At 42.6% G+C, this 69,495-nt stretch overlaps 8 protein-coding genes and 1 pseudogene across 16 annotated transcripts in view; 5 read left to right on the top strand and 4 right to left on the bottom strand.

Annotated features, from left to right (window-relative positions):
- Nucleotides 1-412, top strand: part of LOC127772213 (mavicyanin-like) — a 1,034-nt gene extending 622 nt beyond the window's left edge. Inside the window, exon 2 of the mRNA XM_052298222.1 lies at nucleotides 1-412. This exon is cut by the window's left edge and continues 127 nt beyond it. Within this exon, the coding sequence (XP_052154182.1) occupies nucleotides 1-220 (220 nt within the window). The 3' untranslated portion in view covers nucleotides 221-412.
- A 592-nt stretch (nucleotides 413-1,004) lies between these two features.
- Nucleotides 1,005-4,439, bottom strand: LOC127772214 (uncharacterized; annotated as a pseudogene).
- A 5,142-nt stretch (nucleotides 4,440-9,581) lies between these two features.
- LOC127769549 (uracil-DNA glycosylase, mitochondrial) lies at nucleotides 9,582-14,270 on the top strand. The gene is made up of 7 exons (XM_052295144.1): nucleotides 9,582-10,036; nucleotides 10,126-10,346; nucleotides 11,333-11,491; nucleotides 11,883-11,913; nucleotides 12,639-12,774; nucleotides 12,900-12,983; nucleotides 13,668-14,270. Exons 1-7 carry the CDS (start codon nucleotides 9,823-9,825, stop codon nucleotides 13,732-13,734), a joined length of 912 nt encoding a protein of 303 aa, XP_052151104.1. The 5' UTR covers nucleotides 9,582-9,822; the 3' UTR covers nucleotides 13,735-14,270.
- Nucleotides 14,271-20,476: 6,206 nt separating this feature from the next.
- LOC127769525 (two-component response regulator ORR6) lies at nucleotides 20,477-21,613 on the bottom strand. Its single transcript, XM_052295112.1, has 2 exons — nucleotides 21,141-21,613; nucleotides 20,477-21,036 (listed from the first exon to the last, which is right to left on the bottom strand). The coding sequence occupies exons 1-2, from the start codon at nucleotides 21,495-21,497 to the stop codon at nucleotides 20,881-20,883; spliced, it is 513 nt and encodes a 170-aa protein (XP_052151072.1). The 5' UTR covers nucleotides 21,498-21,613; the 3' UTR covers nucleotides 20,477-20,880.
- A 23,232-nt stretch (nucleotides 21,614-44,845) lies between these two features.
- Nucleotides 44,846-51,043, top strand: LOC127770365 (uncharacterized). Of its 6 annotated transcripts, none has more exons than XM_052296046.1 (9): nucleotides 44,846-45,292; nucleotides 45,642-46,066; nucleotides 46,536-46,635; nucleotides 47,485-47,547; nucleotides 47,643-47,760; nucleotides 49,243-49,331; nucleotides 49,772-49,833; nucleotides 50,132-50,228; nucleotides 50,408-51,043. In XM_052296046.1, the coding sequence occupies exons 2-9, from the start codon at nucleotides 45,723-45,725 to the stop codon at nucleotides 50,462-50,464; spliced, it is 930 nt and encodes a 309-aa protein (XP_052152006.1). In that variant the 5' UTR covers nucleotides 44,846-45,292; nucleotides 45,642-45,722; the 3' UTR covers nucleotides 50,465-51,043. The 6 variants fall into 6 exon arrangements, with proteins under 6 accessions (XP_052152006.1, XP_052152005.1, XP_052152004.1 ...); XM_052296045.1 differs by having other exon boundaries at nucleotides 44,848-45,292; nucleotides 49,240-49,331; XM_052296044.1 differs by having other exon boundaries at nucleotides 44,848-45,292; nucleotides 47,634-47,760.
- Nucleotides 51,044-52,009: 966 nt separating this feature from the next.
- On the bottom strand, nucleotides 52,010-54,981 carry LOC127770364 (uncharacterized protein At2g24330-like). Its single transcript, XM_052296041.1, has 5 exons — nucleotides 54,508-54,981; nucleotides 53,945-54,089; nucleotides 53,395-53,504; nucleotides 52,875-53,274; nucleotides 52,010-52,804 (listed from the first exon to the last, which is right to left on the bottom strand). Exons 1-5 carry the CDS (start codon nucleotides 54,784-54,786, stop codon nucleotides 52,389-52,391), a joined length of 1,350 nt encoding a protein of 449 aa, XP_052152001.1. The 5' UTR covers nucleotides 54,787-54,981; the 3' UTR covers nucleotides 52,010-52,388.
- A 714-nt stretch (nucleotides 54,982-55,695) lies between these two features.
- LOC127772324 (peroxisome biogenesis protein 22-like) lies at nucleotides 55,696-59,168 on the bottom strand. The gene is made up of 8 exons (XM_052298354.1): nucleotides 58,842-59,168; nucleotides 58,558-58,737; nucleotides 58,397-58,444; nucleotides 57,313-57,369; nucleotides 57,123-57,224; nucleotides 56,931-56,996; nucleotides 56,356-56,457; nucleotides 55,696-56,261 (listed from the first exon to the last, which is right to left on the bottom strand). The coding sequence occupies exons 1-8, from the start codon at nucleotides 58,947-58,949 to the stop codon at nucleotides 56,163-56,165; spliced, it is 762 nt and encodes a 253-aa protein (XP_052154314.1). The 5' UTR covers nucleotides 58,950-59,168; the 3' UTR covers nucleotides 55,696-56,162.
- Nucleotides 59,169-60,958: 1,790 nt separating this feature from the next.
- LOC127770966 (pentatricopeptide repeat-containing protein At3g50420-like) lies at nucleotides 60,959-63,118 on the top strand. The gene has a single exon (XM_052296726.1). The coding sequence runs from the start codon at nucleotides 60,959-60,961 to the stop codon at nucleotides 63,116-63,118; it is 2,160 nt and encodes a 719-aa protein (XP_052152686.1).
- A 17-nt stretch (nucleotides 63,119-63,135) lies between these two features.
- On the top strand, nucleotides 63,136-67,612 carry LOC127771318 (phytosulfokine receptor 1-like). 4 transcript variants are annotated; one of them, XM_052297204.1, is made up of 3 exons: nucleotides 63,136-63,373; nucleotides 64,283-64,353; nucleotides 64,442-67,612. In XM_052297204.1, exon 3 carries the CDS (start codon nucleotides 65,205-65,207, stop codon nucleotides 67,443-67,445), a length of 2,241 nt encoding a protein of 746 aa, XP_052153164.1. In that variant the 5' UTR covers nucleotides 63,136-63,373; nucleotides 64,283-64,353; nucleotides 64,442-65,204; the 3' UTR covers nucleotides 67,446-67,612. The 4 variants fall into 4 exon arrangements, with proteins under 4 accessions (XP_052153164.1, XP_052153162.1, XP_052153165.1 ...); XM_052297202.1 differs by having other exon boundaries at nucleotides 63,938-64,353; XM_052297205.1 differs by having other exon boundaries at nucleotides 63,136-64,353; nucleotides 64,442-64,503; nucleotides 65,231-67,612.
- Nucleotides 67,613-69,495: the final 1,883 nt, after the last annotated feature.

Genomic DNA, 69,495 nt, shown 5'->3' with positions numbered 1-69,495 from the left:
CTTCTACTTCATCAGCGGCGTCGCCGGCCACTGCGAGCGCGGGCAGAGGATGGTCATCAAGGTCATCGGCCACGACGCGCCTCCGCCGGCCAGCCCGCCGCCGCCGCCGTCGAACGCTCCCCCTACACCGCCTCACCCCAGCGGCGCCGCCTCCGCGCTAGGCGCCGGCGGACTCGCCGTCGCGGCCATGCTGCTGCCGGTCTTCGTGTACGGTGTCTGATGGTCACCGTAGCTGCATGCACCTGCGTGCATGCCCGATCGAATTGATATCGTCTTGTAGATTGTCAGGTCTTTGCGAGTGTTATGCTTAGTGATTTTTGACGTGCTCGTTCATTGCAATCTCGTGTAATTCTTACTTAGATTTTTTTTGTATTTGGAATTGACTTTGGATAATTTATTTGTGACTTTGCTGAATGTTGCATCCCAAACCTTCAGTTTGCACTCGCATTTTTCTCCCGTGGAAAACCGCGCCTCTCGTTGATTAAACTATAAACTATAAACCATCTTTAGCGGACCATCCTTTGTATTGAACTCTTTGCGATATTATAAAAATAATAATTTGGAAAATTACAATTATTCGATTGAACTATCACTTTGCTATAACTTCGACGTGGTATTTTACAAAACCAAAACAACAAATGGTTTTTATCAAAGAAATATAACTCTATCTACTATGTGAATGATATATAGGTCTGACTTTAAAAAAAATAACATGAGGGTTATATATGTGGAGTCAAATTTGTTAGACAAATCATTAACTAAAAGATTTGGATTTTTCCTTTCGTCACCAATTTGTCGTCCGTACGCTTTTTCGTCCGTGCGCGCAGTTTACACAGATCCGATTTTTCGTCCGTACGCGCTTTTGTGTGTGATCATTGCCCAGTAGGCCACATCTGTCCACAGGCCCATAAGCAAGCCCGGGTCCAAGCGACAAGCCCATAAAGCCTAACCCACAAGTCCAGGTGCACCACAAGCCCACAAGGCCACAAACCGCAAGTCCTCCGTTTTCCTTTTCTTCTGTTATTTCTACCGCTATTTTTTAGCACTCACACTAACACGATTTTACAGATTTCTCTCGCAGGGGAAAAATACACATACACGAATACAATCACAGGCAAGACATACATATAGAAATAATAGAAACACACAAGAAAATACAAAAATACAAATCACGAGGCTCTTCCTCGGGGGTCAAGCCACTTCCACGTTATCATTAAACTGAACCCTGAATGCAGTTACAATTCCATTAGGTTTATATATAACTCAAGAAATTCTAATGCAGTTACAATTCCATTAGGTTTATATATAACTCAAGAAATTCTACTCCATTACGGTAACACATTGAGGTAACAAAATTAATATGAGATCATATCATAGTAGCATGAAATTAATGATTTGATTTAATCTGCAATTTTTGAACCACCGTGTCATATTGATTGGAATAATATCGTAGTAACACATTGAGGTAATAAAATTCACAGTACTTGAATGTTTGCAAATATCAATATGAACAGTATCATTTATCATTTAGAGGTTGAGTTTCCTACTTTAGCTGTTAAGCTTCAAGACTAAATTCAAACTACTGAAAACTAACCAATTCAATTAAGATTGGTAATTTCATGACAAAAACCTTACCAATTTCCGACCAGCGGCGGTGAAAACATGAACCCAGTTTCTCCTCCACTCCCGAAGTTGGAAAATAGATTTCTACAGGAATTGACATAGAAAAATGAGTAGTTTAGATACTTCTGGTAATCCATAGAGCCAGACATGATAATTTTTAGCTGATTAACCTTCAAGGCTAAATTCAGAGAATATGAAAAGTAACCAATTCAATAAATAATCAAACACAAATCCATAACAATAGCTGCCCAGTATCATGAGAACATCCCTCAACACGGGAATTGAATGCATGATCTATTGTATAACCCTGACAGCAAAATCATAGTAGAATTCTTAGTCAATTTGAAAACTTGCCTTAGTGCTCATTATAACTAATATAATCGACACCATACAATTATCATACGAATATAATCTGAATTAATTGGATTTTTCTGAATTGTTGAGCACCAAACCGGTTTGTTGGGCGTCCTAAGATTTTGGAGATCAAGCTAGCAGCAATGGTCTCATTTATCAAGATGATCAACTGGTAATTAATAATGGCATTTGTAGTCACAAGATGTATCATTGCATTTTAAGGGGGCAAAAAAAAAAGGAAAACAAGCAGTTCAGTCCAGGAATTAAGCTGCCTGACAAATTTTCTCACTTACAGACTATCATATGTATATGTATGTTTAGAATTTCAGAATGGAAATAATTCCATTCTTTTGTTCACTATAGTATTTATCGACTAGATTCTTGCACTAGGAAGCTACATGATAACATAATCATAAAAACACAATTTGCCCTCCTACTTAAGAAATACTACTAAAATTTTAGTAGTAAATTCTGGAACATTGCTATCGTCCACGAGCCCCACCGAGAAGAACGCATCAAGATTCGACCAATATAGAGTAACAGGACAAGTTTTTAATGAATACACTTCTCCACCTAGACATATGCTCTTGGTTGATCCACTCAAACCAAACAAATCAAATAAACTATTGGTCCAATCTAATTATTCTGACAAAGAAAAACATAGCAAAGCTCATATCAGCTTAAAAAAACTCACCGGTTCAGACACCTCGACTGCAGCTTTCGAGACAACCTCCGATGACATCACCACTCCATCCTAACCACCATCTCTGCCTCGAATCCACTCAACAATCCGCTCCTCCCCTACAACATAGAGCAGATGGACAGTGTGTTACCTAACTAACATGTTCCCAACCTCGGACTGATCAACATGTTCCAGAATTTACTATTTTCACATACGCTTGAGTATAATGATTACAAAACATATTATTTTGTCAAAACATGTGTGACCTAATCAAGGATGCTGAAATACTACACATTTTTCCCAAATTCAATTCTTCAAGCAATATATGTCTAAAAGATTAAAATATCTGTATAACAGCTTAATCAATCCTGAAGATGTTGGTCTCACAAACAAAGAACACAAATTCCGAAAGAAGAAAAGTGAATATGAACTACTCCACAGACATGATATGCTCAAATTAATTTTTAGAATCACTGACTTTGTAACAAGATATGACCTTGTGTGGCAACTAATGAGGTATATTCAGTATAAAAACTTCAGATCCATATAGTTTAAATGAGTTCAATAATGGTTGGCCAATAATTCTAGATGCGAAAAATGGATAAAAAGTTTGCATGTGAAAATAGCAGAACAGCTCCTACAAAGTCTAAGTAATCATACATAGGTACACACAAACCGGATCATCAAAGAGTTTGTAGTCCTATAATCCTATATTAAGGACAAAACTAACCCCAATCTATGGCAGCCATAGGACTTAAGCACTTAGATAAACTGAATCAGATATGCTTTACAGGAGAAAAAAATTTACTATGTTTAGATATCTGATAAGTTTACACCAATACCCCCAACAAGCAAAAAAAAAACACACATCCATATCCCTCGGACCCCCACATGCACATACACAGACAAAATCATGTCTAACCGTGTAATCAAAAAGCTAGGAAAATGTTAATCAACCGAGAACGCACCTGAAATCATGAAGAAACGCCCACTATCTTCAGTGCCACCACTCGGCTGCGCTCTCCTCGGTCCACCTTCGTCTGCAAGCTTGAACCCTCCTCTCCGGCCGGCCGGACAGCTAGCGGGGAGTCCGTTGAGTGATGGTGATGGAACGAGTGGGGATCGGGGGAGCTCAAGAGCAATGTACATCTTCTTGGCGCTATCGGCGGCTTTGGTGATGGAGACCATGAGACGCATACGGTCTCATCATGGACATCGGCACCTCTTGAAACCAATTGCCGTCGTCACCCTAGGGGAGGCCGCCGGGTCCGCCCTCCCATCGTCGCTGGCGGCAGATCCGTGCGAGAGGGGGGCGGAGAGACGACGAGAATCGTGTGAGAGGGGAAGAGATCGCCGGATCCGCACCTCCCATCACCACCCACGAAGGATCCGCGCGACAGTGGGGAGGAGAGACGACAGGATCCAAGCGAGGAGGAGTGAAGCCGCCCACGGGATCCGTGCAGGAGGGGAAGGGGTCGCCGGATCCGCCCCTCCGGTCGCCGACGATGGCGGATCTGCGCGAGAAGGAGGCAGAGAAACTATGGGATCCAGGCGAGGAGGGGTGAATCCGTCTCAATACGGAAATGCACCATCGAAGAAGCTAAATGCAATAGCAGGTGGTGGCATGGTGGATCTGGTTGGCAACGACGGCTTTGAGCAGGAGAGTGGCTGCTGGCGATATATGAGGAGGTGGAGAAAGACAGAGGAAAACAGGGAGAAATAGAGAGAACGAGAGAGAGAGAGTGGTGTGTAAGTGTAACAGCTCTCATTTTCTCTGACCTCCTCGAGCTATCTAGAAAGTGAGAGCTGGCAGCTGGTCAGGCTGGTGGTGTGCAACAGCTCATAACCTCCTCACTATTTTACTTTTCTAATATTAACATAAAAAACATCAATTCTTAACTTCAATATTTACTAAGACAAAAAAACATAAATTATAAAAAATGATATAAAGGTTTCAGAAAAGAAAATAAAATGCAAAAAAGTAGCATCGATATTCACAATTCTAATGTGTCGTCGGTTTAACTCCACGCATTTTTTTCATGTCTCAACACGTACTATATATTCTCATAGTTAAAGCACATAGATTACCAGAAAATTCCATTTATTTTTTATTAGACTTACCTACTTAAAAAATATCAATATTTATGTTCATCACATAAATTTCCATCCGTCGCCTTCTGCGCAAACACAATTGTAATGTTCTTCCAAACGTTCTTCCATCGCTACAACCATCCGAACCACATGTCAGAGGCATCATCCACATCCCTGTTGACAGAAAACACAAGGCCTGGGAGATCTGCTTAATTCCAGTGCAGGTCCAAAGCTCGTCTTCGGGTGTGCTAGCGTGCCAGTTGATTTGATCCTGTAATCAACAAGAAATAGAAGCAAAGAAACCGCAATTAAATCTATAAATGATAGTCGATCGGCTAGGTGCCGATGACATATCATTTATCTTTGAGCCGATGTCATATATGCATCGATCGGCAGTCATTAATAAATAAGAAGGGACTAAATCTACTCGATCGGCTGCAGATATTAACAATATATAATCTTTATATCGATATATACTTAAATCAAGTGATTGGGATAGATCGGTCGCTATGCCGAGACAGTATAAATCACTTAGATCGAAATATGTATTAATAATGAGACTATATACGTTCATAGTATAGCCGATCAGATAGATCTAGCATGTATCGGCTAATACTCCGATACCACCTTATATTAAGATATCAAAGCAAGTAGAATATACTAAACAACAGCCTAACATACTTAAATGCAGCAAGATCTTAACGTAAATGGCAGATTTAACATGTCAATCAAGCATATAGGATAAAAAGTTGTTAAATCAGATAAGATCGGCTGAAACTCCGATGCTAGCCTAATCAGCAACCAAGAAGTAGGCAAGAGATTGAGATTCTAATCACGACTCATAAGATCAAACTTAACTGATGCAGCTATAAGTATGAAAAGAAGGACAATATCTAGACAATCAAGCCGTCGGATGTGTCATAGAGTGGTAGATATCCTATATAATCTAAGTCAGCATCGGTATTTAACTTAATCGGCTGCCTTCTATTGACGGATGTTAGCCGATTGTAGGTTAGATATCAATATTGCCAGGGATTATGTAGGATATATGATAACTCGACGAATTACATAAACAAGATTAGAGTGTCATAAAGATGGAAGCACTAATCCAGAGAATGCAAGCCGTCATAACAAGTTTTACCTCTTGTTGAAGATCGAAACCGATGCAGCTCAACTCGAAAGCAATAACTCGTCGAAATAAAACTAAAGCAAAAAGGGTGGCGATGTGCCAAGATTGTATTGAACGTGTGTTCTTTTAGTTACATAGGGCTCGGGGTCTATTTATACCCGAGAATTACAAGATATGTCCATACCGGACACGACTATTATCTCTAACAAACTCTAAGATACCATAAGTCTTTGCGGCAGACTTTTGCCCTAAGCATATCTCTAAAGAAATTACGTAAAACATCCTAATTAATAGATACAATTGCCTTCTCAGGACTCTATCCATGTGCGGCAATCATTTTGAAGCATATCGACTCAACCCGATGTTGTACACCAAGTCGTATTGCCGGAATCGGCTGTATCACCTAACCCAGTCCGATTCAGATTTAGTCGATTCTAGTCGTAGCCGATCTGGACTCCAGCCGATTCTTACTCTGTTCCCGCAACAATCCTTATTTCCGACTCCGCTTCGATCCCATCTTCACCTCCGACGCTGATACTACCAAATTCGGTTGTTAACAATCCCGCACATGTAGGGAAAATTAATTGTCTAGAAACAAACACGACTTCTTAGTCATCGAACATATCTCTGATTCTTATGATTATGGTTGGGTGCTTTAATAAATCGTTAAAATCATACTTCAATCACTCTGCATTACACAGTGCAACGCACGGGGATTTACATAAGGCTTCCGGGTTTTTTCGTCAATCTTTTTTTCACCCTTTTTCTCATCCGCTTTTTATTCATCGCCTTTTTTCGTCCGTCTTATTTTTTTGCCTTTTTTCTTTTTTTTTCCGTCCATCGTTTTTTTGCCTTTATCCTCCCTCTCGATGCAGAGAGTCGACGTGATCCATGCGGGAGGGGAAGAGGTCGTCGAATCCACTCCTCACGTCGCACACCGATAGCGAATCCGTGCGATAGGGAGGCGGAGAGATGACGGGATCAGTGTGGGATGGGAAGAGTTCGCTGAATCTGCCCCTCCCGTAACCGCTGACGGCGGATCCGCGTGAGATAGAGGCAGAGAGGCGATAGGATTCAGGCGCTGGTGGTGGATCAGTGTGCGCATCAACGATGGCTTGGAGTCAGTGCTCAATTTGTTTGGCGACAACTACGGCTCTGTTCTGATGCTAGATACAATGAGTGATTTTTTATTATTATTATTTTTTATTGTTGACATCAAAATCACCGGAAGTTTCACTTTAATATTTATTTGAGATAAAAAATATCAATTGTAAAAAAATGTGTGCTATCATTCACATGTCACATACCGGTCTCAACGCGGGTCCACATATGATAGTGAAACAAGACGCATGCTTACAACGTGAGAGTTGACATAAGCGAGAAAGCAGGCGTAACCGCTACAAGGCTATTAGTAAATATCCAAAAGTATTTTTTTTATCCATCTTGATTATTATTGGTATTATGAAAATTTTCTATTTTAAATACATTTTTTTTGTTAATCACACAATTTTTTTTTGTCCATTGCCTCTTGCATGAAAATGACCATGGCATTCACACTATTAACTCATCAGGTACATCGTTCATATTATACACATACACGTGGATTAATTGTCGAAAAAACTCTGCGATTATTATTGACATACTATATTGCTTAAAAAATCGTTCAGTTAAACTTCAATTGCCGCGACATTATCCAGTGCAACGCACGGACATTTTACTAGTAAAGTTAAAACAACGAGCTAAACTTGCAACGAACTAATAGCTTCAACAAATAGGTTTCTGAGATTTTTCTTTTTTTAAAAAAACTCCACCAACCATGGCAGGCCTATCAAGAAATTCCAAGTCGACGTACGGTGACGTGCTAGTATTATACATATAGAATGGATTTGGCGTGGAAGAAAAACACGAGATTTTCTTAGTGTTGTGTTTACATTTCCTCCTTGTCTTTGATGCGGAAACCATTACCTCGTTTTTTTTCTAAGTATTAGGCTACATTCGGTACACCATTTTTCTTTTTTAAATAATTTTTCACGCGCATAATTTCCGAACTGCATGACAATATATTTTCTTTGCAAAAAAAATTATATAGACAAATTTATTTAAAAACGATTAATTATTTTTATTTTTTAAACTAATAATTAATGAATTATGCGTTACCTCATTTTTTTTGCAGGATGGAGAAATTCCTAACTCATCCTATGAACGTGCATGCGTAGGTTCCCATCCTCCACTACATCGTTTTCCCACGTGTACACTTCCGGAACTAGTGAACGATGATTTTTTTTCTAAAAACGAAAAACTTATATAAAATTTACTTAAAAATCGTATTATTCCATTTTTTAATTTTTTTAAATACTTAATTAATCATATGCTAATGAGCTACTTTATTTTCCATGCAAAGCGAAAACGTTCCCAACCAACAAGACCGAACACAACTTTTAGTGGGATTGAAATCATCTGCAGTCAAATGTATGGTGTCTTTGTCACTGACATGCTGACCTAGGGATCATCAGACTCATACGCAATGTTCTAAATCTCCTGCTAAGCTTCTTAGCGGTTGAGCTCTCCAGCATCTAAAAGCAGCTATAGCTGGCTATAACTGCAGCTAAGACATTTAGCAGTTTTTGAAAATATTAGAAAAAAAATTCAATTTTTTCATAGAATTTGGACTAAAAACTGACATATCACTTACTTAATTGCACATAGAGGAGGATTGGTGAAGGGGATGGGGAGGAATGGTGGCCGTTCGTTGTGGGGAAGAGGCAGCCGCCGTCGCCGAGAGAAGTAGCAGCCACCGCCGGGAGGAGCAGTCGCCATCGCTGGGAGAAGTAGCAGTCGTCGCCGCTGCTTGAGGGAGAAGCCGCCGCCATCAGGAGACGAAGCAGCCACCGCCGCTGCTTGAGGGAGGATCCATTGCCGCCGGGAGACGAAGCACTTGCCACCACTGCTTGGGGGAGGAGCCGTTGCCGTCGAGAGAAGCAGCAGCCACCGCCGATGCTTGGGGGAGGAGCCGCCGTCACCGGGAAAAGCAGCAGCAGCCGCCGCCACCGCCGCTACTTGGGGGAGGCACCCCGCTGCCGCCACCTTAGGAGCCGCTGCTGCCGCCGCAAGATGCCGCCGTTTTGATCGTGTCTCACAGCGCATGAGTGGGAGAGGATAGGAGTCGACTATTTAGGGTTTGTTGTTGGGTTGAACTTTATGGGCCATGCAAGTCGAAAGCCCGTCTTCAGTTTTTGCTTTCTAAATTTGTTTAGCCACAGCTAAGTGCCGCTATATATGGGTAATTTAGCGGCTATCTCTGACTAAGTGCAGCTATTAGCGGTTGATAAATCATAGCGTTAAAATTGAAGTATCCTAGCTGTTTTCCTCTCAATCCGCTATCTCCGGCTATAGCTGCCGGAGATTTAGAATACTGCTCATACGTCAGTAACAAAGTCACACGACTTCAACTGTAGAAGTGTAGAGGAACCTGATCCCTTTTAGTGTGGTGGTTGAGAGGAGAGTATTTTGATGCAATTGTATGGGATTAGACTCTGGGCCAATCCCCCGAAACTGATCTGCGGTCCACCCACGCCTCTACGTCGTCTTTGTTGGACCGTAGAGAAACCGGGCCGGGCTAGCGCCTCGGCTCGCAGACGCCACGCGATGTCTCTCTTCGTCCGGGGAGCAACGAGCCGCACGAGAACAGAACATACCCCCACACAACAACACGCACAGCCATACCCTCGCCAAAATCACGCGCCAAGGACGGCGGCGTGGGCGCGCCAATCGCTCCAATTCTCCCGCGCGCGCGCCACTGCCACATCGGGCACAGCGCTACCGCGCTCTCCGCCTCCTCCTCCTCCTCTACACATCGTCTGCCTCCCCGCCCCGCTGCTCGTCGAGCAAAACGTCTCGCCCTCTCCACAAAATCCCCAAATCGCCAAGCACAACCCCCTCCCCAATGGCGCCGCCTCTCCCTCCCACCGCCCCCAAAACCATCGCCGACTACCTCATCCGCCCCTCCAAGCGCCTCCGCCCCACCTCTCCCGCTCCCGCCGCCGCTGCGTCGGCCCCCCTCTCCTCCTCCAGCCTCTCGCCGGAGCAGCGCCGCCGCGCCGACACCAACCTCGCGCTCGCCCGGGCGCGCCGCCACCTCCGCCTCGCCGAGTCCAAAGGTAGGTGACCCCGCGCACACCCCACCACAATCTACGATTCCGTCCGCGCGAACGCCCGCCCCTTAGGGTTTTGGTGCTGGCGGTTTTAGCGTCGGGCGGCACCGCGAAGCTGGAGGAGCTGCTCGTCGAGGAGACGTGGCTGGAGGCGCTTCCCGGGGAGCTGCACAAACCCTACGCGCTCGAGCTCTGCCGCTTCGTCGCCCACGAGAGGTTGCATAGCCCGGTGCCCGTCTACCCGCCGCCGCATCTAGTCTTCCACGCGCTTCACGCCACCCCGTTCCACCGTGTTAAGGCCGTCATCATCGGGCAGGTATCGCATCCTCCCCCATTTTCTCTCGTCACTCCCTAAGCTAATCCATTCGCGTGGATTTCTGTGCTCTTAGGAGGTATCCTTTTCAAATATACATAGCAGCGTAAACTTGTGGCCATTTTACCTTGCTTGTATAATTTACTATCAACGCTTACATGTAATGGTTGCACTTGTTTCTCAAGTAATAGATAATGTATGCTGTTTGTGATCAGGATTTTTTTGCAATGGGGCTAATTATCTTTGATGCTTATAGTGTGCTTCATTAATTCTAGGAGATTGTGGAACACTTGTTTTGCTGGACTGCTTCTGTGGCCATTGATGCATTTGTGTTTAATGTGGGGTGTTTTTGTTGTTTTATATTGTTGATTAATTCTTACGGAACATGGTATGAATTTGGTTCTAGATAGTACTAAAATGCTTGATAGGCAGTGGAAAACGCCCGACAGGTCCACTAATGTAGCATCATTTTGAGGATCTGGTACTTATTTTTGTTTCAGTGTGTTGGTGTTGTTTGGCATTAGATTGACAACATGGATAAGGCATTATTATGTCATTAGAATATAAATGATCGCTTCTGTTCTCCTTGTATCATATCATGCTAAAATAAGTGATTTGAGCTTGTTCACCTTGCTTGCCCTTTATATGATAGTAATAGTGTTTACCTTTTTTTTTAATCATTTTGGATGCTAGCCTGCTCAATCATATTTCTACAACAGCTAGTTCAGGGGGAAATATGTTTATGCCTCGCCTTTTTGTTCAGCTTTTAATTGATGGTGTTGTTTTACTGCTTTTGTGACATACCATATGTTTTGATCTGTCCTTAAACCACTCGGTACTTGTAACCCTGAGCAACTTAGACCCATGTAGATGTAATTTTTTCTTTCTGACATCATAGAACATGCCATGAGTTCCTGCAGTACTTTAATTGCATTTGAATTGAACTGTTCATTTTCATTGTGTCATGTTGTGGAATGTCTATTCTTCAGGATCCATACCATGGACCTGGTCAGGCGATGGGGTTGTCTTTCTCAGTACCAGAGGGGATCAAAATTCCTTCTAGCTTAGCAAACATATTTAAAGAGCTGCAAAAAGATCTAGGTTGCACCGTGCCTTCACATGGAAACTTGGAAAGATGGGCTGTGCAGGTAAGGCGGTTTGATAAACATCCGAATAAACTGCCCTGAGTCCCTGACATTTGTAACAACATGCTGTTTCTCTTATTTTTATCTTAATGTTAACTCGTGTTGCAAAAACAAGAGGATTTGTATGCACTAGTACCTTTAACAACTAGATAGTTTTGTATTTTGTGGTCTATATATAACACTATTTGGACGCCATGGAGACGATAGGTCTGTTACTTTGAGACAGGTCTTGTGAAGGAAAAAATCCACTAGGGTCTAGTTTGTTCTTATTAATTCTATCTGATATAGAAAGTGGATAAGCTGTTATTCCATTAGTTCTTAGCAAAGCATGATAAACTTTCTATGACTGTTTTTTGGGAGATGTTGTCTAACATGGGAAACACATGTTTTACAGGGTGTTCTTATGCTCAACACTGTATTAACTGGTATGATTATTGTTCCCATTTACATCGAAAACTATTTTTATTTTTGTTGCTTTGTTAGCTCTTATGTATTCATAATCTTGATTAAACTGTGATGTAACTTGTAGGTTCTTTTATAATCATGACCACAAAAATAATAAAGTGTTGCATTACACATAGGCCTGTTTTGGGAGCCCACGATCCATGGCCCATCCACAGAGATGGGCTGGGGATTACAGGCTCCCCAAAGGTTTCTTCCAGTTGCTACTGTATCACATTTATTTGATGTTGCTTGTCCTCTTCCTCTAGCTTAGTGCAAAGTAATGCATTCCTCTGTTGAGAATCTTTATTCCATGGGAATTCACTATTGTGATCTTAGTTGCTCTATCCTTGCACGAGTTTCTTATCAGCACTGAACAATCCTACTTCTTAATTTTCTATAGTGTCAATCTATAATCAGAGAAATAAAACATCTCTTTTGTTGTTACTATATTGCTAGGATAATAATGTAAACGCTAAACAATTTCCTTACTGAAAGCTCCAACTAGAAGTTTGGTTGCCACCAGCTGTGCTGTTCTGCATTTCCAGCAGGAGATAAACAATACTAATATCATTACCATGTTAGTTTCCCATTAAAATCTACTCTCAGTATCTGATCTGCCTGAATGCTGTGGTAGAATTGATTTGTTTGGAAGTTGTATCTTGTTGGGTATATTTTTGCTGATTTCATTTTCATCTTGTCGGGCCAGTGAGAGAACATCAAGCCAATTCACATGCCAAGAAAGGATGGGAGCAATTTACTGATGCTGTCATTAAGACAATATCACTGAAGAAATCTGGAATAGTCTTTATTCTCTGGGGAAACTCAGCTCAAGCAAAGACAAGGTATTGCTTCGTTCACATCTGCAAATCTGTGACTTGGAATGTTGGCGCTATCAAAAGAATATTTTGTAAAACTGGCTATTATAATGTCAGCTGAGAGACAAGAGTACCTGCATGCTGTTTTGCAGATTGATTGATGAAACAAAACACCACATTTTGAAATCCGCTCATCCATCAGGGCTGTCTGCAAGCAGAGGTTTCTTTGGATGCAGGTTTGTTTTCTTGTCAGATAAAATGAACTTTCTTCATTTGTTTCTGTGAGTTAAAAAATAAGACTAGACTCTACATAGGAGTAAAACATCACAGAAGGGAGAGCTGATATATTTCTGTAACTTAGGTTAAATTTGAATAGCATACTTCAGAGAGAATAAAGACTATGCTACTTAGTATAAAACTGAATTATTATGATTGTTCAGCACTTGCATATCAGGATTGCCCTATATGCGGCGCCATAATATCTATTTGATGCTAGACAACCCACCAATGGCTGGTATCTTTGTTACTGTAGATGATTTGGTGGGTGGGTTATAATGATTTATCCTACGATCAACTTTAACTCACCTGCACCACTATACAATGGTACTGTCGGTCCATGCTGAGTGGTGCTATACTGCTATAAACCCTCAATGCTTTTGGCCGTCTTGTCCTGTCTTGTTTTTGCCAACTTGATATTACTTTTGCCTTTTCACTCGCTAGTGTTAATGGCTAGATCCAAATGAGCATTAGCTCAGGCACAACATATAGAACGTGAATTGGATATTGGCATCTCAGATACTGTTTATGGGGCCAATTCAAATCATTCTAATGCTACTTTTGCCCTTGTGATTATCGTTGAATCAGCCTGCAATAGGATAAATTTTTATTGATGATCGTTGTGCTGTGCTTATCTTAAACAGGCACTTTTCTAAAACGAATCAGATCTTGGAGAGGCTGGGACTATCTGCCATTGATTGGCAACTCTAGACCATTTGAAGACATCATGTGGTCTGTCTGCCTGACAACCACCTCTGCTTTGAAGGTACTTGTTGCAAGGACCATCGAATTCGGCCAAAATTTTGTAGGACCTTAAATTATATATGGCCGATCAAAATGCTAATGTAATTACGCAGTTCTTATATGGTATCTAATGTCGCACCGAAACATCTAAATTGTTTCGGTTGTCGTATGTGCAGCTACTTTGCGTAGCGCTTGGGCGCCATTTTGGTCGCTTTGTTAGATCTGAAGAATTGCTTAACAACCGTCCTGGCCTTTCAAGTTCTTTAAATACCATAAAGCCAGATCGTCCTTCCTCATCTGGGATCCCTTTGTCCTCTTAGATTTTGCTCGTAGACCTGTCACCAACCCTTAGATCCTAAGAAATTCCGGTGCTAGAGACATGTCCCCTCTTTTAATTCGATGAGTGCCGCACCTACGTACAGAGTGTATTTAAAGCACGTGATGAGCAGGTGAAAGGGTACACGTCTCGCACGACACCTACCGTGGCTGTAGTATTTTTTGTACAGCAGGTGGTTGCCTGCAAATAATTAGACAGATACTCCATGCTTCTAGAGCTTGCAGAAAACCGGCACGTCAGTCGCCGTGTGTGCAGCCAGAGAGTGACATGTAATACTCCAGAACCGCAGCGTAAGCGTTACAACTCCAGAATCGCAGCGTACGTACGCATCAGGCATCGCAACGTGTTAGTCCATCCAGAGTCCAGATGCTTTGCTGAAACTTGACACACAACCATGCACGTTGTCTCATCAGCTCAAACCGGGGGCAGTAGAAAACGACATGGTGGCATTCCATGTATTGACGTCGCATCCGATCCTTCCGGCTCCGTCAAGTCTTGGATAGATTGTGATTGTGAGATCGATGCATCCTCCCGTCGTAATCTCTCGGCCTCACATCAAAATTTTAAGTATTCCATTCCACGGGGCAAAATCACCGGATCTTTGCAGATCTGCAAGCGTGACTTCCATGTTTCACCCAGCTCCATCTCATGTTTGATAACATGACTACTAAATCGCACCTACGTACGTACAGTGGGCTCCATTGCAATGGAAGCATCGCAAGTGGCCGATCTTGGAAAAGATCGGCACGCACTTGGATGGAAGTCTAGCAGCAAAGCAGCCGGTCTCTTGCACTGTTCGCAGGTCGTTCTGAAAGCGACGAGGTGAGCTAGCTCCTGCCCAATCTCCTTGATTGTACCGTGCCCGTTTGATTATCATTACGCCCTGGGGACATGATAGCATGTACCTGTGGACGCAATTGACGACCTGAGACGCTGTACATCGTAAGCTCACCTACCGGTCCCATGCATGGCCGGTGTCTGCGGGCAAACGTACATGTCACATCTAGTAAGACCGATATGCTACTCCGTTAGTATCTCAGATGCGCAGCCGTGGACCCGTATTTTATGTTTTCACTCTCTAGTTCCTTACCTTCTTCACTGGGTAAATGCACGCCACATGCATGGCTGATATTCTTTTTAGGAAAAATTAAAACCATGCCATTATACTTCCCTTTAAGTAGCTTATGGTAAAGTTTTAAAAAATATATACGGAGTACTATAAAAACCATAAGATTGTATTCCCAAATTATAGACTCTCATCAGCTAAATTACCATTAGCTGTTTCTTACTAAAATCTAAAAGCTTCGGGCCTGTTTGGTACAGCTCCAACTCCTAAATTTAACTATAGGAGTTGAGTCTGGAGTGAAGTTGTGGAGCTGCCTAAACCCAGTTCCACAACTCTAGTTCATTTTGTGAGAGAGCTCCACCCAACTCCACTCCCAGTTTTGGTGGAGCCGAAACTGTTTGGCTGAGCTCCAGCTCCAGAAGGGGTGAAGCTGGAGCTGGAGCTGTGCCAAACAGTCCCTTCCTTTGAAACCATTAGCTGTTCCTGCTGGTGGGTAGATCTCTCTCCTGTGGCACTCAGGACTACAGTGGTAAGTACGGTACTAGTGTTCCCTATTCTAGTAGGGGTCCGGATGAGCCCAACCCCGATCGACCGTGCCGATCGATCCAGCCAGTGGCAGCGGCCAGCGGCATGGGAAGGCCAAGCGTCCGCGTCGGCGCTGGCCGCTATCAACCGGTCGGGTGGCGGTCCACCGCGCGAGATCTCCCCCGCGATCCTGCGGTCAAATCCCCCGCGATCGCGTTCGTGTCGCGGGCGAGGCGCGAGGCGACGCGATCCCCCCGACCAATCAACCACCAGACCGCGCCTCCATGCCATGCAAAACCCGCGCGAGCGAGCCGCGAGCGCTCATGGTTTCCACGCCCACGTTTCCCTCGTGGATATGCCAAATACGAGAGAGCTGTCCAGTTCATTTATTTATATAGAGTGTTGGATGAAGATAAAGATTTTCGTGGCACGTTTTTTAAACTGATAAATAGTGTGTTTCGTGTGAAAACTTTTTATATGAAAGTTGTTCTAAAATATCATATGAATATACTTTTCAAGTTTATAATAATTAAAACTTAATCAATTATACGTTAATACCAACTTATTTTACGTAAGTAGATTGATCTTTATTTTAAGAGAAAAGAACACCACCGTAGCCTGGTGGAATGTGGATGGCTGCCTGCCGATTTGCATGACCTGGGGCTGGGATTGGAGTATTTGGTTCCACCTGACGGCAGGTAGCCCCAGGTCTCGGTTCTTCTCGCTTGTCGCCTCTGCCCTCTCGATTGTATGCGCGGTTTGCCTCGCTCGTCGTGATCCCTTTCCCGTAATCCCCGAGATTTGGATGCTTCTCCATGGGATGACAGCCATGCCAACGCCAACGCCAACGCCCATGGTCTGGCCATGCAACGATGTTCAGTCATGGAGGCCTCAACCGTAGCACGTGCCTAGTTGCACCGGACACGTCTATGGCCTACTGTGGACGACAGGGTAAACTTCATGTACGACATCTGGGGTTCTCAATTTGCATACACTGTACACAACCTGACAGCTCTGCTTGTGTCGTCCATTCTACGCGAATGCGAGGTCGTCATTCATTTTCATCTACTAATGTACTCCCATCTGGTAAATGCAATGTGACCATGTGCTGCACCTGTTTTTCGTACAGGAGTGCTTCCGTTTACAAATAAATGACGTTGTAAAATACGTGCCGTTAAACCTCAAAAACTTAAATATACAAATATTAGAACTTCACGCGAGCAGGAGCGGATCCAGTATGGGGTAGCGGGGTCTCGAGTCTCCACTATTAGCGTGAAGACTATAATAGCCCTGATGAAGCCCTCACCGCTATTTTTTTTTACCATACATAGATGAGAGAGATGATTGTAGCTTTATCTAGTTTGTTTTCTGGATTCACCATTGCACATGAGAAAATACCGTGGAGGTGTTTGGTTCCTAGCCACATTTTGCCACGCCATACTTTTAGCTGCAAAGTGTGACCGGTAACCAAACACACCCTGCATAAAGTAGTTAGAAAAAGTAATGACAAAATAATTGGGAAACTATTTTAAACTCTCGAGGAGATATTTCCTCGTTGTTTGCATATCACTCAAATGGTTATATTTTTTTTTAGAAAATCAACAAGATAGATTAACATGTGACAGATCATTCCACTAACATGCAATGTAAAATTAACTTCTACATGTTACAATGAAAAAACATTTTTTTCGAGGAAAAACAAATTTAATTGCGAATATACATTAACTAGTTGTAGTTTATTTTTTTTAACATGTAAAATTTGAATTTCAACTTGCATATTTGTAGAGTGATTATATGCTATACATCTTCTTAATTTATTTTATAACTACTTGAGTGACATAAAAAAACGAAACAATATCTACTAGTACTATATAATATACACATCAATACACATAGTTAGAGAGGTAGCTCCAGGTGGCAATGTATAGACCTAAACGTACATCAGATTGGGATCGTATGACATGAAATCAGAGGAACGTGGTCACTGATAGATTAGGCCCACCGCACATGGGCCGACCTATCAATGACCACGTCATCGGTTAGTTCACGTCAAAGGAACCGCTTCCACGTACACCATAATTAAGTACTGCTAGCTTAGGGGATGGACCAGTTGTTAAAAAGAGGATCCCACGAGAAGCAGCGGCCGTGGCAGTGGCAACTGGCAAGTAGCAACTGAACCAAAGCACACAGGGTTTACTAGCTTAGTTTAAGTACAACGCCCCCACCTCCCCCCGTACACCACGTACCACACACGGGATACGATCCCGTCGGGTCCCCACACGCGCCGCGACACACTCTCGCACGCACGCTACACGATCCACCCGTGCCGTGTTGCGTGCGCCCGTCGCTGTGTCTCGTATCTGCATACGGCCTCGGTCATCAACTCTCCCCGTACGCGCGATCGATGCGTTTGGTTGGGTTTTTCCCGTAGAGAATCGGAATCGCCAGTACGCTCGATCTCCGTCTAGAGAAAAACTGATCTAGGACGAGATATGACGAACTACTATCTCCGTTTTATTTTAATTATAGTTAGGAGTTTCCGTATTCAACATTTTACCGTTTATCTTGTTTAAAATTTTTTTATGATTGGTATTTTTATTGTTATTAGATGATAAAATATGAATAATACTTTATGCATGACTTATTTTTTCTAATCTTTTCATAAATTTCTTAAATAAGACGAACGGTTAAACATTGGACACAAAAACGACAACTACATTTATATTGGGGCAGAGGTAGTATTAGACCACCCGCAATGGTAAAGTAAGGTGCTCTCTATAAAACATGTATATCTCAGCAATAGATTAGATTAATAGTAAACCACCTCAATAGTATGTCTACATGAGTATCTATAGCTCTCTAATCCATTGCCTCGTTTTTCTCTATAGACTATCTCCAAATTAGTAGATAGTTTTACTCTCTCTCTTCATTTAATCTCTTCCAAGTAGGAAAATATGCTGACATGTATCTCTTGTAGAGAACTTATAGATAACCATTGTGGGTGCCCTTAGGGCAAGTTTTATAATGGAGGTGAGTGTCATATCTAATTTAAACCATGTCATATTCTCATTAAGAGGTAACAAGTACAACATGCCACCTATAGTTCACAAACCCCAATATTAATTTACTCTCACATCATCTTATATTTTTCTTGCAGATTGTGTGGAGGTTGCCCCTTACATGAGAGGTGGCTCATTTTCTCTCTCTCCTAACTTCTCTCCTCCAACTCATCACCTAATCTTAGGGCATGTTTAGATCCATTTGGAATGGCAAATGGCAAAAGTTTTGGCATTGCAAAAGTACTAGTTGGTGTTTAGATGTATGTTAAAGTTTTGTCATTCTAGCACTAAAGTGAGAGAGAGAGAGAAAGAGAGAGGGAGTGGTCCCAAAGCACTTTTTGGCACAATTTGCTACTATGGACTAGTAAATGCCAAATGCCAAATTGCCAACTTTTGCTACTATTGTTTAGATCCAAAATGGCAAAAAGTGCTATAAAATGGCAAAACTTTTGTTATTTTGGAGAATCTAAACAGGGCCTTATGTGGTAAATTTAGGGACAGAGGCTTATAATACTTGCCCTTATACATTTTTCCATTAACGCATTTAAGATACTGCTACTGTAGCCGATTGGTCATGTGACGTTCAGTTGGAGCAGTGGTGACTGGTGAAATTAATGGTGCCCGGCCGGAAGAGTTTAGTGACCGTCTTAACCGTGCAATGCAATCAATGCAATGTCGTCAAGAGAAAAGGAAAGTTTCTCATCAAGCTGATTCCATTCGTGCCGTTTAAGCTAGTACTAATTCAACACGAATTTAGACCCAAAGAAAAGCGATTTCACTATCAATCAGGATTTGGAGTACGTGCAGGTTAGATTTTGAGTGTAGAGATGCAACGAGGAGCAGACGAGAGACGACCTGTCGTCCAGGGAAAAAAAATGTTTGATTTATCTACACAAGTGAAACGTCCATGCGTAGCAATCAAACGGAGATGGACAAAAGAAATAAAAATGTTTGAGTACATCGTTTTTAACCAGTAAACAAATCAAGGTCAAAGTCAGACGTGCTCACACACACAGCTGAAGCGATCAAGCAAAAAAACATGGCATGGCATATCGCACAGTGTTTTCGTGGACTTTTCCTCGCAAGCAAACCAAAAACTATTCCAACGAACCAACACGTCCAATCCAGGCTCTCCAACTTTGACGTTCCAGAAAATCGCAAGAAATCAGAACAGTTCCTGTACCTGACCTAACAGTTGCTAACCAATCTGAATGCATCTCTCTCTCTCTCAGATTTTTATTTTCTTCAGATCTCTTTTCATAATCTGGAATTAGCATTGTACATTCCAACGACATCAGGGCTGAGAGGCCACATGCAATGCAGGGTCTCTTTTGAAGAATCTGCTTCCAGGTAAGCAAATCTCTGAGCAGATCCTTCCACCGTCTTGTCATCTCCTCAATTATCTTATCTATATTATGCTCCCCCTTTGGACTTTTTCATTTGTTTACACACCGTATACAACAACAGCTCACCTAAGACAGGCCAAGAACATTTGTGGTATTATTTGTTTATACGTATACACGCTAGTGCGATGATCACAACAAGATTGCGATTATACCTGTACTGATACAATAATACAGCACGTACAGATCATAGAGAAAAGAACAGATAAGAGACCCTTTTTTTTTCTTGATGAATTAGTCATATACAGGGTAGGGCAGAGCAGAGCAGAGCAGACAAGAAAAACAATCACAAGGACAGAAATATGTGAAGAAACTATGATGATGATGCATGGTTAATTGGCAAGACTTAAATTAATGTCAAAACTCTGACCGATCTTGAAACAGTTAAAAAGAACAGATTGATGCTCTGATGCCATTTCAACATTGTGACAAGAGAAACCTCCTGAACAGAAGCTTCAGAAGAATCTCTTCTCTCTGTTTTTTTTTCATGGCGTCTTTGCAGAGCACACAGAGGGGAACAAGCAAATGCCTGACACCTAATTTCAATTCTAACTTGCTAAGGCAGTAAGGCTAATCATCTCGTAAAGCCCCAAATGTTTAGCTTCTTGTTTGAGGCAGCAGCAGAAGAAGAAGAACTATGTCCAAGAATTGAGAAAGAAAGCCACCAAAAAAAATCCTAGGAGTTAATCATCCTCTCCATGATCCAACATGGCGAGCGAGCGATCATCTGATACGGCTGCAGAGCCGCGACACGTCGGAGGGGCGTACGGGCTTGAGCAGGAAGTCCTCGGCGCCCTCCTCCAGGCACCGGCTGATCCGGTTCGGCACGTTCTCCGACGACATGATCACCACCGGGATCTCCTTGAGCTGAGACGATTCCTGCAGCAAGAACCACACACGAAACAAATTCAGTCTCAAGAAATTGGGGGTTCCACATTCACATGGATCATCGCGATAATTCGATCGAATCGAATTTAAATTACCTTGACGCGCTTGAGGAGCTCGTAGCCGGTCATGCCGGGCATCCAGTAGTCGGTGATGATCATGTTGACGTTGGGGACGAGGCCGAGGCAGAGGAGCTCGAGCGCCCTCGTCGCCGACTCCACCGTGGTCACCCTGTACTTGGAGCTCCGGAGGATCTTGGCGATGACGGCGCGGTCCACGGAGCTGTCGTCCACCGCCAGCACGTGCATCTCGCTCTGCGCCTCGTCGCCGGCCGCCGCCGCCACCACAACCGGCACCACCTTCCTGTCCCCGCCGCCGCCTCCGCCTCCGCCTGCCCTCGGCGACGTCGCCACCACCACCTTCGCCGCCGCCGGAGCCTGCGCCGCTGCCGCCATTGATCAACTCAAAATCCAACCCAATAATCCAATCCAAGAATCCTCGAGCGATTGAGTAAGCGAGTAGGGGAAGAAGAGGAGAAGAGGCTTTGCGGTTGCAATGAGTTGGAGGCGGAGCCATCGCTGGCGTATATATACAGGCGGGGTGATATGCGTGTCGTGTGACTCGTAATTAGAAAAAGAAGAAAAAGAAAAAAGAAAAAATAAATGGGAGAAAACTGCGAGATCTCCAAAGGGATCCGAGGCTCGGGGATCGAGTAAACCCCCCCTCACCGTCACAGCGGGTGGGGCCCACACCCACACGGCTCGATCCGGGGACGGGATCCGCGGGGTCCACACGCCAGACACCGCCACCCCGCGATCCGCCTGGGATTTTCGGGCTTGGTTGGTTTGATACCAATTTGTAGCCCTACCAAATTCATGGTTTGCTATTAATTTTTTGACACAATAGTTCAAACTCAATAGCACTTAATTTGATAGTGCTAAAACTTGCCAAGATTTGATTTTAGTACTACCAAAATTTTTGGTAAGGCCAAAATTCGCTTCAAACCAAAAGCCCTTCCTGCCCCTCTCTCTCCCCCGTCGCTTTCGCCTCCTCCTCTCCTCTCCTCTGCGTGCGCAGCTGTTTTTCTTTTCTTTTCTTTTCTTTTCTTTTCTTTTTTGGCCTTTTGATCTCCTCTCTTCTTCTTCGCTTTTGAATGTTCGCTTTTGAATGCTGTGGTTGCTGTGCTGCTGCTCGCGGTATCAGAAGGCGAATCCGAGAGTTGTTTACGTGCCGGAGATTTGCATGCATGGGTGCCGCGTGCGATTCTTCTCTGCTTTTTTTTCTCTCTCGATTGCACAATCCGCTTTTGATTGGTCTTGGATTTAGCTATCCGGTTTGGCTGATTTAGTTCAGTTCAAATAGGATTCGTCGATATCCAAATCCGTATCATCGTTGATATGTTGGTTCGGAAGAAGTTTTGTTCTGATCTCTTCTGCAGTGCGGGTTTGACTGATGATACAGATCGCTTGTTTTTAGGCGTCTCTGTTTGAAACACGGTTTTTTACTATTAAAAAAAATGGAGACTTAACCCGAAAGGCAATACGGAGTGTGAACCAGACAATGCCAACATCTGGGAGAGGATTTTGTCCTTCGGAGATTAGCATTCCTGAAAGGTCAGCTGGCTCTTTGCTGGGAAAGATTAAAGAAATATACTAGTACTAATCGCTTCTCCTGATGGCCATATTTGATTTGATTAGTTTTTAGTCTGACAAAACCTCCTGGCTTCTGGGTTAGCAACACCCTGGACCCGATCTCCTCTGGATGCCACACGATCAAATCAATCCATCCATGTAGTGTATCAATCAGTCGTGGCGTGCATGGCAGGATCCGCGCGAATTCAAAGCCCGGTGGTTCAATCCGTTGCCATCACCGCCGATCCGATCCGATCGCTCGCTTTCGATATCGATACGTATATCAATCGATCGATCGATATCGCAGCACGTACGCCGTCCGATCCGACGACGACCGCGACGCCGCCCGACGAGGGGACCTGCAATTAACCAAAGGTGTAAACGTGTCAGTCCATATTTGGGTGGCTGTGTTCTTAGATTTTTTCGCGCGTACGTATTTTAAACAGTTAAACTATATAAAAATATAATAAAAAAGTTGCTTTTAAAATATTATATTAATTCAGCTTTAAAGAAGTTTTATTTAATACTTATAATTAATAATGTATTAGTAAGTTGCTTTTAAAAAATTATAAAAAATCATTATTAAAGTAATTTTATTTAATACTTAATTAATATTGTATTAATATGTTGTTCCGTTTTCTGTGTCAAAAGACCATCCACCGGACACAAACGAACACAGCCTCAATGCCTCATAATACGGATTATCCATTTATTAGCACTGAAATAAGTGGGTTCTTAAATTGATCCGTTTACATCCTTTAATCGACACCCAATCCGCATGGCTGCACGAATGCCGGCCGACCGGGCGGCCGGCCAGCTGCATCGACGGCGAGCAGCGGAACAGGGGATCCATTAACTCCTCTGCCGCGGAAACCAATGGGGATTCGGGTGCGTAAATTCGAGAGATCGGTGTGGAGATTTGCTAGCTGCTGCTGTGGTCGGATGGATGGATGAATGAATGTCACGGTGCTGCTGCTCGATTTGGTCCTGTACCAAAAGGCCAGATCGGATAATTGTGCCAGTAGGAGTAGTAGTAGTGTGCATCTGCGTTTTCTGCGATACTCTCCGTGCTGTGCTGGGCCTGTTCATGTTCAGAAGATCAATTTACGGACGCTTGAGATCGGAAGCAATGTCCTTTGTGATCGTCCTCCTTCAATGTGTCCTTCCCCTGTCTCTGTCTCGATTCCAACATCGGATTTGACTTAGACAAAACGTGTTTCTTTTTATCCGGAGTACTCCCTCCATCCATAATTCTGGGACGTATTTCATTTTTTATGAAGATCAAAGAAAACTCAGCTCATCCTATATGTAATAAAAATCAAGAAATATATACATCCATGCAAACAGTAAGTATTAAGATAGCCACTTAAGTTTCAATCAACCATTAAATTTATCTTTATTTAAGTTTTGGATACATGATGATTACAAATATGACTATCTCGTTTAAAGAAAATGGAATATACTTAAAACTTTTGGATAAAGAGATAGTATTTAACTCGATCAACAACAAAACTGATACATAGCGACATAGGTGGTGTTTGAATCTACTGAAGATAAAAATTAAATGTTTCATGCAAAACGAGGTGTTAATAGCGTGTGATTAATTAAGTTTTAATTATTACAAACTTGAAAAATGGATTAATCTGATATTTTAGAACAACTTTCATATAGAAAGTTTTCGCACGAAACACACCATTTAGCAATTTAAAAAGCGTGCCACTTTAATACAAAATTTAATCCATCCTTTTCATTACATTAGAACGGGGCCTATAATAGTATTTCTACTACCCGTAATAACTTCTTACAGAATTAAAGCCCCCCCAAAAAATTAACATTTTGTTTAGATTCTCGGCTTCTCTGTATTCTCACCTGTTGGATTCACAATAACTGTAGAATATAAAGTTTCCTAAAGGTTGATATATATGTGTGTCAGTTTTACAGGTTATGAATACAGGCAACATATCCTATGCACACAGGCCCTCACATGTACACACGTGCACACCAACTAAAAAATGTCACCAAAAAATCTAGAAAAAATCATACACATACTTTCAATTGTATTACACCTAGGGTTAAAATCTTAACGTCAAATTCATTATATTTTAGCCGTAGCAAAAAAAAACAAAAAATCTGACAGTTTTAAGGTTACAATTTTGTCAGAATTTTATCTTTTTTGTTATTCTCTATGTAGAATGAATTTGAAGATGCGACTTTGCACGTATATGTAATACTATTGAAAGTACATGTATGAATTTTCCTAGAATTTTTTGTGATAATTTTTAGTTGGTGTACACGGTGTGTACACGCGAAGGCCTGTGTGTATAGGATACGCTCCCATGAATACATCCTATACTTATATTCCTAACTACCAGGAATACCACATATTTGATATTATACAAAAGGTATATTCAAATATGAAAATACAGTATTTAAGAATGGAAACTCCTTCAAGAGTAAAGTTCATCACCGGTCCCTAAATTTGTACCGTTGTGTCATCCCGGTCCCTAAACTCGCAAATCGACTGTTTAGGTCCTCAAATTTGTTCGACTGTATTATTCCGGTACCTAAACTTGCAGATCACTCGTTTAATTTCTCTAACTTGTTTAGTGAGAATAGAAGATGTCAGACCCCGATCTGAATAAGGTAAGGTCTTTTCTGCCAAGTTCTATTTGAACATGAAGTTATTTACCCGCGTAAATGCATAGTTTATAAAAAAAGTTATTTACCCATATAAATGCATACTAGTAGAGAATAAGCAAGTTGTGCCTACTTTTAGAGATTTTCTGACTCCGCCCATGCCTATTAATTGCGATGTGTTATATGTACACTTGACTCCATTGACCAGTTGCTAGAAGATCTCCATTGATATTCTACACGACAAAAGTTTCAGGAAATTATTAGCCCCGTATCGTGGTCCCATCAGCTGGGGCACATGCTCCCTCCCTCTCTCCTTTTTGGATAATATTTTCTTCACGACAGAAAAGTTCATGGCTTGATGCCATTGCCGCCGCTTCGGCACGTCAGGAGCTGCGAATTCCGTGTGCTTTTGCAGGAAGGCCGTATCTGTGCGCTTGCTTGCGTCAACCACGTATCCGAGCGGATTCTCAGCGTCGAAACTTCTCACCTGTCGCGTTGAAAAGTTTTGGTTGAAACCTTCTCCTCCAACTACCGTGTGTGTCTGGATGTAAACCTGCATTGACCTGTGACCCCAGCAGCACACACTGGCCCCCTTTTTCATTTCTCTTTCGTTTCCATCTTCTCAGGTGGCCTACGCTTAGTCAAACGTTAACGGAGAATTGGAATTAAGGGAAAAACAAGAAACGGTCTATTGCCGATATGGCCGGCAGTGGTATATATCTGACTATCTTGATCACATGGGAGCTGTATGATCATGCTAGTATCGTTTTCATTTCGGGCCTCTAGAATTTCCGTTCACTCCATGGCCTGGTAGGAACAGTGAAGGCAAGAAAAAAAAAGAAGAAGAAAAACAGCGGGCAGGCTGTGGTCGGCTGCTGCACCTGCTTGCCGAAGAGGTCTAATTTAAATGGGAATGTGACACCACATAAGGTAACGAATAATATTACACATTAAACGAAACACGTGTTATACGATTGAGTAATTTGAAAATTTTAGTTTTTTTATACGATGATCATTGGTCATGGAACGGAGAGGGAGATAGTACTAATTTCCTAGGACTTTATACTTTATGGTCAATTTCACTCGTAAGCATTAACCGACTTGTGTAAAAGTTAGAGAGAAACATGGACATGAATTGTTAACCATCAAATCATCGATTGGATTGTACAGATATTGCTCATAATCTGAAACGCATCGTGCAAAAAGAAGAGGGAGTTGGCAACGTACGGTGCACGCAGTTTACAAAATAAAACGACGGATTGAGATATGGGAGGAGAAGCTCCAAATCGGTTTTGCTTGATCGTGTTGGATCTGTGCACGCCATCGATCAGTCGGTTTGGCATGTGACGGATACGGAGAATCTGGGTGGGGGTGTATGTACAGTACAGAAGGCAGGTCAGGAATTACAATCGTACGGGCAATCGCATCTGTCTAGCCTTTGCCCTTCTTTCTCACTTGCATTTTTCTTTAAAAAAAAAGTTGGTACGAACAATCGCATCATTCATTCCTTCTCACTCGTACGTATATTTTTTTAAAGTAATATTTACAAAACTAAATGTCCTTTATCGATCTATGAGAAAATCATAAATTTAAGAACGTGTATGATAAACTACAGATTTAACATCATATATTTTTTTTATAAAACTATATATTTAAGAATGTATATACTATAGATTTAACTGTTTTTTTATAAAATTGTAGATTTAACGTATTGTATAAAAACAACAGATTTAACATCGGTTTTATTGATAAAGGAACATATTAGAAGGGTTCTTAAATAACTTGTTGAATGGGTGAGGCTTCGAACTCAGTTTGTCTAGCCCACCACCTCGTATAGCTAGTCAGAAGAACCTGGGAATTTCTTACTGTTTTTGTCTCTAGGTTCTACATCATGGGAAGCATCGTCGTAGCTTGTGTCGATTTGGATGTCAGTCATTCCCTTGTTCTGGTACGCAGATCTGGTACAGCTAGGCTGCAGCTTTGAGTATCTTGCCTCGAAGGGGAAGGGAAAGGAGAAGAGCAGCTCGCTCGCTTTCTCTGAAACTGTGATACTCCTAGATAACGCAAGCAGAGGCTTTTCTCTGAAAGTGTGATACTCCTATAGAGAACGCAAGCAGAGGCAGGCGTGATCTGCATGCAAACAATCACGCCAGCCATGCCCACGCATTCCTCTTCTTTTTTGTGAATTTGGATATGCTTCCCGAGAATCACAAGAGTAGTCGGCGTCAGGAGGACACGGTGGACAGGAGTAGTACTCCTACTCCGGGATATGTTCACTGCGGCAACCTGCAGCTCAAGTTGCGAGTAGTAGATGTGGATGGACCACCCGGGAGAGTGGTCGTAGGAGTAGATGAGGAGATCGCGGCAACATGCTCTCGTGCCGGAGAATCGCATCGCATCGTATCGAATCCTTGCCGCTGCTGCTGCTGCTTTCGGAGATAGAGATAGAGAAGGGCTCGTTTGCCCAAGTCATCAGAACCTAAAGATTCTCTCTTTCCTAAAGTGGGGGCGTCCGGTACGAGAAGGGGAGATATCGTCAGAGAATCGGTTGTGCTGCTCCACATTGGGAACAGCATTTACAAATCATCCGTATCCATAAAAAAGCTCACTACTGCTCCTAGTAGGAGTATTTACTATTGGTACCGTGATCGGTGTACGTTCTTCAGTCAGAAACAACGGCATCTCTCTCAACTCTGATGATCGCCGTAGTAGCACTGACGATGGACAACGCCGACGCCGGCAAAATCCAACGATATCAACCCGAAAATCAACCGCATCCGAGATAAGTTAGACCACTCAAGCTTGGCCGACGGGAAGCATATTGCGAAATTGTTGTCATTAGAAGTTGAAAGGTCTTATGTGTAAACTTATTTACCGTCAGAATTGTACAGTTCTTTTCCTTTTCTTTGAGCCTTCGGCTGGGTGGCTTGACCCCTATATCAATATAACACCAAACCAATCTGTTTAGGTGTTTGAAAAAATCATCCAAGAAGATGGCAAGCAAGAAACGGCGGTGGTGGCACCGGCGCGCCATCTGCTCGATGCCGGTCGCGCGCCTCGAAACTGCGCGCGAGGCGGTCAAAATTACTCGCCACTTGCGTTTGCTACTCATGGCCGGCATGTCGCCATGGCTCACGTGGCTGATTATCCTTTTGCTGCTTTGCGGAATGCGGATTTGCTTATCGCCGGAGATTGATGAGACTGCATCGGTTTCGGTGGCAGATCCCTCGCCCTAGAGCCGTACGCACTGCACGGCCCAGACCACCGATCAAGGTAGTACGTAGTAGTAAATCTCATTGTCATCCTGGCCTGTCGAATCTTGATCGGTTGGTGAGAAACAAAAAACGAGATCTAAAGCAATTACAAGAGTTAGGCTATAAGTAAGTTGTAAACACATATAACACATATAGAGAAGAGAAGAGAAGAAAGAGAAAGAAAGTGGACTATAAATTTGTACTCTTGTCAACTACAGCACGAACTCCAATGCGTTGTGCGTGTATGAAAGGTGCAGTGGGACCATATATTAATAGTTTATAGATAAATATTGTATGAATGAGCTATTAAATTGGCTATAGATGATTTGGAGCCAGTAGTTGGCTATACTATTAAACTTGCTCTTAAAAGGAGATAGTCCCTCTAAACATTTATTAAAAATAAATTATTCGTGTATTGATGATTGAACACGAGATATTGAGATTGAGGGGCTGTTTGGTTCAATACTTCAACTTGCCACACCACACTTTAGGCTGCCACACCTCCTTAGTCTTGTGTTTGGTTCATTGCCATAGTTATGGCAAGCCACACTTTCTTACCATTTTACCCCACATGTCATAGACTTAATTTTTTGCCTAATTTTACCACAAGTGTGGCTTACAATTTGTAGGCCACAAAAGTGTGGCAAGCTACACTTGCCTAACATTGTCTAAAGTGAGTTATGGTAATGTTAGTTAAGAAACAAACAGCCCCTGAAACCACATATTCTCTTCGTCCCTAAATATAAGGGATTTTGGTAAGATGTGACACATAACACATTCTAGTATGTTCATATTCATTGTATTAGAATGTGTCACATCCTACCAAAATAACTTATATTTAGGGACGAAGGGAGTATCTTTTATCACTGCACTGTGTAGTGCATCTAGATCGGTCGGTGAGACGACTGTATGCACGACTCCTTCCATTCTGCATCTCTTGCTTTCACCTTGTCAAATCTCAAATATCCCAATGAACATGCGTGCAGCCTGTACATCCACAGTATGTGGGTTGTTGTCTGCAAATCCTCAACTGTTCCGGCGAGGCAGTTTCGCTGTGTTGAGTTGAGTGACTCGAAAGTCAACATGGGGGGAGCTAATCTGCATGTCACAATATTCTCGAGCAGATCATAGGATCGAAGAGAATCGCCACGTCAGTGAATTTTGTTGTTTACTAGTGCAACTAAATGGGATCCGTATCAGGACGAGCCAATGATGCAATTTCCAATTCCGTAGTCGATGTCAACGAGGTTTCATTAAGGGGAGTAGTATTTGCTAACTAGTACTAGTATATAGTAGTATTAGTCACGCAACATAGTTGAATTCTTTTAATTTTGGGCGGTCAAAGTAATATGGTTTTTAAACTCTGAAGATGATGTGCTTGCGTCTGGTGATCTTGTTACTAGTTTAATGAAGCCATCGGCATTGTCAAAGACCGAAGTAGTCAGCCCAGAATTAAGAAATGCCGAGACATTCTGTTCATGGTGAGCTACTATTCGGAAGACCCGGGCTTCAGTGTCTGGGTTCAGAAACCCTCCGGAGTTGGAGAGATTTCATGAGATATTCAATGGGATTTTGACAGCAACATTTGCTCAAAAGAATAGCGAAGCAATCTTGACGGTTCCAGTTTGAAATCCATATTGCATTTTTTGTGGTTTGGTCGTGTCAAGCGCATATGCTGGAAAAATCTGAAATGTAGCCTGTAGACTAGACATTAGAGCATCTCCAACAGTCTCTCCAAATCTGACTCTCTAAATATCTATTTGGCCAACTCTCCATCTAATTTATCAAGTCAAACTCGTTGTTTACTCTAACAGCCTCCCCATTCATCCTCTCTATTCTAAGTCTATTATAGTGGGACCCACGCGTCAGTCTCTCAACCTTTCCTTCTTCCCATCTTTCTCCCTCTTTCCCCAAGCTCTGCTGGTCTGCCCCCATCCGCTGCCGCCATCTACCGCCGCCGCCACCTACCGCCGCCGCCATCTACCGCCGCCACTGCCACTCGGGCTCCATCTCTATCCACTGCCGCGGTGCCGCCATCCGCCGCTGCCGCTCGGGTTTTGCTCCCATCCCCCGCCGGGCGCTCGGGCTCCGCCCCCTCCATCGCCGCCGCCGCTCAGGCTCTGTCCCCATCCACTGCCGCCATCCGCCGCTCGGGCTCCGCTCCCATCCGTTGCCGCCATCCGCGGCCGCCGCTCGGGCTCCGTGCCCATCCGTCGCCGCTCGACGGCGAGGGACGACGAAGACTACGGCGACGACGACGGCGAGAGGGGAGAAGCCAGCGCCATCAAGCCGTCGCCAGCAGTAGCTAGCTGCGCCGATTGCAAGTAGTAGGAGGTGAGAAAAAAGCATCTTCAACGTGGGGGCCACAAATAGCAAGGCAATTTGGGTTGGCCAAATTTGGCCATTGAGGGGAGGAGTTTGGCCAGTCATTTGGCTTAGCCATTCTAGTAGAGAAGCTGTTGGAGTAGGATTTTTTTTGCTAAAATGGCTAAATTTTAACTTGGAGAGTCTATTGGAGAGTTTGTTGGAGATGCTCTTAGTAATTTTATACTGATTTCGCTATCAATATTATTCCAGCAATCTTATAAAAATAAATAAAAGGAAAATAAAGGTTTAAATTGAAGGCTTCAATTGACTAGCTCCTCCCACAAATGTCAATCATATATTTACAGCCTGTCAAGGCCCATTCAACTTTGGAAAAATCAAACATATTTTAAGTCAATTATTTTTCCACTATGGTGTAAAGAAAACAGTAAATAAGCCCCTACTTCCAGATAAACTTTAGCATGTGTTGACAAATTGAACACTCACCGTTTGACTCCACCACAATAGTTTTGAATCCCATGACAATTTTTTTTTGCAGGAAAGCATTTTTTTTCCTCATTGGGCCGGGACAACAACTTTGAAGGCCCAAACAAGTGCTATGTAATTACCCAGTGGGCCAGAATCAAGGCCCAAATTTCTGCATATGTGGGCTATTCAGACCTGTGCACTAATTCAACCGTTTGGTTTTACTCAGACTAGACATAGATATTAGCCCATAATTATGCCACTTTTGGGCTTTAGGCCCACTAATTTTTGTCTAATTATAGAAGGCCCAACTGCATTAATGCCAACCTAATAAACAGATACACTATATTGAGTCCTCTGAAATCTGAACCCCAGGGAATTTCGGTACCATCTCTGGAAATAAGCTATAGAAATATTTTGAATTATATACTTTAATGGCGATATGAGCTAATGAGCAGCATAAAGTTATAATATACGCGCACTAAAATAGATGGCGAATCAAGTCGTTCAAAACCACCAGAATTATTGCGATCGAGAACAAGTGCAATCGAGAGAATCTGATCTTTGCTTTCGAGTCAACATGAATACGGATCCCCCCCACGCTTTGTGGGCTGATTCCTGACGAAATTTCTCAAAAGAGGAACACACTGCTTGATGGGAATAACAATCGCTACAGGCCTACAGCGCAGGCGAACACATATTCTTCCCCCAATTAAGTGATGATCTGGCAGTTTCCTCATTTGAGCCCTGGGAGTTATTCCGCAAGACTGTAAGGCTGATGGCATCATCACCACCTGCTTACGAAAACCATTTACTTGGGATGCTAAAACTTGGAGTCAATAATTATGCATGCAAATATTTGTCAAGTTTAGCTAAAGATTTACAAATAGACTTAAATAAATATATTTCTCCTTATGTGTTTAATTAAGTTATTAATTAATTCCGTGCCTTCTTTTTTTTTTGTATTTTTTTATTTGCTCTTTGTTTAGTGAACATTGGGCCTCTTCGGCTACACTCATGCGGCGGTGGTGCAACTGGCCGGAACAATGCTCGTATAAGCAGTTTGTGGCAACAATACTGTTGCAGCAGAGCCGAACAGGCCCATTGGCTGCAATAAGTGGTTGCAATTTATTTGAACAAAGATCAGGATTTGTTTCTTTATAGAAAAAGGATAAAACTATATACTCGCAGCTGAAAGCTCTAGCCTGGAGAGCTCCTTTAAAATATAGGAATTTTGTTTGATAAGTTATGTTCTATATTTTCTATGCAATTTATTGCATTACAAACACGGTGATCATCCTAAAGAGCTAAAATTACCACATTAATTACAGATATTTTTAAAGATATTAGATCATGCAGGATCTAATGTTTTTTTAAGATAATGTAGATTGGTAGTTAGGGGTGGGCAAAAAAAGACCGAACCGAAAAAACCGAGACCGAGAAATTCGGTCCTAGGTAGTGAAAGACCGAATTTTGTTCGGTCAATTCAGTTAGTCTCCTCGGGTAACCGAATAGACCGAATTATCAAAAAATGTCTAAATGCAATCTACAATCCACTATGTTTAATAGGATTAAAATCTAATTTTCAAATCCCTACTTCTTCTAGGCATGCAACCTAATAAGAATCTTTACTCATAAGTGCTTACGATTTTTTTTATGATTTTTGTGTTGAAAATTTCCATTATTTCTTTGTATATATGAAAATATTGTTGAATTTCGGTTAGGACCGAGACCGAGACCGAATTTGTCGGTCCTAACATTTTTGCGCTGAAATTCGGTCTTCACTTTTCAAAGACCGAAAAGACAGAAAGACCGAAGACCGAGACCGAAATTTTCGGTTAGACCGAATGTCCACCCCTATTGGTAGCAATAGTTGTATGCAAAGTACAATTGTACTACCTCTGTCCCAAAATATAACATTTTTTTTGCTATGAATCTAGACACACAGTTATTCAGATTAATAGCTAAAAATGCTTATGGGACATAGGTAGTATATGATTTCAATTTAACTAGCCCACGCAAAATCGTGCATGGAAGTTCCCTAGTTTTAATTAAATTCCTCTGTTATAAAGGACCATGATCATCTCTGACGGCAAGAATTTTTTTTGAATTCAAAATATGTGGCTATTTATATTTATTTCAGATCCCAGAGCAATGTACTACCACAATGTTAGAGGGGGAAAAAAAGAGAAAAGGACAGCTAGGGTGGCATACATCTCCAATGATCACGGGGGTGAAGTGAAGTGAGAGTAGCAGCTCACATCTCGGGGAGCTGGCCAATGGGAAGGCCGGTATAGCGAGATGCATGTGGTGGAGGCATGGCCTCGTTTGCGTGGAGCTTACTTTAGGATTAGGATTAGCACTAGCTTAGGAGTAGCTGCTAGTATGAGTCAACCTTAAACTCGAAATGATTAACGGGCGATGATAAAGCCGCTCCCTAATGATGCTGCCCCGCAACTGTCCAGCAACTATCTGGATCTCTCGCTTTTTCTCTGCCCCTCTCCATTACTCTATTTCCTCTTCCTCTTGGCACTTTGGCCTTCTTTAATTTATTCAGGGTCTAAGATATTTTTGATGTGTTTTATTTTCTACGACTTTAAATGTGAGTAGTTGTCCTAGCTCTTAACACCTTTTTAAAATGTAATTCTCCTGGGAACTTCTAGTTATTTTTCATCTTTTTATCGTCTCTTTGCTTTTAACCAAATAAATTGTACTTTCCGTTTTAAAGGATAGCAATTTCTAACGACTAAAATCTAGGAAGTGCTACAGATCATAATGTATCTCATTTAATTTCTTCAAATACTTCCCTATTTCAACCAATCATAACTATGTTCTATTTAATTTTACACTCATCACTAATTCTTATAAAAAATAATTATAAAAATACTTATATTAATTCTAGGATGGATGGAGTATCTCTCTTTGCCGACCCATTTTTCTGAATTGTATCATAAATGAAGGATAACAATCCCATCTAAGTTGATTTTAAATTAATTCTTATGTGCCAATGTAAACAAACTTATGTTTTTAATTAATCAGAGGCAACAAATTTTATTTTCGGTGTTAGTTAATGGGGTTGCTTTTCTGCAACGTACTGCTAGAGCTAGAGTGTTAATGCCTCCTCTCACGTCATGCGCGGTGGCAATAATGGATGGATTTGGTGGAGTCGCGTCTCTTTCTCTTTTGTATTCCTACAACGTCTTCTGTACTTAATTCTTTCCTTGCGAATATACTACGCATGAAGCACATTTTTGGGTGCACCAGAAAACACCTAAGTTATAGCATGTCCCTGACCTGCCAATTTGGTAAACAAAATGTGCAAATAGATTTGGAAATTTCCAAGAAAGTAAATGATGATTAAATATGGTTTCAATCATCACCCACAAAATTTCAAACCAGCAAACGACTTGGTAACCCCAATAAAGTTTCATTTTTCAACTAGGAGTGGCTCATTGATATCTAAGGGCTCCTTTGATTTGAAGGAAAAATATAGTAATTTTGGAGGATTTCAATCCTATAGAAAAAAATTCCTATGAATGCCTTTGAATCAAAGGATTGAATCCTATTCGATCTTTCGGAATTCCTATGGAATGGACAATATTATAGAGATTTTGGAGGAAACTTAGCAAGAGCTCAAAGCTCTTTGAAAATTTCCTTTGAATCTCTCTCTCATATCCGATTCCTACGTTTTTCCTACGGTTCAATCAAATGATCATTCCTGTGTTTTTACTGTATTGTACAATTTTCTATTTTATACTTCCATTCATGTTAAAATCATGTGGGTTTTTTTATTCTTACGATGCGCCCTTAAAACCCACCCTATATATATATTCCTCGTATCAATATTAGATTTCTCCTCTCGAACTAATTATTTTTTCAGTAACAGACGACGCACCGACCGACATTGAGACATCCTTGATGACCTTATTAATATATACATATAAAGATATGTTAGTTCAGGCTTTCGTATATGCTCTAGAAAAGTTTCACAAGTTTTTAGTTTCAAATAGACCTATATTATATAACTAGTAACTAAGTAGGCCTTCCAACTTTCAAGATGCGTACCATTTGCAAAGCGAATTTTATAGCAAGAGCGGTGGTCCTGGCCGTCCGTTGGGGGATCACGTAGTTGGCAGCTCAAACCAGTTCATCATAATATACTAGTATAATAATTATATAAATATGCCAAATATTTAATACTCCCTCTGTCCCAAAATAAGTGCAGTTTTAGCACGGTTCATATTCAACGTTTGACCGTTCGTCTTATTTAAAAAAATTGTAATTAATATTTTTATTGCTATTACATGATAAAACATGAGTAGTACTTTATGTGTGGCTATTTTTTTAAATTTTTTTATAATTTTTTCAAATAAGACGTATAGTCAGAACGCTAAACACGGATATCTATGGCTGCATTTATTTTAGAACGGATGTAGTAGGTTAATGTTGTTGCTTTAGGGGTAACCAAGATGCATGCATGTCTTTTGCCCCGTAATCACCTAGCAGCTTGCTGAAAGTTTAACGACTGCTCCGTCGTGTCGTGCTGGCCTTCATGTAGCCACTCATGGAGCTTTCATATAATTTATTTATTTAGAGGAGACATATAAAAAATGCATTTTCTCTCCAAATCCAGCTTGGGACATTCTGAACTTTGACAATATATATTATACACTCTCCTGGCCGTACTTATCCTGGGCAGGCTCTAACCATTGGCTGAGACTCTGAGATTAGAACTCTTAATCTACTTAATTAATTAAATGGGATGCATGTGATTGAGAAAAAGGTAATTAAGTAAATGGTACATCACCATCACTGCGTGGACATAAGCACTAAAAGCTGACGCTAATGGTAGTTAATTATCGTTCCGTTTGCAATGATCAAGTCTACTAGCATGCGACTGCAACGTCTCGTCTTGTTTTGCTCTCTTGTGTTTTGTCTGCTTGCTGTTCCTGCCATACACCGTATTCTACTGTCACTTGGTACGTACGGGTAGTTATTTTTCAATGAACTGTAACTGTTGTTTTAGGGAGTTGTTAGGGAAAACTGTGATTATTAAGCCACCGGAAGAAATTAAAGATGCTACCACTAGCCCCTTTACAAAGGTGAGATAAGCTAGACTACTGGAGGGTAGCTTGGGGCCCGTTTGGTAGTGTAAATATTTTGGGTTGTGGCCTATGAACAGAAAGAACTCGACTGGAGAACGAAAAATAATTTTATTTTACAGTAAGACTTTTGTAATTATATTTAAAAACCAAAGTTAAATGATACAAATAACAAAAAAAATTATTTTCAAAGTTAAATTCCAAAATTTAAAATTTGTTACGGAAGTACTCCATCCGTCCAAAAAAAAAACAATATAGATAAGGATATGTCTACCTAAGACAATAAATCTGGATAAAAGATTGACAAGATTCATTGTTCTAGGTGGAGTTACATCCCCACCCACACCTAGGTTGTTTTTTAAGAACAGAGGGAGTACAGCTTAGGTCGGGTTATTTTAGCTCATAGCCTATCAACCGGTTATTTAATGTGTCTATGCTTTGAAAAGTGTGCTTTCTCAAAAAAAGAAATCTATAACCATATGTATTGCTTAGATAACTTTCTGAACTACTCCATCCATCTACTTTTGATAGTCATATTTCCAAATCTAAAAATTTTATTTTTTATAAGCATATTTCACTTCAACAACCTATCGTCTTAATGACTTTCTCGGATTTAATGCATGACTCTTCATTCTTCCACACATGATTGGCTACATGAGCATTGAGAAACGTAAATATCAATGAATCGCTTGTTTACGAGGAATGACTAGTAGCATGTTTATATGGATGATAAGTAAAATTAATTATTCTTGGTCTGTGTGCCAAGATAAAATATGACTATCAAAAGTAGATGGAGGGAGTATTATAAACTTTATGATGTATAATTATGTCTATATATATTCATGCATGAGCTTTCGTGGGTATTTAGGGGATGTTTAGATCCAGGGGTGTATAGTTTTGGCGTGTCACATCGGTTATTATACAAAGTATCGCATGTGGTGTTCAAGCGCTAATACAAAAACTAATTACAGAATCCGTTAATAAACCGCGAGATGAATATATTAAGCCTAATTAATTCATCATTAGCAAATGTTTATTGTAGCACCACATTGTCAAATCATGGAGCAATTAGGCTTAAAAGATTTCTCTCGCAAATTAGTCGCAATTTGTATAATTTGTTATTTTTTAACCTATATTTAATACTTTATGTAAGTGTTCAAATGTTCGATATGATAGGGTGTAAAATTTTAGAATGGGCTCTAAACACCCCCTTAAGCTAAAAACAACATTGTCTAAAGGTGGTTTCCGCAGCCAACCGAAGCCACACACGATGAACACTGTGAACCACACAAGGGAAAGTATTCCTCTTGTCCGGCCGGTATATATATATATATGTACACATATATGCCTTTTTATAACTTTCTAGCACAGCGATGTGCATACCACAGAAAGGAGAAAGTACTTTGAGTGACGTATGTGGTGCCGAGTGCCCTGACCGTCTCCCAGTTGATGGATCGATCTGCACAATTGCTTATGGATATCGGTTTCATCCATCCAATTCCAAACCCAGGCGGAATTCAACTGAAAACGGCGGCCACCCTTAGTTTCTCTGATGACGCAGTAGTGAAATTACATCACAGTTTCGAGATATCAGTCACACACACCCTGCAGGTTTTACATATTGATCTGGATTATTAGTATGAAAAAACTACGAAGTGGCTTAGGCTTTAAGACATGGTTAGATAAATTATTAGCTAATTAAGTCATGTCATAATCATGCTATTGTCATATGCAGTTACTAGTACTAATTAATTTCCCTACACTACTAGATGAAATTTGTTAGTCGCTGTCAAAATGGAAGCTGTGTCTGCTGCTGCTAAGCTGAGTGGAAATTTGGAGGAAAAGAAAGGAAAAATCCAGCAGGAGGGTGACACCGCGGCGTACGGGTAGCTGTCCTGGGGGTGCTGGCTGCCAGTTGCGTCAACGGCAGATGCGATCAATGTCGATGCAGAGATGCAAGTTGCAGCATGTTGGCGTGTCATGCCGAAAGAAGAAACGGGCCCGCGTTTAATTAGCCAAATTGTCACAATGCACCCGGCTTCTTCGCCGTACTATAGTGACATCAAACGCATACAAGAACAAGTTCCATTTCCCATCTTGCTCTCTCCAAGTTAATAGTAGTAGCCTTCTGTGTAGTCAAAATTTAAAATCTGAAACTTTGATTTTAGGATTTTTTTTTTCTTATCATAGTCTATTTATCAACCATAATTTGTTAGCCGCTAATTATACATGTATAAGTTAATGTTTTACATATGAATTATTTTCAGTTGCTTCGTTTATTTATCTTTACACGGCTGAGGCTTATCACCCGTAGCTCAACCAATTAGAGCCGTTAAAATTTCGCAACAGGATGTGAAATTATATTAATTTTTTTTAAAAAAGATTATAAGATAAAGGTAAGATTGTACAGTCACACTAGCTTGCCTAGTGTTGAGACATTTGTTAGGGCCTTAGGGCATGTTTGCTTCGTGCCCTGAAAAACTCGCCTAACTCAGGCACAACTCTCAGGCGTCCGATTTTGTGCGCCCGCGACTGGATCGACCTGCCTGAGCGAGAGCTCCCGGACCAGGGCAGCAACCAAACAAGCCCTTACCCCTTGCAAGTGCTTCTTTGCAACAATATGGAATGTGTAGCGAGCAGTGAGAGGAATTTTGCATTGGTACATCCCTGGTTCATTTGGGTTGTTAAGACAACAACAATGAAATTTAGAGTTGGTCCCATTTTCCATACTGCTCCAAGTTAGATTGGACTACTGACTATACTGTACTAGTAGTCTTTCATTGTCTGCTTGTTGACTTATAAGCCACAACTAATTTTAGAATTGATTTTGGGACTTTTCACCATGGTCTATTTTCAGTCTTAACTTTTAAATCACTAGTTATGCGATATAAAAGTGTTACCCATGAACATTTTTCGGTTGCTTCAGTTATTTTTCTATTGCTTATTAGTTGTAGCTCAAGCAATCGGGGCCATGAGTAAAAATACTTAATAGCAGGATATGAAATCAAACTATTATTTTTTAAAAAGGAGAGAAAAGATAAAGGAAAAATTATGCAATCACATTACCCTAGTGTTGAGACATTTGTTATGGACTTGCACCTTGCAAAAGTGTTTCTATGTAACAATATGGAATGTGTACTGAGTAGTGAGAGGAATTTTGTTTTGGTAAATCCCTTGTTCACTAACAACCCAAATTTGTAAATGTCATTATTATTCATAATACTACTTGCCACGCGCTACTGAAATTTTATAAAGTTAGGATCATACTACTAAAATTTTGTAAAATTGGAACCATACCACTGATATGGTTCTAATTTTATGCTATTTTTACTACCATGGTATTTTAATATTTATGTAACCGATGCACCCTAAAATAATGGTTATTTTCATCAGAAACCAATTAAAGATACCATTGCAATCACCCGAAAATATGCATAGAATCCAGGCGAGAAAAAAGAATAACACAAAGATTGAGAAAAGATTGGATGCTCCACTTTGGTGGATTGTGGGATGTGGGATTTCAGATTTGGTCCTTTTCCACAAGGTTTGGGACACGCAGCAGTAGGCCAGATACGAGGTACTCTTCTTCTTGTCTCAGCTTCTCCTTGATTTCTTTTTCCCTCTTTTTTTTTTCTTTTCTTTCTTTGGTCCGTTCAAAAGTACAGTGGTGGGCCCCGGCGTGCGTGTGGTGTTCCCCACAGGGGAATTTTGTGTCGCCCTCACTGCTTGTCTTTCTTTTGCTTTGCCCCACAAACTTTCTCATTGTTTTTCTTTTTTTCTTTTCTATTTTTCTATTTTTTTGCTTCATGAGTACGCTAGCTACATGGCATGGCATCCTCTCGTCATCAATACGGCCATACAAGCAAGCCCTCCTGGCTCGTGATGATCACGGCCACGCGTACACAGAGTAGTAAATTTGTTGCTTAATTAACTTGTGCATTGTTAAAACAATTTGGGATGCATATCGCGTACGATAATAATGAGATGAGAACAACAGGAACTATCAGTCAATCGCAAGGTTTTTTCCTGGTTGACCAAGGCAAAAATTAAGACTTTGTATTCTATCGCGGTCAATGGGTTTTTTGTTTAAGATGATTCCAAAACGTGTCGGGCTAGGGTGGTGAGAGGTGTGTGGATATATACAAACGACATGCGAAAATTCCACTTGCACCGGTGCAACCAAAATGCAGCTACATGGAATCAATCTTTGGTAGAAAAAAATTAAAAAAAACATGCCCAAAGTAATAAAAAGCACACATAAATTAAGCACCTAATTGACCATTACTATCCTATAGGTAGGCTAAAAACAAATCTATGTCCAATCATTACATGACAAGTAATAACGTATGACAAACATAAAAGATACTCCTACAAACAACCACAAACACGCTAGCATGCTTTATAACGAAGATGTTTGTATAATGACCACACCAACAAAGACTGCACAGATAAAATAGTTCTCCCATACTAGGTTAGTTGACCAAGAACGTTACTAAGCAACATATATAATATAAATACTGAAATTCAACATCATATTTCGACGATATCTACCATCCAAATCGGTACTATCCTAGTAAGCAACAACGACAAACCCAGTTCGTGTCTACCCATCATTCGAATACGTTCGTCTGTATCGGGTGGGTTCATCACTACCTTTTTCCCTAAGATACATGATAAAGCTAGTTCTGGATGAAGGAGCTTTTTCCCAAAAGCACCACGCAGGAAAGGCGTTCTTCAGGAGATGGAAAATGGATATTGCCGTGGAAAGAATTCACGAGAAGCAGGACTTTGCCCGGTTGGGTTGGAAGTTGGCCAGCAGACTCAACGAGAACACCGGCCGCATCCAACAAGGCCTGGTTTAGTTCCCAACTTTTTCTTCAAACTTCTAATTTTTTCATCACATCAAATTTTTTTTACACATATAAACTTTCAACTTTTCCGTCATATCGTTCTAATTTTAATCAAACTTTTAATTTTAGCGTGAACTAAACACACCCAATCGGTGCATGGAATTTTGTGGTGTGTCCATGCAGCATTTGCTCGATCTTGGTGGGCAGGAGGTTTCCCTGTGACCTGTGAGAGTCCGTGCCGCCGCGGCTGGCCAATCAGGTGGCGAAACGTTGCGCGTCTCGATTGGGCGCCGTGATGCCTTCACCGAAAGCAAAGAGCGTCGCACGTGCGCCTGCCCCATGCTAGCTATAACAAAGCCTATGTAGGCCATGTTTGGATAGCTCTTGTTAGCTGTAGCTTATGTCAAAAATCTCTTACTACTGTCAGAAGTTTTCTCAAACTGTTTTAATTATCATATATATTCTGAGAATTTATAATTATACAATCAGAAAATAACTAGAAGCTTGAGTTCCTAGATTTTTCGGATTCTCACAAGATGGTTTCTGATTAGCTGCTTTTAAAAATATTAAGCTCCCTAAGGATAGTAGGATACTGGCTATTGCTATCCATTGAAGCCCATCCGCTTCGTAGCCTAGTTTTTACTGCATGGATTGGAATCCTTGTGGGCTCGCTTCCTCACTGGATGTTCTAACCAGATGGGTGTACTCCCTCCATACTCGTAAAGTAAGTCGTTTAGGATAATGTTTAAGTCAAACCTTGAGAATATAAATCATGAATAACTCTTAAATTGTTGAGTTTAAAAATGTAAAAATTATATGAATAGATTTGTCTTGAAAAATACTTTCATAAAAGTATACATATATCACTTTTCAATGAATATTTTTATAGAAACAAGAAGTCAAAGTTGTGTATTGAAGACCGTGTCAATGTCCTAAACGACTTCCTTTGTGAGTATGGAGGGAGTATGTATAGTTTGTAGGCAAATTTTGCTACAGGACATCGCGACTTCGTGGTTTTAGCTGTAGGACACTGCACGAAGTCACTTTTGGGGAAAGACACTCTCAAAATGTGGTTATTTGCCAGGGGACACCGCAACCAATAAAATATTAATTTCTGGTTCAATAGGAGAGCTAAACAGTGTAAAAGGTCAAAAATGCCCTTGGGCCCACTTGTCATATTCTTCCCCCACCCCAAACCTCCTTCCTTGCCTCCTCTACCTCCACCGGCGATGACGTCCTCACCCCACCCACCCCCACCCACGGCCACGAGCAACGAGCTCGGCGCTGGGATGGGCGGCCAACTCGGCGCAGGGGGAGGTGGCGCCCACCGACGGTGCCCACGGCGGCGGCCTCGCTGGAGCTCCGCCACGAATCGAACTCGTGGGGTTGAGATGAAGAAGCGGAAGAGGCGCGGCGGTGGCGCCTCTGCCGCCTTCGACCGGAGCGTCTTCCCCATCCTGCTCGCCGCCATCGCCGCCGGACAGCGCTAACCCGCGACCCCGAGCAGCCTCCGCCACCGTTCATCGCCATCCCGCCGCCCCAAGCTGCGTCCGCCCCCGGCGCCGTCCAACACCCTCCTCGGCGCCGCCCGCTGCCGGCACATCACGCGACGCCCTCATCGGCGCTACCCGTCCCTGCGCGCCACCGCCCACGCCCGTCGCCATCCCGCCCCCCCCAAGCTGCAACCGCCCCCGGCGCCGTCTAATGCCCTCCTCGGCGCCACCCACCGCCGCCGCATCACGCGACGCCCTCGTCGGCGCCGCCTGTCCCCGCGCGCCACCGCCCACGCCCGTCCCCACGCGCCGCCGTCTTCCGCGTGTGCCCGCATGCCGCCGTCCCATCGCCCACGCCCATCCCCACGCGCCGCTGTCTTCCGCGTGTGCCCGCACGCCGCCGCCCATCGCCCACGCGCCGCCACCCACGCCCGTCCCCACGCGCCGCTGCAACGCCTCAGTAGCGACCTCGCTGTTTAAGGAGGAAGAGAGAGGAAGAGAAAAAGAGATGAGGACAATTTGGTCATGCCATGTAAAAAGTAGGCCCCTTCTCGCTTAGTCAGCACAAAAATATTAATTTAATGAATGCAGTGTCCCCTGGCAAATAACCACATTTTGAGAGTGTCTTTCCCCAAAAGTGACTTCGTGCGGTATCCTACAGCTAAAACCACAAAGTCGCGATGTCCTGTAGCAAAATTTGCCTAGTTTGTATCATGTACTAGTTTCATGTATATATTAATTTATTTTTTAAAATTGTGGTACAACATCTTTTAACACACACCGAGAATATGAAAGCCAGCGATTGATCAGTGGTCTCGTTGAAATCTTATTGATAACGCAACGCCACGGACTTTAAAAAATGTTTGGCATAGACATGTTAATTCTTTGACTTGATCCTTCCGTTTAGTATTTCTTATGATTCAAAATTTATACGTAGTAAATGTTTTTTAGGATTCAAATTCTATACACAATATATGTATTTCTAGAGTATCCTATCAATCATCTGTCAATTAAATTTCTCTCTGTCATAAATCACCCTCCCACCTCGAACCACACCTCATTTAATTAGGAACACTATAGTAACTTTTTCTCAGATCTAATCTTCACTAAACAACCTAGAAATGTTTATAGATGAGAAGTTGAGAACGGAGTGAGCAATTGTTTATTTAATTTCTAATAGTCCTTCTTTAGCCAAATGTTTTAGAACGCTGTCATAGCAAGATATTTGCGGCTCACAAATCATCACTTTATGAGACCGTTATTTCTAACTTAAAGGTATATATTGGCTAGTGCTTTGCCTTTTTATATTGGAGTTGCAAAGATTCCGAAGAAAAGTTATCTTTTTGATTACGGTGGCTGAACAAATTATATGTTAACACGGAAGTCTATTTTGTCTTTTTTACGGTCAACTGTAATTTTTCTGACTTGGACATCATCTGTTCTTTTTCTTGATAGTAGCATTTTCACCATTTTCAAAGTAGCATAAAACCATCATGACCGGCTACCACTAATCTGCGCCTGTCTACTTGTCAAGCTCTACAAAACCGGTCACAGTTTTTTTATGTATATCTCTTCTTTCCAGAAAACTTGCTCTCACTGACAAGTGGGACAAGCCACTACACCCTCCTTCTGGGCCCACCTGTAAGTGACCCATTCGAGAATATTTACGCGAGGGATCTGGTACGCCTAACGATAATACCCCAACGGCTACAGTTCCCATTCGTGATTCCACAAAGACAGCCAGATTCGGAGATTCCCCTCGGGACCACGTGCCGAGGCGGCCCATCCGGCCCGGTCCGGACGCATCCGCGCCGTCCAACCGAATTCACCCCCGCATCCGGCCGTCCACTCGCCGACGGCTGAGATGCGTCCCCCGCCTCGCTTGATCCGTTTCGTAGGCCGACACTTTGCCCGCCAAATGGCACGCCACCGTAATTAACCCCGAACTCCGGGGGCCAAATATCTACAAAAACAAAGGGTATGGGCGTGAAGCCTAGAGGTAGGGGGGCTGCTCGTAGCCTCCGTTTAAGTACAAAGACTCCGAACCAAAACTCCACGCGATTTGTTTAGATCAAACGGGTTCGTAAAAAAAAAAAAAATATTCTCGGGTTCGTTGGGTTTTATCTATATAGGCGGCGAGCGAGACCATCTCATTCCGTTTTATTCCGCGCGCCTCCTAAATCGCGCTTAATCCGGCGCATCCTGATTCAGAGAGTGGTTTGGATTCGTTGGATTCGAGGTGAACGAACAGGGCGTGGAATTTTCGAGGACTCTCTCCTCTCGCAGAATCCCGCGCGCCTCCTGATTCGGAGAGCGGTTTGGATTTGGATTCGAGGCGAGGAATTTTCGAGGACTTTGGCAGCGGCGGCGGGGGCGGGTGAGCTTCTGCTGCGGCTTGGAGTCTGCCCCCACCATTGCGTGGGGAGGTGGAGGTGGAGGCGGTGGCGGCGGCGGGGGCGGCAGAGGACGATCCTTCCGCGGCTTCGGTGGCAGGTGAGTTCGCCGGGTTGGGTTCGGATTTCGTCTGGATTTGTGGGGGACTCAGTTGTGGGTGGTGGTTGGTTGCGGTGGTTGTGGTGGCTTGGTCGTGTTGAGGTGCGGGGTCTCCTTCCTGGTCATCTCCCAGGGCCTCTCGATCGGATCCTCCTCGGGAGTCGGGAATGCGAAGCTGAGTGTGACGCGTGCACGACTCTCGAGGGAGGAATTCCCTTGGTGATCGTGCTGGAGTTCGTGGGATTCGTCGAGCTTTTCGATCCTCTGCTGAAAAAAAAAAGTCGTTCTCTGTCAGTTACTCGTTTCGTTTCAATTGGGTGAGATTTTTTTCCTGGCTCGATTTGTGCAGGTTTGATCCAAATTGAGCGCCCTGAGGATTTGGGGCGTGTTTATGGAGGATTAGATCGAGAATTTTGGTTGTTTCTGTGAGATGGCCGCCGATTCCAGCATGGGATTCCATCAGGGGATCACGGCCTCGATGTACAACCATCACATGCTCTCCTTCCAATCTAACAGCGACTTGGGCGATGGCGCCGGCGCTGCGGCCGGTATGGTGATGGCCCCGAGGAGCATGAACGGGACTAGTAGCAGCGCTGGGCTGTTCGTCTCTCCGAACACCGGTGTGCTGGGCAACGCATCGGTGGCCGGCCCGTCGAGGAGCTCGTCGGGGGATGCGTTCAGTAGCACGGTGGCGCCCAAGTACAAGTTCGTCACTGGTTCGCCTTCAGATTGGAATGACCGTGAGCTGAACACACTGAAGGAAGGGCTTGTGAGGTAGCAAATCCCTATTCCCCTTTTTCTTTCTGAATTGCTATTGCCTGTGCTGTGCTAGTGTGACTTGTTGCTTGTGCGGTTGTGGCTGATGGAATTTTGGTTGTGCAACAAGCCGTTTTTTCTCCCCTCTTATGTTTAATGGAGCATCAATCCGGAACAGGAAATCTGGAGCTGGATTCATTCAATTGAACCCTGTTACCTTTTGAGTTGAGAGCAATATCAATGAATGTTCTATAGCACTTTTGTGATTATTTAGCGTACTTGTAGAATCATTGTTCTTAACCATAGAACGTCTTTTTCACCGGGCCAGCGAAACCATAAAACGTCTTGGTAGCCACACTTGAGTACCTTACGACTATATGTTTGCACTATAGCTGATTAATAAAGTCACTATCCGGTTTGTCAATCTTATCTGGGGACCAGACCATTTCTTTTCAGTTCCTCATAATTTCTTCAATCTTACTGGCAGATATGCTCGCGAACCGAATATCATGAAGTACATAAAAATAGCAGCTATGCTACCCAACAGGACTGTCAGGGATGTTGCATTGCGGTGTTGGTGGGCTACAGTTAAGTTACTCTTTTCAAATGTCACATTATCTCTTCTGTTTCCTTGTTAACATATATGTTGATTCTGGTCATGTGCAAATTGGGTAGAAGAACTTCTTAACTTCGCTAAAAATTAAGTCAGATGTACACTGAAGACCAAAATTGACACCACCTAGCACCCTCACCACATTGCTCTTTTGACTTTTTGATAGAGGTGCTTAAGCGCTTCATATATTTAATTTTACTTTTTATAATCCTTTATTTCCTTTTGTGACTGATGTGATAATTTGCCATCTGCCAATTACATTCTAGATGTAGGCTGACTTTAGTCCCAAACTTTTTCTTCAAACTTCCAACTTTTCCATCACATCAAAACTTTCCTACACACACAAACTTCCAACTTTTCCGTCATATCGTTCCAATTTCAATCAAACTTTCAATTTTGGCGTGAACTAAACACACCCGTATTGTAACTTGGAGTATACAGCTTTTAAAGTTCTAGCAAACGATCAATTCCAACAGGCATATCAAGTATACACAGCATTTAAGGCCATAATAATGACCTGCCCTGGCTGAAATAGACACTTTGTTTGTTTGTTTTATTCTTAATACAAAGCTGTTCATTGTGGTTTCAGACTGGAAATAGATATTTTGTTTGTTTACTCCCGTTAATACCAAAATGTACAAAGCTTTTGTGCCTCCCGTAAAATTTGGAAATAGCCACCATGATGCATGTAGTTGATATTTAGCTGTTGCTGCATGCATTGTTTTCTCTTACATTGCTCCTCCAACAGGTTATTTGTTTACTGGCTTGCATTAGTATAGCAGCTCATGCACTGTATTCTGCTCACATTCGTTTACTGTTACAGAGTAAAGATAGAAGGAAGAAACCTGATGGATTTTATACAGGGAAAAAGATAAGAGACATGAAGGTAGTTTTCTATTTGTAACTTGTTTGGTGTACCTCATTTCTTTTGCTTGTATCAGCCATGTTCTTTTGAGTTTAATTTCTCAACAGCCAATCCAGGACAAGATGGTTGCATCTGCCTCCATGGCTAATTTTCACCTGGCACCTGCAAACACTGTGACCCCTTTCTCAATATCGATGCAACATACAAATCAGCAATGTCAGGTTCCTAAGGAAGGCAAGACCACAGCAATAACATTAACATCTATATGTTTGCTTTCTTCTGTTCAGCTGTTTTAGTTCATCTTTATTCTGTACTACAAGTTTGAGGTTTGACCCACAGTGTGTTCTAAAATTGTGAAAACTTTAGGTCTGTTAGATAGTGAGGTAAACATCAAAACTTAAGACCCATGTTAAAAAAACAACTTGAGACTCAGTGTTTCCCTCTGTTTAATTTTCATCATAGAAACGTGGTTCACACACTTACATTGTTGGGCTAACATTAAGTTTCACGCTGGCTGACTATATATATATATATATATATATATATATATATATATATATATATATATATATATATATATATATATATATATAGTAAATTTGTTTGGTGCTCCATGGTGCCCGGGCACCATTGTTGAAATTGAGTATATACCCAATTCAAATGAGTATGAAACTTTTTCAATTACTTAGGTATTAACATTAACTACTTTACTAACTAGTTTAAAGCAAGTTTGAACTGAATTTGAACTTGTTTTTGTTAGATTTTGATTCTAGGTATATAGCATCCATACATATAATTAGTTAGGTATGTAATCATGGATTGTGAAATAAAGTTAAATTTGAGTTGTTTTGTTGATAAGTATAGATATGAATCAAATTATTATAACTAGGTATATACTCACAATTTGAAAATTTTGAAAAATTTGAGTGATTTTGTACATTATATACCATGGTGCCCGGGCACCATGGTGCCCCATATGAGTATCCTATATATATATATTATTACTTACCATATGAGTAGATTTTAATGCTCTTCCAAGAATTCCTCACAAACTCAAATTGCTTGTGTTCTTGAGGCTGCTTACTACATTTGTAGTCAGTAGAAGCATCCTCTGGAAGCAAACTTCAGATGCCTTTATGTGGTGCGCATGCTGTATTAAGATTGTGTCACCTATAGATCCCCGTGCAAATACAAGAAAGATCTAGGACAAAACACAAGCAAGTAGCAGTGTTTCCAATTTCCATGCTAAGCAATCTTTTATATATGATTATGAATCCTTGGTAACATCTTTAGAAACTGTTTTTTTCTTGTGAAATACCTTGGAAAATAGCAATTGTTAGCTTTACTATTATTTTGTGATACAAGCTTACTGATATCATCGGATGCTAGAAATCCACAACTGCAAAAGAATGGGGGTTGCTGTATTTGATGATCATGTAGTTTTGTCCGTTTATAGGTCTATGATGGAGGAAAGGTTCATACATCCCATAGTAAAGGAAAAGGGTGTTGCGTTGCACCCTCCTGTTTATATTCTTTGTGTTTGCCTTTCATCCTTTCATTATCTTTCACCGTAAACTTTAGGAACATAATGTAATAAAACACCTTGGGTTTCATTATCATTTTAGATACCTACAATTATCTCATGCAATGCAACTGCATGCATCTTATGATGTCTTATTTCTCCCAAAACACTCATCTGGTTCCATTATGTAGAAGTTCCTGTCGTGGATAGTGCAACACAGCATCTCCTGGAAGAAAACAATCATTTACTCAACCAAATCGCCACAAATATCGGAACATTCAAGGTTTGTATGTCCATAAACCTCTCGCATTTTAATTCTAAAGTTGTTGCTTTTGAAGTTAATGAGTGCCCTTACGTTAGAAAAAAAAGTTAATGAGTGCCGGTCAAGGAGCATATGATGCTTGCCAAACATCTTAATTTCATTACAATAGTTGGTTTAAAAGTCGGTTTATCTATTGAAAATGCTGTCGTAATATGTGATCAACTAGTCCTTGCCCTGAAAATATATGCCCCTTTAACTGTTATATTTACGGGGCATCGTGTGAAACCAATAATGTCATCTGCCATCAATTACTAGATATGGGGAAACACTTAATATAAGTTGGAACCTGTCACTCTCAGGCTTTATGAATATTAAAAATAAGGCAGGACAACTGGACAGGTGTGGGTTACCATTTGTTTTCTTTTTAATTTTATTATGCCTGAATCCTGAGTTTCTTGCAGACGGGAGAGAACACGGATCTCTTTTTTCGGACAAACAACAACTTCAAAAATATTTTAAGCAGGTAAAGCGTCATTTATGTGCCCGCCGTGTATCTTGTTCTTTATATATTGCTTTGAGGACGATTTTTACTCTTCATGTCCAAACACTGCCATGCCATCCATTATTATGTTCCAAATTAGATAGGAGCCCCTAGTTAACTATACCATCCATTATCATGTTCCATTATCATTATCAAAGCCTGTACCATCTTTTATCATTTTGGGATTGCTTCCTGTTAACTGGTGTTTCTTGTTCTAGGCAGTATTCAATATTCATGTTCATAGAAACAAAATATAATATTTTTTCCTTTTGTGCTGCAGAATGAGCGAGACGCTTGGTATCATGGGCCAGATGCCCCAATTGCCAGTGCAAGTAAACGAAGACCATCTGAGTTCACTTCTTCAGCTGGACAGAATGGTAAGAGGGGACCCGTAATCACAAGAGATTCAAACATGTACGCAGTATTTTTCAGCACGTTCATCACCATTTACTTCATTTTCTTCCCTTTGCTCTTAAAGTAGTCGGTACATAGGATGTTAACAGCAGGATCTTGTAATCTACATGCCTTAACCACAATGATCGACACCCACTGCTAGGTTCCTTCGTATGGCGTAACGCAAACCTCTCATATGAAGCAAGAACCGCGAAGCTAGTATAAACATACACGAAAACAAGGACTTGAAAAGGGAAAAAAAAGAGCAGATGGCTGGAGCTCCGCCGCCCAAGTTTCGTGTACCATGAAGAAGGCTAAGTTGCCGCACCGAGTGAGCGAGCGCCAGGAACAGTCCCGGCGTTTCTTTCTTCCAGCGAGATTGTTTTCCAGTGATCTGATTGTCTGCCCGCCCGCCTACCTGCCCGAGTTGAAAGCTGTTGAAAGCACCGGAAATTGAGGCCTGCAGCTGCTTGCGGGGGTATGCGCAACGGGCGAGCGAGTTGCTGTTGTTGTACCTGGTTGGGTATCCAGCGAAATGAATACACCAGACACTTGATTCGGGAGTGAGTAACACGCACACAAGTGACTGTAAATATTTGGATGGCTGGAGGTGTTCCCCTGTCCTGTTTTGTTCTCTCTGATTGGTCGTCAATATATTTTTCGGAAGGGTACCTTGTATGTTTTTCCACTTTGGAGAGTTAGGAGGGCACCTTATGTATTATTGCATAGTTGGAAGATCGTGTTGATAAAACCAACAAAAAGATGGCTTTAGGTTTTGAATAGAATGCCCATTGCATTTATACTTCGTTCTGTGATCGCCCTTATTACTCCCTCAGGTCGTTTTGAACTTCGTTTATAGTCAAACTTCTTAAAAGTTTGATCAAGTTTATAGAAAATTATAATATTTATGGCACCAAAATCTAACATTCAATATATTTTAAAAGTTTTTATTGCTAAATTTTAATATAACCTTTATCAAAACTAAAAAAAATTGAATTAGAAAACGTTCAAATGATTTCTATATGAAAGGGAGGCAGTATGAGTAACCAGCCGCACGTACTGCGCTGACAACTGCATCCGTCCTCCGCCAACCACATCTGATCTTCTACTCTCTTCCCCTTTTTTTTCTCCAATAACAGGTAGATTAAGATTAAGATTTTTGTGGCATGCTTTTCAAACTGCTAAACGGTACGTTTCGTGCGAAAACTTTCTATATAAAAGTTGCTCTAAAATATCATATTAATCTATTTTTCAAGTTTGTAATAATTAAAAATTAATCAATCATATGTTAATACCACCTCGTTTTACGTAAAAAACTTAATCTTCATCTTCATCTATGTTCCAAAATACTCTAGTAGTTCAAACTTTGTTCTAAAGTTCCAAGTACCATGGGTAAAAGTTTACAGTGATGAAATATCTAAAATACATCTCACCTCTACCGGCCAGGACAATTAATAAAGGCATTTCTACACTTTTCCTTCGCCTCCATAAAGAACTCAAGAAATAATTACTATTATTTTAAGATGGAGGGAGTACTAGGATGGACGCCCTATGGGCTAGTTTAGGCAAAACACACTAATCCTGTGTGCTAGCTCAGGGCACAATTTTGGGAAGTTCCATAGTCAAACACGATAAATAATGTGTCAGCAACATGTTCCAAATTTTCAGCAGGCTATTATGTTGATAGCAACATGTTCCAAACTAACAGGCTATTATGAACAGAAACCAATGTTGCATGTTGTTGACATAGTAAATACTGCAACTGTACAACAAAAATTATAATCCATTATTAAAAAGCCGAAAATGACCCCTCATCGCACCTCAAATAGTACTACTGTACAATCATATACACTCCAGAAAAGAAAAATGCAAGAACACCCCTTTAATCAAGATCTGTTACTGGACTTGAAAAATGAGCCTTGCCCCGTGCCCGAAACACAAGGAAAACATCCTATCTAGCACTACCAGTGAAAACCACTATCCTGCAACATGCATATGCTATGTAGCAAGCACAAAACATTGGAAGTTTGGAACAGAAGCTGTGTGCTTTCTGAGCAATGAGCAGTGCAGCAAACTATAAAACCACCGTGAGCCATTTAAAAGCCCTCCGTGAACAAATACATATGCAGTTACTTTACAAAAGATCAACTGGCAGGATGATCAATACTTGCCTTCTCCACGGTACCTTCTGCAGGTAGTTCTTCAATAGCAGGTGTGCTACTGGCAACAGGACTCTCTGCAGCTAATTCTTCAACTGCTGGTAAGTTGTTGGCAATAGGACTTTCTGCAGGTAGTTCTTCGGCAGATGGTAAGTTAGTAGCAACAGAACTTTCCGCAGGTAATTCTTCAACCGTGGGTAAGTCTTTCACGATAGGGCTGCCGGCACCTGAGTTTGCAAGGTTTGCACCGGCGTGGCCAATGCTGCCATCGGAATGAGAAATAGGAGTCTCCTTACCAGGAGATACCATTTCATGCTCATCATGCTGCCGTGATCCATTGAGGGCATTACAGTGCGGGCAGTAATATGTAATGAATGCAAAGTCCTCTTTCCTTGCAAGACCTGCAACAGTGAATGGTTTATTATATAGAATCTGTATGAAATATTGGGAAGATAGTTATCACTTTCATACCATTATGCATATGGCAGTTGCCACATATTAACGCATAGCACTGAGTTGGATCTTCCCCTACAAGCAGAGCAGCTGCTCGTGCGAGCCATCCCCCATCATTACCAGCTGGACCTCTGAAGTGGTCAACAGTCCTCTGATTTGGAGTGGTGACACCTTCATTACCATCATAGGCATATGAACCGCCTAATGACTCAGGGCCGTATGTCCTTCCAGTGCTGTTGCTCAAGTGTCCTGGTTTTCTTTGCCTCGGTCCAGTAGTTTGGGCATCATTACTTTTACTCGATGTTGCATCCCTATTCGACTCATCTCCCAAGAAGACTCTCAATCCAGAATCAGCACCCAGTTTAGATGCCAAAACAGTTGCTGCTGCAGCTTTTGCAGCAGGATCAAGATCATATCTCTGCATGACCAAAACGAAGTTTCAGCAATAGTTAGAAGATGTAAACCTTTCAAAGGGGAAGAGTAAAAAAATAGCACACTTGGGTGGCCATAACATAGAGCAAGTAGGCAACAAGCCCACCTGTATAAGTTGTTGAGTAGTGTAGTAATTCGTTCTCTCCTTCAACTCATCAATCTTAGCCTGTCTTTCAGCACGGAGGTTTTCAAGAGTATGTTGATCTCTGTTGTCAACTGCAAGATAGAATCAGTATTGCAGTTTAGGCATAAAGGATAGGGTGTATTAATTGGAGCAGTTTACTAGACGTAACTCGGTTGTTCCACAAAACCATTCGGCAAATGACAAAAAAATAAAGTGTGGAAGTAACATGGTCAACTCAAAAACATCTGGAGAATCTGGCAGGAAACATGGCAGTCTCATAGTTTTTTTTTGTCTCCCTGACTTCTAGGGATAGGAAAAATAGCTACTCCCTTTGTCCCATAATATAAGGGATTTTGGAGGGATGTGACATTTCCTAGGACTACGAATCTGGACAGGGGAGTGTCACATCCCTCCAAAATCCCTTATATTATGGGACGAAGGGAGTAGAGCCTAATGCTGCATTAACACCTGAACACAACAGAACATACACAGCAGTAAGATACAGCACAATGCAGATGCAAGTATTCCTTACGCATTTTCGTGACGCTTGTAATAGTTGAGTAAATGAGAGCAGCTAAAGCAGGAATCAGGAACATGGGCAGCACCCGGGTTGCTCTCATCTGCCAGCTGAGGTCCGGTGATCTTGTAGTCATAATCGCATATCCAACAGCCACAATCTGTTCCAAAAAGGAGAAATAAGCATTTCCTTACACATACAACCCTGTGAAAAAACACAGTTCGCCCTGATCTAATCTAACAACAGGCATATGCCTAATGGTGTCACTAGAACTAGAGCAATGCAATGCATCATACAATCTCTGACACGACATGAAAATTGCAGAATAATACGGCATAATTTATCTTAGCAGGCTGTATGTCATGATAATCGATGCCTAATTAGCTTCCCAAAGCTGTATCACATCAGGATTTTCATATGGAACTGGATTTTATCAATCCTCGATTTTATCGACCCAACCTACAAGCGATCGATTCGTCTGGACGAACATGACATTTATATTTGCTACAATAAAGGAAGCAGAGCGGAATGGGATTAGCCGGATGGGGAACGGCGGGGGAGTTGGGAACTAGGGATACCTCGAGCGCGGCGGCGATGGCGAGGACGTTGTGGGCGGACTGGCGGGAGGCGCGGGCGCGGCGGCGGAGGCGGGAGCGCACGGCCTCCTCCTCCTTGGAGAGCGCCTGGAGCAGCTTCTCGACGTCCTCGCGCCGCCCGAATATCCCCTTCCACACCCGCGACACGAGCCCGCGCTGCCTCCTCTTCTGCGTCGACGGCGTCTCCGGCGGCGCGGGGGTCCGCGGCGACGCCGCGGAGGCCGCGGCCGAGGCGGCGTAGGGGGGGTCGCCTTCTGCCATGGCAGCCCCTACCGCGATCGGGGGGAGTCCCGATCGGATCGGAGACGAACAAGACGACGAGGATTTGGTACGTGTTTCTTCGTGGCGAATTTTCGGAAACAAGGAAGGAAGGATCGCTTCGTGCCGCGCTTTTGGGGAGGAAAGGCGTCGTGGTGAGGTGGTCGGCGGGCGTGCGGACGTGTTGCCTTTGCGCGCCCCCCCCCCCCCCCCCCCCCCCCTTGTTTTATTCTCTTTCTCCTCACCATCTGCAATTGCAAATGTTACGCGTTCGTGTGTGTTACCCTATGGCTCCACGACGACCTGGCCCCCGGCAGCCTAGTTTTGAATTGCAATGGGCGGCCAGCTCGTCGGAGTTGACGGCCGCGGTGCCGCCTACGACGTTCGAATACGGTGATGGCGCCTGAATTTGCTTACTGCAAAAGGGTTAGCTTAGCTTGTAAGCAAAAATGTTAGCTTGGCTTGGAACCATTCAACATGAGAGCAGTTTAGGGTGTGTTATTTTCGGATCAGGATGTGTTATTTTCGGATCAGGATCCTCTGCAATCAACTGCACCACGCCTTTGTGAGCCCGGATACCGTGTTTTGTCACTGACATATAGATCAGATCCGGACCCACATGTCATGCAGCGGATCTTAGTCCTCACCTCCTCTTTACCGACTTCTATGGTTCTAAAGATAAAACAATATAGCCCTCATATGTATTCTATGGAGTACATACCCCGTTAGAGAGTTGACATAATACATTAGAAAACAACACAATAGATTTTTCGACATTTACAACAAATTTCTATAAGTTGCTTTAAAGTTTAAAATTTTATATTAATACTTTATCAAGTTTTTGCTAATAATTAATTAGTCATATGCTAATCCACCACTTCATTGCGTTAAGGATTAGTTCCTAACCCACAATAACAAAACACAGCACAACTTAATTTCCTCAGCTTGAGGAGCAATTTCCATCCAGCATTCAGTCGAAAGTAAACCGGATTACCGGAATCATCAGCTACAGTTGCTTCTATTGCGATAGAGGTACTAGTTCGCTCGTCATGGAATGAAAGCTACAGAAACTAATAAACCCAAAAAAAAAAGACTTGTGGCATTCAATTTACATTTTACAACACCATTAGATGGCCATGAACTGCACTCATCCAACTTATAGTTCTCGCTATCTATGAGGCTAAGATACAGCTATGAGAAAGATGGGAACAGGCACAACATAGCACACAACATATGTGCCAACCGCATATGCCTCCATTATGTACCTGAGGATTCTACTACTAGATTGGTGTCACAGAATCACATGACACCTTCAAAGCTTGAAACACGTGCTGCTGTAGTCGCCACGTTTAGATACGAACCCCCATTATGCTCTGGTTTCATGAGAAGAACTGCTCAAGGCTTGGAGAGTTAAATACATTACCCGCAAGTTGTCCTCCTTCTATTGAGGAAACAAAGAGTTGGCACCGAATGAACCGCTGGTAGCAAAGAAACGAAGATAAACATGTAGAACATGACTATCAGAAGGCACCTGGTCCAAGAAAAAAGAAATGAAGATGCAAGAGTACATACAGATAGTTGGGAAATTATATCGAGGCTTGTGTCAATGTGAAAATCTGCCTCTAACTGTCGAACAAATGAAGTTCGCCCAACTTCAGAGCTGCAGAAGAGTACCTGCATTACCCACCTTTTTCACTCAATTATAGATGTAGGTGACAGAAGTAAATAAATTATTTAACACCTAGATATTTCAGGTTTCTGAATATACAGGAGAAATACTTCTTTTCTCAGCCAGAACTTGGACTGAAACTCAGCTGGGTATGCAGAACTGATATGAGTGCCAGACAAAGTCAGCTCCATATGCAGAACTGATATGCAAGCGCCAATAGCATTTCCATGCACATGTATCAATTAGTATCAGTTGCCTCTACCAAAAGTTCAATCATGTGAAACGTTTACTGTAACTGCTAACATCTGTATCCTCCTATGAATTTGGTGAAAACAGGCCATTCATGTTCTACCATCCATAAATAAAATGAGAATAATTACTCAATGCAGCATTGAAATGACGTGGGGAATGGAGGGAACATGAGAGGAACAAAAAAACAAACGCAGTACAATAACTAAAAGTAACGCAAACACTTCACCTTTTCTTTCATCAAGCCACCAGTCTTGAAAAGTCCAGCACTCTCCAGGGCCAATAGAGCATTCTCCTACTCAAAATCAAATTCCAGAACTATTAATACGGTATATATCAATATTTCCCTTGATAATTCTCATAAAAAATCTCACATGATAAAACTGCAAAGAAATGAAAGGATGCACTATGAAATTCATACCTCACTCTTATCATCAAGTACAGTTTCCATCAGATACAAATCACAGTATTTGGCTATTTCGAGTAGTAGTTCCACCACTGAAGGTCTAACAGTGGCATGTGTCTGCATCAAGAAGAGTGCAGATGATTTTAGCATTTCAGCAATTATTGGAGGGGCACATAACCGTTGGAAGAGGCATTGCTAAACAAACCTGAAGCTCCTGAGGAGTTATCTCCTCAAAGATAACACCAAGCAGTTGGCAAGTCACCTGGATAAAAAAAAATTATGAACTTCTGCAAATTTTAAGAAACCATATATGTATTTCATTTATTTCAAGTCTGCCAGTATTTATGATTACAATTTACAGTGTCAAGTTAAATCACTAAAGCATTTGCTCTTTGTAACTAAGAGTATTATGTCAGATCACTATAGCCAGAAAGCACCTAACAGTTTGATCTTCGCTCTCTAGTGGTAAACTTATATCACAATAAAATTGTCCTCATTTTTTAATTCCTTATACCATTTGCTATGGTCATCCTCAAACAAAGAGAAACTGACTTGTTTAGGAGTATATGTAAGCCTACAGGCTTAAATTTCAAATAAGGTCTGCTCTAGATCCTTAAAATCAATCATGGAAACACAGGATAAAATTATGTTTAGGGAATTATTTGGTACAGACAAAGCATTTAAAAAAACAAAATAACCCATCAAATCACCATTCTTCGTAGCTAGAGCAGTTTGAGTGAACAATTGACCCCGGGGTTACAGTAGAGGCTCTACAAGTTTCTTTGTATCCCGGCAATTTATAAATATTTCAAAGAAAATAAAATAATAAGCCTCAGATATTTCAGGTCAGTGCTTTCTTAATACCACCCAGCTGCAGGGACCGACCACCTTCTGAACATGCCACTAGGCTGAACTTTTCTGCATGCATGCGATAACCTTAGACTCAACAGCCTTACCTTTTGTCCCGTCATAGTACAGGTAGTAATGCATCATAAGTTAATGCGGCTTTCTGTAGTAATTAGTGATCAATAGGTGGAACCAGTGCATTTTAAGCCATTGTCTTCTCATTGATCCAAGATTTTACACGCGTGGTTGTACATTTATGGAAGCTAAATTCCAAAAGTTTTCAAATATAATTTATCTCAACATTAGACAATCAGGCATGCCAAACCCAAGCAATGAGCTGCCACATAGGCAAATTAAACATTTATTTCTTAAACGCGTAATTGATATCACATCATCGAAGTTTCATCAACCCGCTGATGACAAGGCGCAAGGAGAAACCATACCTTTCTACACCCGCCCAGTCGCTTCACCACGATTTGTCGTGTCATCAGCTGCCATACACACAAACCCCAATCCAATCAAGGGTTGAAAAACCCACAAACAAATAGAACCTAGAATAAATATTATCCAAAAATCATCACACCAATCAGAGGATCAGACCAACCTTCCCAGGATTGGCAGGCTCAGCCGCATCGCGAGCGGCGGAATCGGGGGCAGCAGGGCCGACCAGCGGCCGCTTCGGTCCGGGGGGCCGGCGCGGCCTGGCCGGCGACGACCGCAGGAACTTCCACGCGAACACGACGGCGATGGCGAACCCGGCGACGGCCCCGAGGGATCCGGCGCTCTGGTGGGGGCACACACACGATACGAGACGAGACGGGGAAGCCCATCTAGGGTTAGGGTTCGCGCGACGCGCGTGTAAAACCGAAACTACGACGCGATGTTTACCTTGTGGTGGAAGAGGAGGCCGACGAGGTCGGTGAGGCGGCGGTTGAGGGCGCGGGAGACGCGGCGCACCAGCGAGACGGCGTCCTGGTCGGCGGCGAGGCCCGGCATTGCGCGGGGTGGGGGTGGGGTGCCGTACGGCTTGGCTTGACTTGCTTCTGCCGCGTGGTTGGGCGAGGTGGGGGAGGTGGTCGTCGGGGGGGTGGGTGAGGAGGTGGTGGTGGATTGGGGAATCGCCGGATTGGGAGGTGGAGGCGAGGGGAGGAGGAGGAGGAGGAGACCGCGAAATTGCGGGGGCGACGAGAGGAAGCGAGGCGGGGCGTGATGAGACTGATGTGCTTATCTTCTTGGCAGAGGAAGCCACGAAAGGACTAGTCCAAGAATTTCTTTTTTGTTTCTTTGTGATTTTTTTATAAATGTTATTGTTATTACTACTTTAAAAAACTATTGTCTTCGGCCGTTTTTAGTTTTAACTTTTTATTCAAACTTCTAACTTTTCCAACACATCAAAACTCTTCTACACACAAACTTCCAACTTTTTTATCACATCGTTCCAATTTCAACCAAACTTCTAATTTTAATTTTAACGTGAACTAAACATTAATATTACCAACCTAAACTACGTGTTTACGTAGAACACATCATACTACAATCTGTCTTCGTTAATATTACCAACCTACACTACGTGTCTACGTATAACACATCATACTACAATATGAACGGTCGAGTATTAGTTTTTTATATTTTGTGATGGGATAGTATTAATTTTTTTCTTTGGAAATTCAGAATAAATAAATACGGTATTGTTTTCATGATCAATAGGAGCCGATTCAGATTTTCTTTTTAGTTTGATAAATATAAGCTGTGTGCTCTGAAGTTGCGTCAATGATGTAGACTTTCCGGTTTAACTCTGCCCTCTTTTAGTTGCCGGCCAAAAACAAATCTACATTTTAGTGCTCGTCAGATCGAAACTACGACGTATTTGCTGTACAAAACCAGCTTCAGCTGCTTTGAATAAAGTAAACTGGTTGCTTGACAATACCTCCAACTCAAGTGTGGAGTTAGCGTAGACCACCTGGTAGAGTGTATGCAAATAACATGACCGCTACAAGCTAAGCACCCAGGCTGAACTGAACCAACCAACGAATTGACCTGTTTTTCATTTTAAACCAGAGCTACCGATGGGTTTCTGAACCTGAATACTCGCTATGGATGACTGAAATGAGTGAAAACAAAATAATTTATATTTGTTCATCAGAAAAGAAAATCATTCCCAGACAAAAAATCCAACTAGAAGAATGAAAACAGTAACATACTACATTAACTGCGTAGGCATATCCGTCGAAACATGAAAGTGAAACCCAGATTGTAATACAATTTCATTTTTTTAGATAATGTGTAATCAAATTTCTATTTCACAAACATGATAAACATCCAATTTTAACTCACCAATCAGTAGAGGACTAGAGGAACTGAACTGAAACCTTTATTAATATCATACCAGCAGGCTCAGTAGTGTGACTAATAAACAAGATGAACAAGAACGTCTTCAGTTTTGCAGTCTCTAAAATGAAATTGGGTCAAGCATGTACGACAGAACTATATTGTTGTTACCAGAGGATACTGCTAGTTGCATCAGTATAGCACATTCCTCTGATCGTTTGCTCAATTATTTGATAAGATAAGCCCTAAGAAAATTAACCAAATCAACCAAATAAAATATATAAGTAACATTTTTATATTTGATTTATTAAAGAACTAAAAGACACGGCCAAGTCCAAAAACCATAGGTTTATCTTAAGAAAGAAAGAAATAATGCTGAAAAATAAACTACGATAAAAACAATCATCATAATTTATTTAAAATTGAATTCTGTTGAGCGAGCAATCGTTGGGAGGCTTGAACCATGGTTTACCAAATCATTGAGGGTGAGGTTACCATCACCTCATGGCTTGACGGGTACAACGAGGTATATCGTGATTTTAAAAACTAAAAAGTTTACCACACGTAGACAACCACGATAACCCTGCGTTTTTGTAAATCCTGCTCAGCCATTAGCAAAGCGTTCAAGAGGGAGAGAGGAGCGTACACTGGTTCGTTGCATGCGAGCGTGATCACGAATGCCACCGGACTGGTCGCGCCTCGGACTGGAGGAGGCGCTCGCCGCGGCGGCGCTGCTGCTCCGATCGTGCTCCCCTCGCCGCGCCGTCCTCCGCCGCTCGCGCGCGGTCCACGCGCTCCTCGTGGTCTCCTCCACGCCCTCGTCGCCCACGCCGACCACCTTCGTCGCCAACCAGCTGCTCTCCCTCTACGCCCGCCTCTCCGCCGTCACCGACGCCCTCGCGCTCCTCCGCTCCACGCCGCGCCCCTCCGTCGTCTCCTACAACACCGTCCTCTCCGCGCTCTGCCGCGCCCCGCGCCACGCGCCCGAGGGTCTCCGCCTCTTCCGCCGCCTGCACGCGTCGGGCCTCCGCCCCACCGCACCTAGCCTCTGCGCCCTCCTGCGCGCCGCCGGTGAACTGCGCGACCGCCGCGCGGGGGCCGCCGCGCACTCGCAGGCCGCGACGCTCGGCTTCCTCGCGAGCGACATCGTGCCCACTGCGCTGCTGCAGATGTACTCCCAGTGCGGCGCGCCGAGGGACGCCAACCAGGTGTTCGACGAAATGGCGACGCGGGATGGGGTGGCGTGGAACTGCGTGATGCACTGCAACGTGCGGTATGGCTACCTTGACCGCGCTCTGGGTCAGTTTTGCCGGATGGTGAGGGGTGGATTGCCACCCACCGAGAGCACGCTGTCCTCCGTGCTGAGTGGTTGTGGACGAGCTGGGGATTGCCGCCGAGGGCGTGCGCTCCATGGATGGGTGGTGAAGTTGGATGAGCTTGATCCTGACATGCCACTGCAGAACGCGCTGCTCGACATGTACTCAAGCTGTGGTGATCTGGATACTGCACTGCGCGTGTTTGAGAGAATTGAGACGCCGGACTTAGTGTCATGGAATACTCTGATTGCTGGGTTTTCTGGAGTTGGGGATGGGTGCAGCGCTATGCATGCCTTTGTGCAGCTGAAGGCTGTACAGTTCGATGAACGAGTTGTCCCTGATGAGTACACGCTTGCAGCTGTGGTGTCTGCTTCTGCTACTTTGCCTGCAATGTTTGGTGGGAAGCCGCTTCATGCTGAAGTGATCAAAGCTGGACTGGAGAACAGCGTGTTTGTAGGGAACACACTGCTCAACATGTATTTTACAAACGACGATCCCCACTCTGCACGGATTTTGTTTGATTCCATTACCCAGAAGGATGTAATCATGTGGACCGAGATGGTTGCAGGCCACTCCTCGTTGGGTGAGGGAGAATTGGCCTTAAGGTACTTTTTTAGCATGCTTCAGGAAGGTTACAAGGTCGACAGCTTCTCTTTGAGCAGTGCTTTAAACTCCACGGCCAAGCTTGCAGGCCTTAAACAAGGAGAGATGCTCCATGCTCAAGTGGTAAAAAGTGGTTATGAAGGCAATATTTGTGCCTCTGGAAGCCTAGTTGACATGTATGCAAAAAATGGTGCTCTCCCAGGGGCTTATTTGGTGTTTTGTAACATACAAAGACCAGATTTGAAGTGCTGGAATTCTATAATTGGAGGATATGGTAACCATGGGAATTCTGAAATGGCATTTAAGTTATTTGGTGAGATGATTCGGGATGGGCTGCAACCTGACCATGTAACTTACATCTCCATCCTCTCTGCATGTAGCCACTGCGGACTAGTTGACAAAGGAAAATTCTATTGGTTCTGTATGATGACCGATGGTATTGTGCCTGGGTTCAAGCACTACACTAGCATGGTCAGTTTGTTGGGTAGGGCAGATTTGTTGGATGAAGCAGTTGATTTAATGATGAAATCCCCTTTCGCCAAGAAATGCCCTGAACTATGGAGAATTCTGCTAAGCTCCTGTATAACATTTAGAAATTTATCCATTGGTGTTCATGCTGCTGAACAGGCGCTAGAGCAGGACCCAGATGATATTTCAACACACATATTGCTTTCAAACCTTTACGCCTCTTTAGGTAAATGGGACTTTGTTGCTGAAATTAGGAAAAGAATGAGAGGGCTAATGGCTGATAAGGAGCCTGGGCTGAGCTGGGTCGAGATGAAAAATGTGGTTCATGTCTTCTCTGCAGACGATGAATGCCACTCTCAGATAGATGACTGCCACAGCGAATTGCTTAGACTTAAAGGAAACATGGAATTATTGGATACTTGTGAAAATGAGTTCATGTCAAGTGGCTAAGTTGCATGAACAGATTAGAGGATTTCATTTGCTTCCTTTGGTCCTATGACTTATGGCAACAAAATAGACTTATACAAGATTTTGAGCATAAGAAAGGTATTATCTGTGAAGGGACAACCTATCGATTTAATGGTTCCAACTTTCAAATTAGCGCTCCTGGCAGCATTGGAGGCAGGAAAGAGACACTAAAGGTATCAAGCTCCATCAAACAAGATATAGATGTGCAAATAACCCAAAAAAGGGACAGAATTCTGGGTCAGTGCTCTAGTGTCTTTCTCCGTTACATCAATGCAACTGCTTGCTCCTTTTTTGTGTATATATGTGATCAGCAGCAGCATTTCTTGCTATGGATATGTTTTGAGTAAATTTCAGAAAACCCTCTGTTTTATGGTCACAGTTACAGAAAACCACAGGTATTATGACATGCGGCACCTAACCATATAGGTATAACAGTTCTAAAGTTTGACAAAACCCTACCCTTATGCATTTTGAGCACAGATTACTTACAATTCTAAATCATAGTGTGTACATGAAAATTTTAATTATTAAGTTCTTGACTAAGGTTGATAATTAAAATTTTTACTAATTCAAAAAAATTGTTTAAGATATGCAAAATTAGGCCTAGTTCTATTTTTCAACTTCAAACTTCAACTTTCTCGTTTTCCGTTAGCACGCTTTTCAAACCGTTAAATGGTGCGGTTTTTAAAAAAGTTTTTATACAGAAATTGTTTAAAAAAGCAAATAAATTCATTTTTGAAATTTATAATAATTAATACTTAATTAATCATGTGCTAATGAGATTTCTCGTTTTGCGTGTAGCAAAAATCTATCTGCCAAACGGATGATCAAACGGGGCCTTAATCAAGATTTCAATAAATGTGGGGTTTTATGAAATATTTAGACCATAATACATGTGGTTGTGTGCCACACATCATAATATATGTGGTTTTCTGCAACTTTGATCATAAAATGTGGGATTTTCTGAGTTAGCTAAATTTCCATGTTGCCCTTTTTAATGGTCTCAATAATTTTGTTGTTGCTTGTTGAGTACCATCTGATATTGTTTCTGACAAGAGCTTCCTCAGTATATGGGTTACACATTTTTCAGTCTTGATATTTGCTTTTATGGGACATTATGTCAAAGTTATCTCGGTAAATGTTCAGTTTTAACTAACGGCATAAGGACCCAGACTTCAGAGCAACCTGTCTCAATCAAGCCGTTCATACCATGCAAGGTGCCTGAAATCTGAATCAATACTTCCTTTGTTGGTGAAGCATAGCACTTTAGAGTTTGATTTATTAATTCATTTTCTTTTGTTTCAGAACTTTAGACAGCTGATACTCCATCAATCTGAAGTTTGAATATCTCAAGTTTCTCTGATTCGGTAATCATCCAGATCCATCATTAATCTCTTAATATGCATAGTTAACTTCGTCTGCTGCTCATTTTTCACCATCAAATTCCTAGCCAGTGCTTCGTAAAGATAGTAAGATGGACAGTGAAGTTCAGGGCATATTGCTTCTTATTAAAAGCTTGTTTTAGTGTGATATGGCAAGTGAACTACCCTGAATTCTGGTTTCATGAATAGATTTTACACAATTATTTTTCTTCTAGCCTGTATATAGTAGTTGTAGCTTCATTAGGCGGTTAAAAGAAATTTTAGAAGCTTGAACTCTGGGTCCAGATTCAAAGCAGCGAATGTACTCTCCTTCACGTTTATGATTTGTTCAGATTTAGTTATTGCAGTATATCTCTTTTTAAACTTCGTTAGCTAACGCCTGTCTAAATTGCACTGTTCAGTATACCAGTTCAGGGTTCTGCCGAAATCATTCTAATGCAAGTCTTACAGTAGCTTCTGGGTGTATTATAGAAAACTGTATTGTTTGGTACTAGCACAATAGCTCAAGTAAAGTAACGGCTGTGCGAAAGTGCGAAACCAAAAATCCAGTCCACGCTGCAAAACAGGTCAATGCCACCTACTACTACTTATTTTTCCCATGCAACCACCGTGATTCAAGAATAGGCAGACAACCCACGCTGCGACCGGCAAGGTGGTACTAGAATTTAGGCTACTCAACATTCATCATGACTACTCGCCGTTGTTTGTGCAGTGCCCTGCAGGAAATGAGCCTCCTTTCCCATTTCTGCCTCTGCCTCCAGCGAAAGGCGGGAAGCTGCTGCCGTTGCATCCGCTTCTTACTAGTGTTCGTCTTCGTGCTCCACATCCATGGCGGCCACTCCCAGATGTGCGACCCCGCTGACCTAGCGGCGCTTCTGGCCTTCTCCGATGGCTTGGACAGGATGGGCGCCGGGCTGGTCGGATGGGGTCCCAACGACACCTCCTGCTGCTCGTGGACGGGCATTTCATGCGATCTCGGGAGGGTGGTGGAGCTGGATCTCTCCAACCGGAGCCTCTCCCGGAACTCTCTTCGCGGCGTGGCGGTGGCGCAGCTCGGCCGCCTGCCGTGCCTGCGGCGCCTCGACCTCAGCACGAACGGCCTCGCTGGCGCGTTCCCGGCGAGAGGCTTCCCGGCGATCGAGGTGGTGAACGTCTCCTCCAACGGATTCACCGGGCCGCACCCTGCGTTCCCCGGTGCGCCGAACCTGACGGTTCTTGATATCACCAACAACGCCTTCTCCGGCAGCATCAACGTCACCGCGCTCTGCTCTTCACCGGTCAAGATCCTAAGGTTCTCGGCGAATGCGTTCTCTGGTGATGTGCCCGCCGGCTTTAGCCAGTGCAAGGTACTCAACGAGCTTTCCCTTGACAGCAATGGCCTTACTGGGAGCCTCCCCAAGGACTTGTACACGATTTCAGAGTTGAGGTGGCTAAGCTTACAGGAAAATCAGCTCTCCGGCAGCCTCGATAAGGCCCTCGGTAACCTCTCCAAGCTTACCCTGATTGACTTGTCTTATAATATGTTCACAGGCACCATACCTGATGTCTTTGGAAAATTAAGGAGCTTGGAGTTCTTAAACTTGGCCTCCAACCAACTGAACGGCACATTGCCATTATCACTATCGCACTGCCTGATGCTGAGAGTGGTCAGCCTAAGGAACAATTCGCTGTCCGGTGAGATCACCATTGACTGCAGATTGCTCACGAGGCTGAACAACTTTGATGCTGGGACCAACAAGCTGCGTGGTGCTATACCGCCTCGCCTTGCCTCGTGCACTGAATTGAGGACGCTGAACCTTGCAAGGAACAAGCTTCAGGGGGAGCTACCGGAGAGCTTCAAGAATTTGACATCACTGTCATACCTTTCTCTTACGGGGAATGGTTTTACCAACTTGTCATCAGCATTGCAAGTCTTGCAGCACCTGCCCAACTTAACTAGCTTGGTGCTCACCAATAACTTCCGTGGTGGTGAAACCATGCCAATGGACGGCATCGAAGGGTTCAAGAGAATGCAGGTTCTTGTCCTGGCGAACTGTGCACTCTTGGGCACGGTTCCACCTTGGCTGCAGAGCTTGAAGAGCCTCAGTGTGCTGGATATTTCATGGAACAATTTGCATGGGGAGATCCCACCATGGTTAGGCAACCTCGACAGTCTTTTCTACATCGATCTGTCCAACAACTCATTCAGTGGGGAGCTTCCTGCAACCTTTACACAGATGAAGAGTTCAAGTAATGGCTCAAATGGGCAGGCGTCGACAGAAGACCTCCCATTATCCTTCGTCAAGAAGAATTCAGCTCCGACTGCTAAAGGCTTGAAGTCCAACCAACTCAATTCCTTCCCGCCATCACTGATCCTCTCAAATAACATGTTTGTTGGGCCAATATTGCCATCCTTTGGCTGTCTTGTGAAGCTTCATGTGCTGGACTTGAGCTTCAACAAATTTTCGGGGCCAATTCCTAATGAGTTATCAAATATGTTAAGTTTGGAAATACTGGATTTGGCGCACAATAATCTCAGCGGTAGCATACCATCTTCTTTAACGAAGCTCAACTTTCTCTCCAAATTTGATGTTTCATTCAACAATTTGTCTGGAGATATCCCAACAGGAGGGCAATTCTCCACATTCACAGAAGAGGAGATCGCGGGCAATCCTGCGCTGGCTCTTAGTCAGAGCCAGTCATGCTACAAACGGGCGGTCACGACTGAAATGAGTTCTGAGACACGTTTTACTTTTGGGCTTTTTTTGACCGTGGAAGCTGGATTTGCTTTTGGACTGTTAACCGTCTGGAACGTACTGTTCTTTGCAAGTTCTTGGAGGGCCGCGTATTTTCAGATGGTTGATAATTTCTTTGATAGGTTTTATGTGATAACAATGGTGAACTTGAACAGACTCAGAAGGAAATGGGAACATAAAGATCATCCTTAAAACAAAGTCAGACGGGGTTCTCCACTAGTTCTAACTAGGCTCTTCAATCGAATTATACTGTGTATATTGTATTTCCCCAGCTTTTGGTGTCTTGGTTGTTTTCAACTCAGGTGTCATTTAGCAGTGCTGCTTTCACATCGTATTGTACACATGATTTCCATTTGGTACAGATGTGCCAGTGTTGATAGCTGCGTGGTGGATACTTAAGCTTCAAGTTGTTCTCTCTCTCTGTAATAACTGTAGCTGAACAAAGCCGTTCTGTTAATAGAGATGGGAGAGCTCTTCTTCTCTTTTATATAACTAGTATAATGTCGGTGCGCTGTAACGGAATTGAAATTATGATGTTCAGTTTTTTTTTCTATGCGTTTTGTAGGTTGATTTTCATGTTGAAATACTGGTTTTTTGGTGGGGTGGTCTACTCTTAGCCTTAGGGAAGCTATTTTAGTAGGACGACGACTCCGTTGGCTCTCCACAGGCTTGGGCCGTAACCTTCAGGCCTCGTTTTGGCAGTTCTTTTCTCGGCCTATCTACGCGTATGGGCCGATGAGGGCCCTATTCAAACGAAGTCTGAAATGGCCTAATAATTCTTTGCTTGGGTTGGGCTGGGACCTGGGGAGTCTAGGAGTGGACTACTTGAAGCCAGGTGAGTGAACGGTAAGCCCGTGAGAACGAAACACATGCTCGAATGTTATACATCAAGTAGCTCTGTGAAAGAGTCCAAAGAATGGTTGCAGCTCTGGACGGAGAAGGCACATGCGAATGCGATTATACAGGAGTCAAAACCTCATCAACTTGCAGGATTATTCTGTCCAATCTTTATTTAATCATCACGACAGGCCAGCTGTAGATTAGTGCTTCTAAGTGCTAACTAACCGATCAGCTTGTACTCTAGCTCAGCTTCACATGAAAATATACACAGCCTGCATGCAAATCAGGCGAGGTACGCACGCGACAGATAAGCAATCAGAGAAACACATGCATAAATAGCCGCAAGTTGGGACTTCGGCTGCAACAATCCAACGCAGCTGTTTTTATACTAGTATTTCTGTGTGCCATCACAGTAGATTCCAACCTTTGCTTTCTGCTCCGCCGAATTTTTCCAGTTCACATGAACATACTACTTCGACTGCAGCAGCATCGATACACTGCACAAGAAATTTCCTGTGTCTACAAGCGGTGCCTGCATGATCAGAAATTCAGAAATGCAGAGAAGACCAAAAATGGAGCAGGCCCGTGAGTGGGAGACTGGAGAGTACGAGTAATGGGCGTGGCTCAATCAGCCGGAAATTTAGGTTAGCTCCCACTATAAAGAACCGACTCATTGAGACAAAAACAGAATAATAGAATGGATTATTATACTAGTACAGAACAATTATTCACATCGGAAGCAATTATGCAATGCATTTTGTGATCTTAACTTATGTTGATTTCGGCGATTTCAGTGACCCATCTCACAGCTGAGACAGTGAGCAGCGAGGTGATTACTGTACATAACACGCAGCTTATATCTCGATCGGTTGGCTGGCTGGCTGGCTCCAGATCGACGGCGGTCTCATTAAAGAAAGCAATGGTCACGCGTTGCTCCAAACTCCATGGTTGGCACGTACAGGTGCACGAAAACTGCAAACACACCTACCTGCTACAGTACGTACGTGGTGGACACGTAAGGCTGTGTTTAGTTCAGTGCAATGTTTAAATTTTGATTAAAATTAAAGATGATGTGACTGAAAAATTGCGTGTGTATGACATGTTGATGTAATGGAAAAGGACTGAAACACAGCCCAAGTACAGTACAGACGATCGACATGTGAGCTGAGCTCTCCCAAGTCCCCAACCATAATCTTTTTTATACCGACAAATTAAAGCGTGGGATTAGCGGCGAGTTTGAACGTGGTAGCCGCATGTAACAGAATCCAGGCAAGGACAACGCCATCTGATGGGAGGACCCGGAGTTGGTGACGCGCACGCGGCTGGAGTCGGACAGCCGGAGCCGGTGGCCATTTTTTGCTCGGTTGGCGCCGCGAGCGCGCAAGGCGGAGACGGGACGGGA

The sequence above is a fragment of the Oryza glaberrima genome, chromosome 4, assembly GCF_000147395.1.
Source record: "Oryza glaberrima chromosome 4, OglaRS2, whole genome shotgun sequence".
NCBI lineage: Eukaryota > Viridiplantae > Streptophyta > Magnoliopsida > Poales > Poaceae > Oryza > Oryza glaberrima.
The sequence above is the reverse complement of the archived record's forward strand: the minus strand, read 5'-3'. Positions and strand labels throughout refer to the sequence as shown.

Excerpts from the sequence above, each read along its gene's own strand:
- LOC127770966 (XM_052296726.1), top strand. The coding sequence starts at position 60,959 with ATGCCACCGGACTGGTCGCGCCTCGGACTGGAGGAGGCGCTCGCCGCG.
- LOC127770364 (XM_052296041.1), bottom strand. The coding sequence starts at position 54,786 with ATGGCAGAAGGCGACCCCCCCTACGCCGCCTCGGCCGCGGCCTCCGCG. Across the intron at positions 54,090-54,507 it reads CCATCGCCGCCGCGCTCGAG|ATTGTGGCTGTTGGATATGC; the intron begins GTATCCCTAGTT and ends TTTTTGGAACAG. Across the intron at positions 53,275-53,394 it reads CTACTCAACAACTTATACAG|AGATATGATCTTGATCCTGC; the intron begins GTGGGCTTGTTG and ends TTGGTCATGCAG.
- LOC127769525 (XM_052295112.1), bottom strand. The coding sequence starts at position 21,497 with ATGGCGGCAGCGGCGCAGGCTCCGGCGGCGGCGAAGGTGGTGGTGGCG. Across the intron at positions 21,037-21,140 it reads AGCTCCTCAAGCGCGTCAAG|GAATCGTCTCAGCTCAAGGA; the intron begins GTAATTTAAATT and ends TTCTTGCTGCAG.
- LOC127771318 (XM_052297204.1), top strand. The coding sequence starts at position 65,205 with ATGACTACTCGCCGTTGTTTGTGCAGTGCCCTGCAGGAAATGAGCCTC.
- LOC127770365 (XM_052296042.1), top strand. The coding sequence starts at position 45,723 with ATGGCCGCCGATTCCAGCATGGGATTCCATCAGGGGATCACGGCCTCG. Across the intron at positions 46,067-46,535 it reads CTGAAGGAAGGGCTTGTGAG|ATATGCTCGCGAACCGAATA; the intron begins GTAGCAAATCCC and ends TCTTACTGGCAG. Across the intron at positions 46,636-47,484 it reads TGCGGTGTTGGTGGGCTACA|AGTAAAGATAGAAGGAAGAA; the intron begins GTTAAGTTACTC and ends TTACTGTTACAG.
- LOC127769549 (XM_052295144.1), top strand. The coding sequence starts at position 9,823 with ATGGCGCCGCCTCTCCCTCCCACCGCCCCCAAAACCATCGCCGACTAC. Across the intron at positions 10,347-11,332 it reads AGGCCGTCATCATCGGGCAG|GATCCATACCATGGACCTGG; the intron begins GTATCGCATCCT and ends TCTATTCTTCAG. Across the intron at positions 11,914-12,638 it reads GCTCAACACTGTATTAACTG|TGAGAGAACATCAAGCCAAT; the intron begins GTATGATTATTG and ends TTGTCGGGCCAG.
- LOC127772324 (XM_052298354.1), bottom strand. The coding sequence starts at position 58,949 with ATGCCGGGCCTCGCCGCCGACCAGGACGCCGTCTCGCTGGTGCGCCGC. Across the intron at positions 57,225-57,312 it reads TAACTCCTCAGGAGCTTCAG|ACACATGCCACTGTTAGACC; the intron begins GTTTGTTTAGCA and ends TTCTTGATGCAG. Across the intron at positions 56,997-57,122 it reads TACTTGATGATAAGAGTGAG|GAGAATGCTCTATTGGCCCT; the intron begins GTATGAATTTCA and ends GATTTTGAGTAG.